This window comes from Amblyraja radiata, unplaced genomic scaffold (genome assembly GCF_010909765.2).
Source record: "Amblyraja radiata isolate CabotCenter1 unplaced genomic scaffold, sAmbRad1.1.pri S43, whole genome shotgun sequence".
NCBI classification, from domain to species: Eukaryota; Metazoa; Chordata; class Chondrichthyes; order Rajiformes; family Rajidae; genus Amblyraja; species Amblyraja radiata.
This window is the reverse complement of record NW_022630150.1, coordinates 5,119,862-5,191,552: the sequence shown is the minus strand read 5'-3', so window position 1 is coordinate 5,191,552 and position 71,691 is coordinate 5,119,862. Positions and strand designations below refer to the sequence as shown.

At 48.9% G+C, this 71,691-nt stretch overlaps 1 protein-coding gene across 1 annotated transcript; it reads right to left on the bottom strand.

Moving 5' to 3' along the window:
• Nucleotides 1-11,487: 11,487 nt before the first annotated feature.
• LOC116969433 (discs large homolog 1-like protein) lies at nucleotides 11,488-40,475 on the bottom strand. The gene is made up of 4 exons (XM_033016319.1): nucleotides 40,104-40,475; nucleotides 16,753-16,917; nucleotides 12,178-12,207; nucleotides 11,488-11,592 (listed from the first exon to the last, which is right to left on the bottom strand). Exons 1-4 carry the CDS (start codon nucleotides 40,218-40,220, stop codon nucleotides 11,488-11,490), a joined length of 417 nt encoding a protein of 138 aa, XP_032872210.1. The 5' UTR covers nucleotides 40,221-40,475.
• Between the last annotated feature and the right edge of the window lie 31,216 nt (nucleotides 40,476-71,691).

Below are 71,691 nucleotides of genomic sequence, written 5' to 3'. Positions count from 1 at the left end.
ATAACCAGCGGTGAACTAGTAACCTGCAGAGTTAACTCGATAACTAGCAGAGTGAACCAGTACCCGCAGAGTTAACTCAATAACCTGCAGGGTCAACAAAATAACCAGTAGGGTGAACCAGTGACCAGCCAAGTTAACTCGGTAACTAGCAGGGACAGCACAATAACCAGCAGAGTAATCCAGTAACCAGCAGTTAACCAGTAACTAGTAGAGTGAACCAGTAACCAGCAGTCACCTCAATAACTAGCAGACACAGCACAATAACCAGCAATTAACCAGTAACCAGCAGAGTCACCTCAATAACTAGCAGGCACAGCACAATAACCAGCAGGGTCACCTCATAACTAGCAGACACAGCACAATAACCAGCAGTTAACCAGTAACCAGCAGATTCACCTCATAACTAGCAGACACAGCACAATAACCAGCAGTTAACCAGTAACCAGCAGTCACCTCATAACTAGCAGACACAGCACAATAACCAGCAGTTAACCAGTAACCAGCAGTTAACCAGTAACCAGCAGGGTCACCTCATAACTAGCAGACACAGCACAATAACCAGCAGAGTGAACCAGTAACCAGCAGGGTAAAAGCACGAACCAGCAGAGCAACAGTCTGATGAAGGGTTCATGGAGAAGGGGGAAAGATTGAATAGGAATCTGAGGGGCAAGTTTTCCACACAGAGGGTGGTGGGTGTATGGAACGAGCTGCCAGAGGAGGTAGTTGAGGCTGGGACTATCCCACCATTTAAGAAACAGTTAGACAAGTACATGGTTAGGACAGTTTTGGAGGTATATGGACTAAGCGCAGGCAGGTGGGACTAGTATAGCTGGGATATGCTGGCCGATGTGGGCCGAAGGGCCTGTTTGCACACTGTATCATTCTGTGACTATGACTCAAAAACAGCACTGGGCAGGTGCCAATATCTTGGACCCATGGTTTAGTTTAGAGATACAGTGTGGAAACGCCGAGGCCCCATCAACCAATGATCATAAGTTCATTCGTGCTAGGAGCAGAATGAGGCCATCAAGTCTACTCCGCCATTCAATCATGGCTGATCTATCTTTCCATCTCAACCCCATCTGATCGCCCGTCAACACTAGTTCTATCCTACACACTTACCTACAAACCCACACGCCTTTCGGATGTGGGAGCAAGCTGGAGCACCCAGGAAACCCATGGGGCCACAGGAAGAACATATAAACATAGAAAATAGGTGCAGGAGTAGGCCATTCGGCCCTTCGAGCCTGCACCACTATTCAATATGATCATGGCTTATCATCCAACTCAGTATCCCATCCCTGCCTTCTCTCCACACCCCCTGATCCCTTTAGCCACAAGGGCCACATCTAACTCCCTCTTAAATATAGCCAATGAACTGTGGCCTCAACTACCTTCTGTGGCAGAGAATTCCACAGATTCACCACTCTCTGTGTAAAAAATGATTTTCTCATCTCGGTCCTAAAAGATTTCCCCTCTTATCCTTAAACTGTGACCTTCCTCAACATCTGGAATAATCTTCCTGCATCTAGCCTGTCCAACCCCTTAAGAATTTTGTAAGTTTCTATAAGATCCCCCCTCAATCTTCTAAATTCTAGCGAGTACAAACCGAACATGCCTGTGTTCCATGCTGTATCTCTCTGTGACTCTAACTGTACTGAAGGCGGCAGGCATACAAATTCTCGCCAAACTCCAAAAAGTGTTAAACTTAAATGGCACGCTGCAGGTTTGAGGAAAGTTGGTGCTGAAGGCAGGCAAGCAGGCGAGCAGGCATGCCGACCCAAGTGGCCTTGCCCCTTCTGCTTGAGCAGAGCTGCTGTGTGTACCTGTGAGGTCTCACTGAATAAAGTGCTGCCAGCATTCACACCTTTAAATACTAAATGATGCGTTTTCAACACCTCACACCCGCAACTTGCAGCAAGAACTCATTTTCCCCAAAGTGTAGGCACTCATTACTGTGAAAGTCACCAACCCCACAGCCATCTCCTCACATTGACAGACGCGGGCTACAGTCTAGAGGCTTATCTGCTTAATGCTGGTGCATGGCAGCAGAATTTGGCCCATCCAGTCTACCCCGCCATTCAATCTATCTTTCCCTCTCAACCCCATTCTCCTGCCTCTGCCTCCGCCCCCATTACCCCTGACACCCATATAATCAGTGCATGGGGTGGTGCAGCAGGTAGAGCTGCTGCCTTACAGCGCCAGAGACCCGGGTTCAATCCTGATCTCTCCTGTGTTGTTTGTTGTTGCGGAGTTTGCACGTTCTCCCCGTGACCGTGTGAGTTGCCAATGAATTGAAGGGTTAATTTGCCAGTTTAAATTGCCCCAAGGGTGGGGAAGGTGGATAACATGGAGCAAGTGGGAACGATGGCTAGCATGGGCTCGGTGGGCAGAAGAGCCTGTTTCAATGCTGCGGCTCTCCCTCCCTCTCACCCCCCCCCTTCCCCCCACAGTGAGGAGCTCCCTCAGCATTGGGGGGGGGGGGGGGTGGTTGTTGGCCCCTTGACCTGCTGACTCATGGATAATATCCCAGCCAGTGTCCCAGGAGCTGACATGTTGCTGCTTTGTCATCCTTTATTGGGCCTGATGTTCACCACCCCAGTCCCACCATCTATCTCTGCCCTGTGATGAGTGAGCAGCGTTCGGCACGGCTGGACTAGTGCAGGGGCGGGCAGGGGGGGGGGGGAGTATAAAACCTCCCCGGGCTTCGTGAGGGAGGGAGGGAGCTTTAGTCATACTCCGTTCACCCATAGCTCTCTCGCACCGCTCTGTGGGGGGGGGGGGGGGGGGGTGTGGGTGGGTGTGTGGGGGGGGGGGGGTGTGTGGGTGTGGGGGTGTGTGTGTGTGTGTGTGTGTGTGTGTGTGTGTGTGTGTGTGTGTGTGTGTGTGTGTGTGTGTGTGTGTGTGTGTGTGTGTGTGTGTGTGTGTGAGGGAGCTCCGCACTCTGTGTGTGGGGGTGAGGGAGCCCATAACTGCTCACACTACTATCCCAAATGTGCCTCAACAGATTCAGCGTGCACTATTATGCTCTGGTTCCCTGGTATAAGTGGTAATTTACTGTACATTACATATTTATTTATTGCAGTGTTGCATTAATGTCTACGCTGAGGCCTGTAAGGGTTTCATTGTTCCATTGCTGACTACACACAGTAATTAAACACTCTCGTCTCCACTGACATCCTGGAGATAACTTCTCCTCCTCGCCTCTCTCTCTCTCTCTCTCTCTCTCTGCAGGAAGCAAGCAGCAGCCCCTCTGTCAGGTTACCCTGGTGCCCGCAGACAGTAAAAATTCATCTCTCTGAGCCCTGGGAGAGAAATGCCATCCAGATAGTATTGTCATCCAATACAAAGGAAAGACTTTTAATTACGGGTATGTTACGGGTTCTAAGAGCTATAGCTATAATGGAGCTATAGCTGCGGGCAACAGTGCATTCCTGACCCAGAAGGTTGGGAAAAATGTGTATGAAGGATTTGCAGGTGCTGGTTTACATGGAAAATAGACACAAAATGCTGGAGTAACTCAGCGGGACAATTGTAATGAAAGGTAGACAAAAATGCTGGAGAAACTCAGCGGGTGCAGCAGCATCTATGGAGCGAAGGAAATAGGCAACGTTTCGGGACGAAACCCAAAGGAAATAGGCAACGTTTCGGGATGAAACCCAAAGGAAATAGGCAATGTTTCAGGTCGAAACCCAAAGGGTTTCGGCCCGAAACGTTGCCTATTTCCTTCGCTCCATAGATGCTGCCGCACCCGCTGAGTTTCTCCAGCATTTTTGTCTACCTTCGATTTTCCAGCATCTGCAGTTCCTTCTTAAACAAGGGACAATTGTAATCATGCATTGTCTTTCCTCCGTAACAAAAGCTTTTCACTGTGCCTCGCGACAATGAACTAAAGTGGGACGACAGGTGGCACAATGGGCTAAGTGTTCGGCTGGCAACCGGAAGGTAGCCGGTTCGAATCCCGCTTGGAGTGCATACTGTGGTTGTGTCCTTGGGCAAGACACTTCACCCACCTTTGCCTGTGTGTGAATGTGTGTGAATGTGTGTGAGTGATTGGTGGTGGTCGGAGGGGCCGTAGGCGCAGATTGGCAGCCACGCTTCCGTCAGTCTGCCCCAGGGCAGCTGTGGCTACAGAAGTAGCTTACCACCACCGAGTGTGACTGAGGAGTGAATGAATAATGCGATGTAAAGCGCCTTGAGTATTAGAAAGGCGCTATATAAATCCCATCCATTATTATTATTATTAAAGTGAGCTGAACTGTGTGTCTGTCTTCCTGTTAAACCCATTGCCCCGGTTCACCTCGGTGGGAGGCAATGCCACACCCCCCCCACTCTCAGGTGAACGCACGCTCCCCTGGATTGCTTAGAGGTTCACTCGCACCTCCTCCAACCTCATCTACTGTATCTGTTGCTCAAGATGTGGACACTTGTACATCGGCGAGACCAAACCGCAGACTGGGCGATCTTTGCTCAGCTCGCCTGAACCAAACTGAACTCCCGGTTGCCAAATTCCCCTTCCCGTTCCCACATAGACCTATCTGTCCTAGGTCTCCTCCATTATCAAAGTGAGGCTAAATGCAAATTGGAGGAACAACATCTCATATTTCACTTGTTTAAGAAGGAACTGCAGATGCTGGAAAATCCAAGGTAGACAAAAGTGCTGGAGAAACTCAGCGGGTGCAGTAGCATCTATGGAGCAAAAGGACCCTATTTCCTTCGCTCCATAGATGCTGCCTCACCCGCTGAGTTTCTCCAGCACTTTTGTCTACTTTCATATAATCACTTGGGCAGCTTACAGCCCAGTGGTATGAACATTGACTTCTCTAACTTCAGGTAGCCCTCTCTCTCTATCTCTCCTCCACCTAAGTCGCACCAGCTTCTTGTTATCACCCAACAAACAGCCAACAATGGCCTTTATCATTGTCACTTTATCTGCATATCTTTCATTCATTGTTCTTTCTCTCTCCACATCGCCATCTATATCTCTCGTTTCCTTTAGCCCTAACCAGTCTGAAGAAGGGTCTCGAGCCGAAATGAAGAAAGACTGGATAGACTTGGTTTATACTCTCTAGAATTTAGGAGATTGAGAGGGGATCTTATAGAAACTTGCAAAATTCTTAAGGGGTTGGACAGGCTAGATGCAGGAAGATTGCTCCCGATGTTGGGGAAGTCCAGGACAAGGGGTCACAGCTTAAGGATAAGGGGGAAATCCTTTAAAACCGAGATGAGAAGAACTTTTTTCACACAGAGAGTGGTGAATCTCTGGAACTCTCTGCCACAGAGGGTAGTTGAGGCCAGTTCATTGGCTATGTTTAAGAGGGAGTTAGATGTGGCCCTTGTGGCTAAAGGGGGTATGGAGAGAAGGCAGGTACGGGATACTGAGTTGGATGATCAGCCATGATCATATTGAATGGCGAATGGTGCAGGCTCGAAGGGCCGAATGGCCTCTACTCCTGCACCTAATTTCTATGTTTCTATGTTTCTATGTCACCCGTTCCTTCTCTCCAGAGATGCTGCCTGTCCCGCTGAGTTACTCCAGCATTCTGTGTCTGTCTGGTTTTGTCGGAGAGACTGATATTTCCAGCCGCTCTGCACACTCTGCATGTGAGAACACAGCATGCGTCATATGGGGAAATTAAGAAAGGGAATCGAGTAACTGTAATTGAAGATAAACTGATTTGAAAAGGACAGCACCCTGCCGGAGTCACTTGAATATTGTCAGTCTTGTCAATTAGAGGCAAGCTCTGCCCCAGAACAACTCACGTTGCTGGGAGCAAGGCTGAGTGGGTGGGGGGGGGGAGAAAGGGGATAGGGAGAGATAGGGAGAGAGAGAGAGAGAATACAGGGAAATGTGTGCAAGCAATAAGAGAGAGAGAGACGGGCTGAGGAGAGAGGGGCGAGGAGAGGGGAGAGGCAAGAACGGAGAGAAAAGAGAGGGGCCGAGGGGAGAGAGGGGGTGTAGAGAGAGAGAGAGGGTGTAGAGTGAGCGTCGATAGCAGGGGGGGGAAGAAAGGAAAGGGCAAAGGAGAAGGGCGGAGAAGAGAGACAGAGAGTAAAGAGAAGGTAATAATAATAATAATAATAATGGATGGGATTTATATAGCGCCTTTCTAATACTCAAGGCGCTTTACATCGCATTATTCATTCACTCCTCAGTCACACTCGGTGGTGGTAAGCTACTTCTGTAGCCACAGCTGCCCTGGGGCAGACTGACGGAAGCGTGGCTGCCAATCTGCGCCTACGGCCCCTCCGACCACCACCAATCACTCACACACATTCACACACATTCACGCACAGGCAAAGGTGGGTGAAGTGTCTTGCCCAAGGACACAACGACAGTATGCACTCCAAGCGGGATTCGAACCGGCTACCTTCCGGTCGCCAGCCGAACACTTAGCCCATTGTGCCATCTGTCGTCCCGAAGGTAGAGAGAGGGGGAATGGAGAGGGAGGGAGGAGAGTGGAGAGGGGGAGTATCGGGAAGGGAAGAAAGAGGGTGAGTTGAGGAGAGAGAGGGAGCAAAGAGGAGGATTGGGAAGTGGGGTGAGAATGAAGGGGAAGGTGGAGGGAAGAGAAAAGGGGGGGGGGGAGAGAATGGGGGAAGGGGTTGAGTTGGCAGTAAGGATGCCAAATGCATTATTAGCATTCATTCTGAGGATACTAGAATATAATATGCAATGCTGAGGCTTTAGATCGGATGATATTTGGAATATTGTGAGCAGTTTAAGGCCCCGTATCTGAGGAAGGATGTGCTGGCATTGGAGAGGGTCCAGAGAAGGTTTACGGGGGTGAGTGAGTTAACCCATGAGGAGTGTTTGACGGCACGGGGCCGATACTCGCTGCAGTTTAGAAGATTGAGGGGGGGGGGGGATCTCATCGAAATTTGCCGGATAATGAAAGGTCTCGATAGAGTGGATGTGGAGAGGATGTTTCCACTGGTGGGAGAGTCTAGGACCAGAGGGCACAGCCTCAGAATTAAAGGACGTTCCTTTAGAATGGAGAGGATGGGGAATTTCTTTAGCCAGAGGGCGGTGAATCTGTGGAATTCATTGCCACAAACAGGTGTAGAGGCCAAGTCATTGGGTATTTTTTAAGGTGGAGATTCTTGATTAGTAAAGGTGTCAATGGTGACTGGGAGAATAGGGTGGAGAGGGAAAGATAGATCAGCCATGATTGAATGATGGACTAGACCAGGGGTGGGGAACCTGCGGCCTTAAGGCCGTATGGGGCCTTCTAGGCCATTAAGTGCGGCCTTTTGAATGAATCCAAATTTTGTCGAACAAATCCTTTTATTTTTATTAATATGTTTTTTATTCGCCTTTTATTCTTTTTTATTTTTATCTTAAAATGAAGGTATTTTAAATACCAAAGAGTAATAGAAGAAACGAAATAATCCTCCCCGACTGACAGCCACAATAAAAACATTAGTCAGTCACGAGGCTATTTTAACACCTGTTCTAATGCTACTCTAGACTCTAGAAAGCACTCACAACAAAGTCATTGAAAGGTTAGTTAACTTTAGAATTAACAAAATGTTTTCATTTTCTTGAAGTTAGTACATAGTACCAGACTGCTAAACAGCTTCCTGCCACAGGCTGTGAGGCTGCTAAACACTCACTCCACCTGATTTCCATATAACCATATAACAATTACAGCACGGAAACAGGCCATCTCGACCCTTCTAGTCCGTGCCGAACACATAATCTCCCCTAGTCCCATATACCTGCGCTCAGACCATAACCCTCCATTCCTTTCCCGTCCATATAACGATCCAATTTATTTTTAAATGATAAAAACGAACCTGCCTCCACCACCTTCACTGGAAGCTCATTCCACACAGCTACCACTCTCTGAGTAAAGAAGTTCCCCCTCATGTTACCCCTAAACTTCAGTCCCTTAATTCTCAAGTCATGTCCCCTTGTTTGAATCTTCCCTACTCTCAGTGGGAAAAGCTTTTCCACGTCAACTCTGTCTATCCCTCTCATCATTTTAAAAACCTCTATCAAGTCCCCCCTTAACCTTCTGCGCTCCAGAGAATAAAGACCTAACTTGTTCAACCTTTCTCTGTAACTTAGTTGCTGAAACCCAGGCAACATTCTAGTAAATTCCTTCGCTCCATAGATGCTGCTGCACCCGCTGAGTTTCTCCAGCATTTTTATGTACCTTCGATTTTCCAGCATCTGCAGTTCCTTCTTGAACACTCCACCTGATTCTGCTGCTTTGCACGGACAATTTAATAACTCTGGCACTGGCCACTCAAATCAGCTGCCCTGGACATTTTAATGACTGTTTTTACTGTATTTGAATGTTGCTGTTTTACCAGCTTTTAATTATTTATACTGTTTCATCAGGGACTGGATTGTTTTTACTGTTATTATGTGTGAAATGTTTTAAGTTTCATGTGCGATGGGAAATGTCTTCTCATTTTGCACTGTTCAACTGTTGCTTTGCAAGATGACAATACAGGTTGATTTGATTTGATTTGGCTTAGTAGTTAGATTTTGACAAAATAATGTACATTTTGAAGTATATCTAATTGACGTTTCTTCGATGCGGCCTTATTAGATTACAGCTAACTTAAGTTCCCCAGCCCTGGACTGACTCCATGGGCTGAATGGTCAAATTCTGCTCCTATGTCTTGTGGGCTGTAAAGGATAAAATAGCATCCTTCTGTTTTTAGATCCTATAACATGGTTCTTAGCTGCTTGTCCAAACACCTGTGAACAGGAGTGCAGACACCTCCAGGTCTCTCCGTTCCCATTGTACCATGCTCATTACTGATACCAGCGTCAGCAACAACCACAGGCAAAAAGAACTGCAGATGCTGGTTTACAAACAAACAAAAGACAAAGTGCTGGAGTTACTCAGCAGGTCAGGCAGCATCTCTGGAGAAAATTAATACACAGAGTCTCCTGCCCAGAGGAGGGGAATTGAGGACCGGAGGACATAGGTTCAAGGTGAAGGGGGAAAGATTTAATAGGAATCTGAGGGGTAACTTTTTCCACACATGGATATGAGAGAAAGGAGGGATATAGATCACGTGTAGGCAGAGGAGGTTAGTTTAACCTGGCATCATGTTTGGCACGAACATTGTGGGCCGAATGGACTCCTCCCGTGCAGTATTGTTCTTTGAGTTATGTTCCTTCTCTCTCTCTCTCTCTCTCTCTCTCTCTCTCTCTCTCTCTCTCTTCCTCTGCCTGATTCTCCCTCTCACTCTTTCTGTCCCCTTCTACATCTCTGCCACATCCTCCGCCTCTTGCTTCCACACCTCCCCTCCCTCTCTGCCTTTCTCCTTCTATCTCTCTCTCTCTCTCTCTCTCTCGCCGTTCCAGCCCCTCTCTCTCATGGAAACATAGAAACATAGAAAATAGGTGCAGGAGTAGAGGCCATTCGGCCCTTCGAGCCTGCATCATTCGCCATTCAATATGATCATGGCTGATCATCCAACTCAGTATCCCATCCCTGCCTTCTCTCCATACCCCCTGATCCCTTTAGCCACAAGGGCCACATCTAACTCCCTCTTAAATATAAACAATGAACTGTGGCCTCAACTACCTTCTGTGGCAGAGAATTCCACAGATTCACCACTCTCTGTGTGTGAAAGAAAATGTTTTTCTCATCTCGGTCCTAAAGGATTTCCCCCTTATCCTTAAACTGTGACCCCTTGTCCTGGACTTCCCCAACATCGGGAACAGTCTTCCTGCATCTAACCTCCCTCACTCAGCGCAGTTGCAAGAGCGTTTAGCTCTGCTTGCTGCTCAGGAGACATTGGTTTTATTGCCTGTTGCCACGGAAACCTGTGTGGCAGCCAGCCGGCTGGGCCTGGGCCAGAACGCTGCCTCAGCATTTGGGTTCTCAAGCAGCAAGACCTTCCTTGCGACTGCTATCAAGACTCACACTGTTCATTCCAATCTAATCACCTCAGGGGAAGGATGCGAATGGCCGTAGCTGGAGCCGGGTCAAAGCTTCCTCACTCAACACCAAGACAGACCATTCGGCCCCTCTATATACTGTACAGGCTGGATGTGCCCACCCCTCCCAGTTAATGTATATAACACAGACAGGGTAGACAGTCAGAACATTGTCTGTTGCTTAGGGCTCGTTTAGATAATGGTTACGTGTACCGAGGGCTCGGGTTATGGGGATTTAAGAGAGAGTTAGATAGAGCTCTAGGGGCTAGTGGAGTCAAGGGATATGGGGAGAAGGCAGGCACAGGTTATTGATAGGGGACGATCAGCCATGATCACAATGAATGTCGGTGCTGGCTCGAAGGGCCAAATGGCCTCCTCCTCCTGCGCCTATTTTCTATGTTTCTATGAGAAGGCAGGAGAATGGGGTAGGAGAGGGAAAGCTAGATCAGCCGTGATTGAATAGTGGAGTAGTCCCGATGGGCTGAATGGCCTAATTCTGCTCCTATCACTGGATTGATGACACTTATATCGAAAAGCTTTCTTGCTGCCTGCTACCCAATCAGTGATTACAATCGAGCCGTCCACCGTGTACAGATACAGGATTAGATTAGATTAGATTAACTTTAATTGTCATTCAGGTATACACATAAACACAGTGCACATTGAACGGAATTTCGTTGCATCGACTCTTATAGGATAAAGGGAATAACATTTAGTGCAAGGTCAAGCCAGTCAAAGATAGTCCGAGGGTCTCCAATGAGGTAGATGGGAGTTCAGGACAGCTCTCTAGTTGGTGAGAGGACGGTTCAGTTGCCTGATAACAGCCAGAGAGAAACTGGCTGTCCCTGAATGTGGAGGCGTGTACGTTCGTTTACACACTTCTGTACCACTTGCCCGATGGGAGAGGGGGGAGGAGGGAGTGTAACTCTTCTGTAACTGAGTCACCAGAACGCAGGTTTAACCCGACCGACAAATATCATGTACACATCACATTGACCATCACTTGGTCCCTAACATTTGCCCCCCCCCCGTGATTGAATGCACGCCTAAATACGTGTTGAAATGTGAGAGTCTCTGCCTCCAGCAACCCCCCAGCCCCCCTCCCCCCCCCCTTCCAGATTCCAGCCACCCACTGGGTCAATCATAGAAACATAGAAAATAGGTGCAGGAGTAGGCCATTCGGCCCTTCGAGCCTGCACCGCCATTCAATATGATCATGGCTGATCATCCAACTCAGTATCCTGTATCTGCCTTCTCTCCATACCCCCTGATCCTCTTTAGCCACAAGGGCCACATCTAACTCCCTCTTAAATATAGCCAATGAACTGTGGCCTCAACTACCTTCTGTGGCAGAGAATTCCACAGATTCACCACTCTCTGTGTGTGAAAAAAAATGTTTTTCTCATCTCGGTCCTAAAAGACTTCCCCCTTATCCTTAAACTGTGTGTGACCCCTTGTCCTGGACTTCCCCAACATCGGGAACAATCTTCCTGCATCCCTCAGATCTCCACTGCGCCTACTAATTGTCCCCTCCATTTGTGGTGTCAGGTTTAAAACGGACAATTTCAACTAAAATGTTAAAAGGAGTTGTCGGCTAAATTAGCATCGCTGCATTGCAAACCCTTCGAAAACCAGGATGCAAACGCACAGTTTCCCAGGCAAGCAATAGTCGGAGGAAAGAACTGCAAATCGAAGGTGGACACAGAATGCCGGAGTCACTCAGCGGGACAGGCAGCATCTCTGGAGAGAAGGAACGGGTGGCGTTTCAGGTCAAGATCCTTCTTCAGGCAGCAGTAGTTGTCCGAATCCGAATCCGGTGATTTATGGAAATAGGCGACGTTTCGGGCCGAAACCCAAAGGAAATAGGCAACGTTTCGGGTCGAAACCCGAAGGGTTTCGGCCCGAAACGTTGCCTATTTCCTCTGCTCCATAGATGCTGCTGCACCTGCTGAGTTTCTCCAGCATTTTTGTGTACCTACCATTCCTCTGATGGTAGATACAAAAAGCTGGAGTAACTCAGTGGGTCAGGCAGCATCTATGGACCCAAAACGTCACCCATTCCTTCTCTCCATAGATGCTGTCTCACCCACTGAGTTACTCCAGCATTTTGTGTCTGCCTTCGATGTTACCAGCACCATTCCTCCGCCCGCTGGTTTGAGACGGCCCGACAGGGGAGGGGGTGACTAGACTACCCACCCAGAGGGCACATGCCGCTAACTAACCCTGCCTTCCCCTCCCTGTCGACCGGTGCGGGTTGATGGACTTACCGGGATGCACAGCTCGGCGGGATCCATCTGCTGCAGGAAAGGGATGATAATTAATGAGTGTATATGTCATAGCAGCTCCGACACATGTCACACAGACAGGAGGCCACTCAGCCCCTCCAACCCTTACACAGGGCTATGGAGAGGCCATTCAACCCCTCTAATCATTATACAGGTATAAGAGGAGGCCACTCAGCCCCTCGAACCGTTACAGGGGGACAGGACACTGTTCAACCCCACACATCTTTACCTAGGTACCGTAGAAGGCCATTCATCCCCTCTAACTGTTACACGGGGATAGGAGGAGACTGTTCAGTCCCTCAAACCATTACAAGACCAGCCCTTCTAACCATTACAGAGGAATAGGAGGAGACCACTCTGCCCCTTGAAATATTAAACAGGGATAGGAAGAGGCTACTCAGCCCATCGACCGACATGCAGATACAGGAGGAGGCCACCCAGTCCCTCTAACCGTTACAGGGATAGGAGGAGGTCATTGACCCCCTCAAAGGGATAGGAGGAGGTCATTGACCCCCTCAAAGGGTTAGGGGGCCATTCAGCTCCTCAAACCATTGCACAGGAACTGGAGACCATTCATCCCTCCATACTAGCCCGTAGAACAGTCGCAGGTGCTTTGTCCAGGCAGTGGCACTGTGGGTACAGAGGCGGCCAGGGCAGGCTATCTGTGAACCTCTCCCTGGGGTGGCCACGGTGCTCAGGGGTAGAGGCCGAGCTACAGGACTCGGCTGTCCTCTCCCCCCTCCCCCCCCCACTCGCCCCCTCCCCTGACCCTGCACAAGAAGACATTTGGACAGGGTAGAGGGTTGAGAGGGATTTGAGCCGAAAGTGGGCAAGAGTGCAGCCCCCTTCCCACTGTCCCTCCACACAGACCCGGGGTCAGACACGCAGAGTGCAGCCCCCTTCCCACTGCCCCTCCACACAGACCCGGGGTCAGACACCTCTCTCCACACGCTGGGGGAATATGGAAGGGGCTGCCATAGGGTGTAGTTGAGGCAGGTGTAACAACAACACTGAGACAACATTTGGACAGGTACATGGCAGGCAAGGTTGGGAGGGGTACGGGCCAAACGCAGGCCGAGCTAGCACATGGGCAATCTTGGCTAGCCCAGGGGGTCAGACCCAGAGTGAAGCTTCCTCCACACCATCACACCACACACTCCCAGGCCTGGGACACCAGTAATTACATAGAGACATAGAGAATAGCTGCAGGAGCAGGCCATTCGACCCTTCAAGCCAGCACCGCCTTTCAATATGATCTTGAAAACATCCAGTGAATCAGCTTCCACTGCCTTCTGCGGCAGAGAATTCCACAGATTCACAACTCTCTGGGCAAAAATGTTTTTCCTCATCTCAGTCCTAAATGGCTGACCCCTTATTCTTCAACTGTGTGTGGCCCCTGGTTCTGGACTCCCCCAACATGGGGAACATTTTTCCTGCATCTAGCCTGTCCAATCCCTTAAGAATTTTATATGTTTCTATAAGATCCCCTCTCATCCTTCTAAATTCCAGTGAAGACAAGCCCAGTCGACACATTCTCTCATCATATGACAGTCCCGCCATCCCGGGAATTATCCTACGCTGGGCTCCCTCAATAGCAAGGATGTCCTTCCTCAAATTAGGAGACCAAAACTGCACACAATACTCCAGATGTGGTCTCACCAGGGCTCTGTACAACTGCAGTTGGACCTCCTTGCTCCTAAACTCAAATCATCTCACTATAAAGGCCAACAATGCCATTAGCTTTCTTCACTGCTTGCAGTACCTGCATGTTTACTTTCAGTGACTGATGTACAAGGACACCCAGGTCTCGTTGCACCTCCCCTTTTCCTAACCTGACACCAATTCAGCTAATAATCTGCCTTCTTGATTTTGCCACCAAAGTGGATAATCTCACATTTGTCCACATTATAGTGCATCTGCCACACATCTGCCCACTCACCCAACCTGTCCAAGTCAGATTTGGAAAAGGGGAAGTGCAACGAGACCTGGGTCGATTGAGCTTGTATTCACTGGAATGTAGAAGGATGAGAGGGTATCTTTAGTTTATTTAGTTTAGAGATACAGCGCTGAAACAGGCCCTTCGGCCCACCGGGCCCGTGCTGACCCCCGAACATTAACTCTAATCCTACACCCACTAGGGACAAATTTTACATTTACTAAGCCGATTAACCTACAAACCTGTACGCCTTTGAAGCGTGGGAGGAAACCGAAGATCTGGTAGAAAACCCACGCAGATCACAGGGAGAACGTGCAAACTCCGTACAGACAGCACCCGTAGTCAGGCTCGAACCCGGGTCTCCGGCGCTGCATTCGTTGTAAGGCAGCAACTCTACCGCTGTGCCACCTATACGGCCTAATTTTATGTTTCTTATAGAGACATATGGGTGAACAAGCAGGAACGGGGAACTGATTTTAGATTTTGGACGACAGATGGCACAATGGGCTAAGTGTTCGGCTGGGGCTGGCAACCGGAAGGTAGCCGGTTCGAATCCCGCTTGGAGTGCACACTGTCGTTGTGTCCTTGGGCAAGCCACTTCACCCACCCTTGCCTGTGTGTGAATGTGTGTGAGTGATTGGTGGTGGTCGGAGGGGCCGTAGGCGCAGATTGGCAGCCACGCTTCCGTCAGTCTGCCCCAGGGCAGCTGTGGCTACAGAAGTAGCTTACCACCACCGAGTGTGACTGAGGAGTGAATGAATAATGCGATGTAAAGCGCCTTGAGTATTAGAAAGGCGCTATATAAATCCCATCCATTATTATTATTATAGATGATCAGCCATGATCATTTTGAATGCCGGTGCTAGCTCACAGGGCCGAATGGCCTATTTCTGCACCTATCTTTCCTATGTTTCTATCTTCTATGTCACCCTGCAGCCTCATAGCATCCTCCTCGCAGCTCACACTGCCCCCCAGCTTTGTGTCCCACGCAAACTTGAGGTGTTCGCCACAGCTTGACACTCCCCATTGATACTTCGCCCAAACTCATTATCCAGGAACTCACCCCCCCGAATAGCCAGCAGGGAATGAGCCCTGGGGTGTGGAATATCACCTCTGGAGGGGCTGTGGGAACAGAAGGTCTGCTGGACCAGTTCAACAGCTAGCTGCACTACACCGGGACTCCACTGGATGGAGTCAGAGGCCCACCTTGATCCTCATGGAGCTGAGCCCCTGTGGTTACAGTGACTGCGGAACTAATCCCTGGGAGTGTCCCAGCCTCACCCCCTCCCTGCACCCCACCCTCGCAAATGGGGAGAGCAGGAGAGGGAGAGACTAGGAGCGGGAGAGGGGGAGGCAGGAAGCTCATGTGACAAGTGATGGGAGCAGAATTAGGCCATTCGGCCCATCAAGTCTACCCCGCCATTCAATCATGGCTGATCTATCTCTCTCTCCCTCCTAACCCCATTCTCCTGCCTTCTCCCCATAACCCCTGACTCCCGTACTGATCAAGAATCTATTTATCTCTGTCTTAAAAATATCCACTGACTTGTGGCCTCTACAGACTTCTGTGGCAAAGAATCCCACAGATTCACCACCCTCTGGCTAAAGAAATTCCTCCTCATCTCCTTCCAAACACTCATCATGCGCTCATTTGTGGAATAATTCTCGTAAACCTCCTCTCCAACGGCAGCACATCCTTCCTCAGATACGGGGCCCGACAGGAGAGGGGGGGAGACAGGGAGCAGGAGAGAGACAGGGAGTGGGAGAGGGAGAGACAGAGGGAGAGACAGGGAGCGGGAGAGGGAGAGACAGGGAGTAGGAGAGAGACAGGGAGTGGGAGAGGGAGAGACAGGGAGTGGGAGAGGGAGAGACAGGGAGTGGGAGAGGGAGAGACAGGGAGCGGGAGAGGGAGAGACAGGGAGCGGGAGAGAGACAGGGAGCGGGAGAGGGAGAGACAGGGAGCAGGAGAGGGAGAGACAGGGAGCGGGAGAGGGAGAGATAGGGAGCAGGAGAGAGACAGGGAGTGGGAGAGGGAGAGACAGAGAGCGGGAGAGGCGACACTGGGAATTGGCGTTTAGACACTTTGAACGGAAAGGGAATCACTGGCGATTGGGGAGTAGACCATGGGGGCAGGAGGGAGTAAACTGGGTGTAGGAGTGGGGGGGACACAGGAACAGGAGTGGGGGGGACAAGGACAGGAGTGGGGGGGGGGGGGGGGGACACAGAGGCGGGAGTGGGGTGGACAAAGAGACGGGAGTGGGGGGAACAGGGAACAGGAGTTGGGGGGGGGGGACACAGAGGCGGGAGTGGGGTGGACAAAGAGACGGGAGTGGGGGGAACAGGGAACAGGAGTTGGGGGGGGGGGACACAGAGGCGGGAGTGGGGTGGACAAAGAGACGGGAGTGGGGGGAACAGGGAACAGGAGTTGGGAACACAGAGACGGGAGTGCGGGAGGGGACAGAGACAGGTGTTGAGGACACAGAGACGGGAACAGGAATGCAAGCACAGACACGTTCTGTGATGAAGACATGCCTCAAGCCACCCTGGGGCTGATGATCTTTGCGGATCAGCGGGATAGCCCGTGAGTGGGGCTAGCGTGAAGACAAGTGAGAGAGTGGTACCTTCATTGGTGAGATGTGCGAGTGGGACACGTAGCCATGGACGTTCTCAATCTGTGACAGGTTCTTCTCCGACACATGGACCAGCTCAGGTCCCTTCATCTGATTGGGTAGGTGCGATGGGCTGGGCTCCAGGGGTGGGGTGTCTTCATCTTGGTACCGATATTTCTGGGGAGAGATCAGAGGAATGGTCAGCTTCCTGCAACCATCTCCCAGTGACACTGGCACTGAGCCAGTGCGTTACACACATAATCAAGGACCAGTCTCACCCTCCCCTCCCCCCCCCCGCTCACTGCATCAGTGTGTACACACATCATCACAGACCAGTCTCACCCCGATCACTCCCTCTTCTCCCCTCTCCCATCACGCAAGAGGAGCAGAAGTGTGAAAACGAACGCACACCTCCAGATTCAGGGACAGTTTCTTCCCGGCTGTTATCAGGCAACTGAATGATCCTATCACCAAGTGACCTCCCATCTTCATCATTGGAGACCCTCGGAGTATCTTTGATCAGACTTTACCTTGCACTAAACGTTATTCCCTTTATCCTGTATATGTAATAATAATAATAATGGATGGGATTTATATAGCGCCTTTCTAATACTCAAGGCGCTTTACATCGCATTATTCATTCACTCCTCAGTCACACTCGGTGGTGGTAAGCTACTTCTGTAGCCACAGCTGCCCTGGGGCAGACTGACGGAAGCGTGGCTGCCAATCTGCGCCTACGGCCCCTCCGACCACCACCAATCACTCACACACATTCACACACAGGCAAAGGTGGGTGAAGTGTCTTGCCCAAGGACACAACGACAGTATGCACTCCAAGCGGGATTCGAACCGGCTACCTTCCGGTTGCCAGCCGAACACTTAGCCCATTGTGCCATCTGTCTGTGATGATGTGTGTACACACTGATGCAGTGAGCCCGGGGGGGGGGGGGAGGGTGAGACTGGTCCTTGATTATGTGTGTAACACACTGGCCATCTGTCGTACACTGTGGACGGCTCGATTGTAATCTTGTATACAGTCTTTCTGCCGACTGGTTAGCACGCAACAAAAAAGCTTTACACGTGACAATAAACTAAACTAAACTAAATCAAAGTCTGATCTCCAGGCCTATGTGATTGATTCCTGGAATGGTCGGCTTTATATATTAAGCAGACTAGCCGTGTTCTCCCTGGAGTTGAGAAGAATGTGTGGAGATCTCATTGAAATATAGTTCTTCAGTTATGATGTTACCCCTGGATGGGGCGTCCAGAACTAGGGCTGACTATTCAGGGGAGAAATCTCTTCACATGAGGGAGATATCATTAAGATGCAATTGGTACAAAAGTGAATGACAAGGAGGGAGTGACTGGGGGAGACTGGTCCTAGATTAAACCCAGGCAGCGTGAAGTGTAGATGTACACAATATTCTAGCTGTGGTCTTCCTAGAGCCCTGTATAATTGCCATCATCTGTCTTTACTCCTCTGCAGGACTCTTTGTTCAATCAAGACGTCAAACCATTTGTCTTTCTAATTGCTGTATCTGTGTGCAGATGTCTAGTGATTGACCTCCAAGGACTTCCAGGTCACTCTGATCTCTAACAATTCTCAATTCCGCACAATCTAAATAAATCCACCCTTTTTTACTGAAGAAGGGTCTGGACCCGAAACATCACCCATTCCTTCTCTCCAGAGATGCTGCCTGTCCCGCTGAGTTACTCCAGCACTTTGTGTCTATCTCTGGTTTAAACCAGCACCTGCAGTTCCTTCTTGCACCTTCCCTATTTAAAATGGAAGCATCCTCAATTCTCAGGTTGCAATGTCCAGAGCCTAGATCACTTTTATTACCAGAATCAATATATTTGAATATAGCACCTTGACTTCAGGCAACTAACCTCAAGTTCAAGTTCAAGTGACTTTATTGTCATGTGTCCCTGTATAGGACAATGAAATTCTTGCTTTGCTTCAGCACACAGAACATAGTAGGCATTGACTACAAAACAGATCAGTGTGTCCATATACCATGATATAAATATATACACACATGAATAAATAAACTGATAAAGTGCAAATAACAGAAAATGGTTATTAATAATCAGAGTTTTGTCCGAGCCAGGTTTAATAGTCTGATAGCTGTGGGGAAGTAGCTATTCCTGAACCTGGTTATTGCAGTCTTTAGGCTCCTGTACCTTCTACCTGAAGGTAGCAGGGAGATGAGTGTGTGGCCAGGATGGTGTGGGTCTTTGATGATACTGCCAGCCTTTTTGAGGCAGCGACTGCGATAAATCCCCTCGATGGAAGGAAGGTCAGAGCCGATGATGGACTGGGCAGTGTTTACTACTTTTTGTAGTCTTTTGGGAACCTCTGCTCCCCATTCAGTAGTCCCTTTCTACACACCTTTGACCACAATGTCCGAGCTGAACACGACGGCAAGATAAACTCATCTCTATCTGCACATAAACTATTTTATGCATAGAACATAGAACAGTCCCTTTGGTCCGCAAAGTCTGCACTGAACATGATGCCAAATTAATCTGATCTCTGCCTGCACATGATCCATTTCCCTCCATTCCCTGCATATCCATGTTGTCTCAGGTTTCATATATAATACACAATAGACAATAGGAGCAGGAGGAGGCCATTCGGCCCTTCGAGCCAGCTCCGCCATTCAATGTGATCATGGCTGATCATCCCCAATCAGTACCCCGTTCCTGCCTTCTCCCCATATCCCCTGACTCCGCTATCTTTAGGAGCCCTATCTAGCTCTCTCTTGAAAGTATCCAGAGAACCAGCCTCCACCGCCCTCTGAGGCAGAGAATTCCACAGACTCACAACTCTGTGAGAAAAAGTGTTTCCTCGTCTCCGTTCTAAATGGCTGACTCCTTATTCTTAAACTGTTGTCTTGCAGGCTACAGCTGTTAGCAGCGTGATTCTCCCCATCTCACTCCCAGTCCTGTTCCCCCCGTGGTTCAACTTGTCGATAATTAATTTCCTTCCCTGACATTTCGGGCAGAGAGAGGAAGGAAAGGGAAAGACCAGGCAAAATTCAAAAATATTCATTTGAGATTCAGTTGTTGCACCAGTGACGAAGGTTGCAGAGAATGTACCCAGATCAGGTTTCCTATAGAAACGTACAAAATTCTTAAGGGGTTGGACAGGCTAGATGCAGGAAGATTGTTCCTGATGTTGGGGAAGTCCAGAACAAGGGGTCACAGTTTAAGGATAAGGGGGAAATCTTTTAGGACCAAGATGAGAAAAACATTTTTCACACAGAGAGCGGTGAATCTGTGGAATTCTCTGCCACAGAAGGTAGTTGAGGCCACAGTTCATTGGCTATATTTAAGAGGGAGTTAGATGTGGCCCTTGTGGCTAAAGGGATCAGGGGGTATGGAGAGAAGGCAGGGATGGGATACTGAGTTGGATAGAAACATAGAAACATAGAAATTAGGTGCAGGAGTAGAGGCCATTCGGCCCTTCGAGCCTGCACCGCCATTCAATATGATCATGGCTGATCATCCAACTCAGTATCCCGTACCTGCATTCTCTCCATACCCTCTGATCCCCTTAGCCACAAGGGCCACATCTAACTCCCTCTTAAATATAGCCAATGAACTGGCCTCGACTACTCTCTGTGGCAGAGAGTTCCACAGATTCACCACTCTCTGTGTGAAAAAGGTTCTTCTCATCTCGGTTTTAAAGGATTTCCCCCTTATCCTTAAGCTGTGACCCCTTGTCCTGGACTTCCCCAACATCGGGAGCAATCTTCCTGCATCTAGCCTGTCCAACTCCTTAAGAATTTTGTAAGTTTCTATAAGATATGATCATATTGAATGGCGGTGCAGGCTCGAAGGGCCGAATGGCCTACTCCTGCACCTATTTTCTATGTTTCTATGTTTACAAGAATTATCCCAGGAATGAGTGGGTTAACATATGATGAGCGTTTGACGACATTAGGCCTGTACTCCCTGCAGTTTAGGGCGAGGGGGGGACCTCATTGAAACGTACCGAATAGTGAAAGGCTTGGATAGAGTGGAAGGCGATGAAGGGGAATTTCTTTAGTCAGAGGGTGGTGAATCTGCGGAATTCTTTGCCACAGACGGCTGTGGAGGCCAAGTCGATGGATATTTTTAAGGCAAAGATAGGTAGATTCTTGATTAGAACGGGTGTCAAGGGTAATGGGGAGAAGGCAGGAGAATGGGGGTTAGGAGGGAGAGATGGATCAGCCATGATTGAATGGCGGAGTGGACTCGATGGGCCGAATGGACTAATTCTGCTCCTATCACATGGCCTTATGATATTTGTCACAGAAAATGAGTGTGAGTAGGCAGGCGTGAGGCACAAGGTCTTTACTCATACGGTCTTTTTGCAGGGAATAACATGTTTACTGAATGAACAGGGTCTAGCTTTATGAGGTGCTGGTCGGACCACATTTGGGGTATCGTCAGCAGTTTTGGGTCCCATATCTGAGGAGGGATGTGTTGGCATTGGAGTTGTCACTTATACAAACACTCCCCTCCATCCACTATAGGTTGGTTAAGCAGTTCTAAGGTTCACAAAGCCATCTCTCTCTGGGGATTACATGGGATCTAGCTAACAATTGGCCTATCAGGGAACCACTCAGCCTGAGGTCATCTGATGCCGGCCCATATTTGTCCTGGTCTTTTCTTGCTCCCGTTCCCCCCTCCCCTAAAATCAGTCTGAAGAGGGGTCCCGACCTGAAACGTCACCTATCCACGCTCTCCTGACCCGACTTCAGAATTTTGTGTTTAAGAAGGAACTGCAGATGCTGGAAAATCGAAGGTACACAAAAATGCTGGAGAAACTCAGCGGGTGCAGCAGCATCTCTGGAGCGAAGGAAATAGGCAACGTTTCAGGCCGAAACCCTTTGGGTTTCGACCCGAAACGTTGCCTATTTCCTTTGGGTTTCAGCCTGAAACGTTGCCTATTTCCTTCGCTCCATAGATTTTTGTGTACCTTCCAGAATTCTGTGCACGTCTTTGGTACAAACCAGCATCGGGATTTCATTCTCAGTGAATGATTTCCGTGTTGGGCTGCAGGATGGTGGGGATGTTGGGATGAGCCCGACACCCCCCCCCCCCCCCAACCAGGGATTAGCTGCGGCATCTTATACAATCAAGTCACATTACTCAGCTATTGCTGGGAACAGCTTTCCACACTATTGACAATAGTTCAGAAAAAGCTGATTCAGCACTAATTAAAAACACCTTCTTGTTCCACAGCTTGTTCCACGGTGACTGACGATACATCATGATTTATGGAGGAGGTCGGATTATTTCCAGCACCAGCTCCATTTGCAGCCCGTGTAGAAAGCAACTTGACCCAGGGGAAAACCTCCTGCTCACACACGAGTGTGAATGGGTGAGCGATGGCTGGCATGAATTTAGTGGGCTGAAGGGCCTCTGCCCATGCTGTGTCTCTAAACTAAACTAAATGCACTCACCAATTATGTATTTTATCACCAGGAGCAGACGAGGGCATTCGATCCAATTTGAGATTCCAGCTACCAAGACAGATGTGTACAGCAATTCGTTCTTCCCCCGCACACACAATTAAACATGGAATAATCTCCACCCAACTATAGTTACCCAACCAGATGCAACTACATTTAATGTTCAAGAAGGAACTGCAGATGCTGGAAAATCGAAGGTACACAAAAAAGCTGGAGAAACTCAGCGGGTGCAGCAGCATCTATGGAGCAAAGGAAATAGGCAACGTTTCGGGCCGAAACCCTTTGGGTTTCGGCCCGAAACTTTGCCTATTTCCTTTGGGTTTCGGCCCGAAACGTTGCCTATTTCCTTCGCTCCATAGATGCTGCTGCACCCTCTGAGTTTCTCCAGCTTTTTTGTGCAACTACATTTAAAGTAGCTCTTTCTTCCCAAACACCCCTTTCCGGCTTAAGTCCTCCCTCCACCACCTCCAGTTTAAATTCCATTTGGAATATTTTGGAGGACCAAGAAACCAAGAACCTCCCAAATGAAAGGTGGCGACTCCAATAGGGCATCGCTCTCCCAGTGTGATGCTCTTTCATCCCCGCCCCTCCCCCCACAGTATGCCACTCCCTCACCCCCACCCCTCACCCCCACCCTCCAAACAGTGCGGTGCTCCCTCAACCCCCCCCCCCCCCACAGTGTGACGCTCCCTCACCCCCGCCCCTCCCACAGTGCGGCACTCCCTCACCCCCCCCTCCCCTACCCACAGTGTGACGCTCCCTCACCCCCACCCCTCACCCCCACCCTCCAAACAGTGCGGTGCTCCCTCACCCCCGCCCCTCCCACAGTGCGGCACTCCCTCACCCCCACCCCTCACCCGTGCCCCCCCCACAGTGTGGCGCTCCTGCCACAGAAGGTAGTTGAGGCCACAGTTCATTGGCTATATTTAAGAGGGAGTTAGATGTGGCCCTTGTGGCTAAAGGGATCAGGGGGTATGGAGAGAAGGCAGGGACGGGATACTGAGTTGGATGATCAGCCATGATCATATTGAATGGCGAATGGTGCAGGCTCGAAGGGCCGAATGGCCTCTACTCCTGCACCTATTGTCTATGTTTCTATGTTTACAAGAATTATCCCAGGAATGAGTGGGTTAACATATGATGAGCGTTTGCAAGGGGTGAGAAGGCAGGGATGGGATACTGAGTTGGATGATCAGCCATGATCATATTGAATGGCGAATGGTGCAGGCTCGAAGGGCCAAATGGCCTCTACTCCTGCACCTATTGTCTATGTTTCTATGTTTCTATGCTCCCTCACCCCCCCCCCCCCCACTCCGCCCACAGCGTGGCACTCTTCAAGTTGAGCCACCAGGACTCTTCCCCTCCACTATGATGCCACCATGGAGAGGGGTGACGGAGGGACAGTGGACGGGCCCCCCTGGTTGAACAGGACAACAACACATCTCCCATTGGTGAGACACTCAACAGCAGGCTGCCCGAGGCAGGGTTTATGCCAATTAAGCCATGCAATGAGCAATAAGTGTGCAGGGTCACTTGGAGCTGACTGGCAGCTCTCCAGGCTGTTCATTTACATCGCATGGCTTCAAGTAACCATGAGCAGAGGATTAAATAATTCACAGGTCTCTGTGCTGTTGGGTCAAGGCATCCAGTGGAGTGTGGCATCCGTTCATCTTCTCCTGCTCTCCTCACTGCTAAATCATCCTCACCCTACAGCTCCAAGGAACACAAGTGGTAACAGCACCGCTGAGCAAATGGAGCCATCAGGGAAGGCAACCAGTCACCTGGCCAACCATCAGAGTCAGGGTCTGGGGAAAGAAGTCGGGCTGGGGCTCGGAAAATAAATCAACCTTGTCTGATGCAGAGGAAGAAAAATTGGTGAAACAAGTATCAGTTCATAAGTGACAGGTGCAGAATTAGGCCATTCGGCCCATCAAATCTACTCCGCCATTCAATCATGGCTGTTCTATCTCTCCCTCCCAACCCCATTCTCCTGCCTTCTCCCAATAACCTCTGACACCCGTACTGATCAAGAATCTATCTATCTCTGCCTTAGATATATCCACTGACTTGTGGCCTCCACAGATTCACCACCCTCTGGCTAAAGAAATTCCTCCTCATCTCCTTTCCAAAGGTACGTCCTTTTATTCTGGAACTTAGAAATCTTTTTGTGCCGACCACAACACAAGAATTAGTCATCAACAGCAATTGAAATGAAAGAGAATGAACAGCTGCACTATAACAGTGTGACAAGGCCACTGACACCCATTCCCCATTGCACTGTTTACAGTGTACCTGATATGGTGCAGATGGTAGATTGGGGAAACAAGGAACATTACATTCTGCTTGATCAAGGAAAGAACAAAATGCTGGAGTAACAACGGGTCGGGCAGCACCCCTGGAGATTTGGGTAATCAGAGGTAGGTCAGCTTTGACTATTCACCGGGACGTCCCATCCCCACACACAACTCATTTACATCCTCACTCAGATCCCTCTGGGTCAAGTCCTAGTGAACATATGCTGCTTAATTCCACCCAAGCTCACCAGCGAGTCAGGTGCTGCCTCAGCACAGTCCTTGAGCTGCCATACGCTATCTGATGGGCTGAGGATGTGATTGAGTGGCTTCAGTTAATAGATCACAGCTAATCATTCTTTCTGCCAATGGATATGCATCAATTAATACTGCCTCTCCCCGCTCCTGGAGAATATCGGCACATTTATCTATATTACGATGCATTAGACTAATCTGTGGCAACTTCCAGAGCCGGCCACCGCTGGGTAATAGGGGGGCACAGAATGCCGGGGTTCGTTCTTGTCTTTGGGGTGCGCTACAAAGACGAGAGCCCATCCATGTGGCACTCCGGTGGGGGATTGTGGAGTCACTGTGGGAGGGGCGGGGGGGTGAGGGAGTGCCGCGCTGTGGGGGGGGGGGGAGTACCAGGGAGCACCGTAGTGTCAGATAGGAAGAGCTGTAGAAGCTTTTAATAAACACTAAATATTTAGAACCTGCTGAAGTAAAGTACCAAATATATATACACACACGCGTGCTGTATACACACACACACACATATATATACACACACACACACACATATATAGGTTACATCACCTCTGTCTGATGACTGGTATGGTGATACCACCTGCCCTTCCTCACCTCTGTTCCTGATTTCTCTGCCTCTCTCTGTCGGAGCGAGTGAAGGAGGAGCGGGCTGTTAGTGCCATAGAGGAGCCCATTGCTATCTTGCCCACCCCTTCTCCTGCCCCTGCTTCCTGCAAGGATTCTACTCTCCCTGTTCCCTCACGTCTGTTCTGAAGGTGGCCTTCCGCACCAGCACCTTGGGAATGTCCTGCTCGTTCCTTCACCGGGGCATCTCCTCCAACGTCATTGATAAATAGGCTCTCAAACACATCTGCTCCATTGCCGGCACTTCTGCACTAAACCCCCTCCCTTTGGAAATAGAAACATAGAACATAGAAACATGGAAAATAGGTGCAGGAGGAGACCATTCGGCCCTTCGAGCCAGCTCCGCCATTCACTATGATCATGGCTGATCATCTAAAATCAATACCCCGTTCCTGCTTTCTCCACATATCCCCTGATTCCGTTAGCCCAAAGAGCTAAATCTAACTCTCTCTTGAAAACATCCAGTGAATTGGCCTCCACTGCCTTCTGTGGCAGAGAATCCCACAGATTCACAACTCTCTGGGTGAAAAGGTTTTTCCTCATCTCAGTCCTAAATGGTCGACCCCTTATTCTTAAACTGTGTGTGACCCCTGGTTCTGGACTCCCCCAACATGGGGAACATTTTTCCTTGTCAATAGCAGCCTCCATGTTCAAGAGATCATGCTCTGTCGGTTCTACCACCATCAACAAGATTCCCCCTGTGGACATATTTGCCCACCCCATCAATGCTCTCTCTATCTCACTCCTTGGTCCATTATTCCACCTCACCTTCTCACTACATTGAAGATGCAACACTTGTCCCTGTTACTCTTCCCTTCCTACCATCCATAGAGCCAAACTCTCCTGCCAGCTGAAGCAATAATTCACAATGGCACCTCTTGCATTGTATTGTACTGCTCAGTGTTTACAATGCTGTCCTCCTTTATACTGGAGACACTAAATGCAAATTGATTAGCTGCTCTGCTGGATACCGTTCCGTTTGCAAAGGTAACCTTGAGCTTCCAGTCACCTGTCACTTTAACTCTCCACCCCATTCCCACTCTGACCTTTGTATCATCAGCCTCTTCATTTGTTCTATCGTAGCCAAAGTAAGCTGGAGAAAGAGCATCTCATGTTTCACCATGAGAGGTATGAATCAGCCCTCATGACTCAACACTTACTTCAACAATTTCAGCCTTTCCGGTTTGTGTCACAACTTGCTGGTGTGGGTGTAGGGAATGCTTGGCAGGTCAGGCAGCATGTGTGCGGAGGGAGGAGGGCATGTTTGGTGTGCGTGTGCGTGTGTGTGCACCATTGACCTGTAGTGTTGGCCCTTGTGGATGCTGCCTGACCCGCAGAGTATTTCCAGCATCTTCTGCTTTGTTTCAGATTTTCGGCATCTGCTGAATTTTACTTCCTGCAACTCTCTCTCCTCAGAAATCGCACAGCCTGCTCATCTCATCCAGCTCGAGCCTTTATGTAAGGGTCCCAGTGACTGTATCTCACCCAGCACCGATGGGATCTACAGGAGGTGCTGCCTCATAAAGACAGCCAATATCAAAGACCACCCTGACCAAAGATCTTATAGCGGAGCGCTTCGCTATAAGATCTTTGACCCTGACCACGCTCTCATCTCGCTGCTACCACCAGCCTGAAAACTGTGACCTCCAGATTCAAGAACAGCTTCCTCTCAGCAACCATCAGGCTCTTGAACATTGCACAACACTAACCTCAGCAACTGTGATCTTCTATGGACTTTGTTACCAGACTGATTCCTGGGATGTCAGGACCTTTCATACGAAGAAAGACTGGATAGACTCGGCTTGTACTCGCTAGAATTTAGAAGATTGAGGGGGGATCTTATAGAAACTTACAAAATTCTTAGGGGGTTGGACAGGCTAGATGCAGGAAGATTGTTCCTGATGTTGGGGAAGTCCAAGCCAAGGGGTCACAGTTTAAGGATAAAGGGGAAATCCTTTAGGACCGAGATGAGAAAAACATTTTTCACGCAGAGAGTGGTGAATCTGTGGAACTCTCTGCCACAGAAGGTAGTTGAGGCCACAGTTCATTGGCTATATTTAAGAGGGAGTTAGATGTGGCTAAAGGGATCAGGGGGTATGGAGAGAAGGCAGGTACAGGATACTGAGTTGTATGATCAGCCATGATCATGTTGAATGGCGGTGCAGGCTCGAAGGGCCGAATGGTTATTTTGCACCTATTTTCTATGTTTCTATGTTTACAGACTACCATTCTATTATGGGCTGGTTGCCCAGTATTACTGATTATTAATTGATTGTATTATTGATTATTATACATTTATCTGTGTGTTTTCTGTGACTGGGCCTGTATAGCTGCAGCAAGGAGGAATCTTATCGTTCCGTTGCCGGTATATGACTCTGAAACGCTCTTCACACAGTTCCAGTATTTTGTTCATCTCTCTCCGTCTATGTTCACTTCATCCAGACAGATGAGGTGCTGTTAACAAGCCTTAGCTGTCCTTTCTCAGCTGATAAAATCCAGAGGAGGTAGTTGACGCAGCTGCTATAACAAGATTTAAAAGACATTTGGACAGGTACATGGATGGGAAAGGTTTGAAAAGCAGGCAGATGGGATGAATGCAGATGGGGCATCATGGGCAAGCTGGGCCGAAGGGCCTGCTTCCATGCTGTACCACTCTATGACCAATCGATTTTATTTATTTTCCATCGTATCACCGCATGCTCCCTTCAACTTCAAACCACCAGCTTTATGGAACAAGCTGCCAGAAGAGGTAGCTGTGGCAGGTAATATCGTAACGTTTAAGAGACATTTGGACAGGTACATGGATAGGATAGGTTTAGAGGATTATGGGCCAAGCATTGGCAGGTGGGACTGGTGAAGATGGCAAGTTGGGCCAAAGGGCCCGTTTCTACGCTGTATAACTGACTCTCCAACTCATTCAGTTGAAGGATGAAGGATCTTTGAAAAGTGAGCACTGTTTCACATTTCACAGATGCTGCCTGTCCTGCGGAGTATTTTCAGCATCTTCTGATTTTGTTTCTGAAACATTAACTCTGCTCCTCTCTTGACAAATGCTGCCCGATCCGCTGAGCATTATTCGGTATTAAGTCTGATTTATCGAGTCTGCAGTTTTAACTATTTAATTAATGCTAGTTTCAACTCTGTCAAATACTGAGGGGCGATTACTCTTGGATAAGTTAACAGCTAACAGGGGCGGCAGAGTTGCGCAGTGGTAGAGTTCATTGCTGCCTTGCAGCGCCGGAGACCCGGGTTCGATCCCAACTACGCGTGCTGTCTGTACAGAGTTTGTACGTTCTCCCCGTGACCTGCGTGGGTTTTCTACGAGATCTTCGATTTCCTCCCACACTCCAAAGACGCACAGGTTTGTAGGCTAATTGGCTTGAGTTTGTATACTTGGTATAAGTGTAAATTGTCGCTAGTGTGTGTAGGCTTGTGTTAATGTGTGAGGATCGCTGGTCGGTACGGACTCGGTGGGCCGAAGGGCCTGTTTCCGCATTAATACTAAAAATTAAACTAAAGGTGAGGGAAATACCACAAATAGAGGACATAATAATGAACCGATAAAACAGTGCAGACACTCCCTGACTTACGAGATAGGCCAATTACATAAATGCGCACTTATCTAAACAATTCTGGCAGTTTGTAATTATACAACATCATGTTTACATCAGAAACAAGCCAGCAATGGCGGCGCTGCTTTCCCAGAAGGCCACGCACCACAGAAAGTGCCCTGGTTAATAATCTCAGCAGCGGACACAAAGTACTGGAGTTACACGGCAGGCCAGGCAGCATCTTTGGAGAACACAGATACAGGTCTCTTTGGGTCGACACCCTTTTTTCAGACTCAGTGATTTATTTAGTCTGGGGATATGGATCGTGATTCCGACTTCACCAAATCTGACTTAAGTAAGGGTTCACGAAACGTAACCCTTAAGTAAGTTGGGGGAGTGCCTGTATAAGGATCAGTGAAAAATAGAACAAAGTGTTGGAGGAACTCAGCGGGTCAGGCAGCATCTGTGGAGGTATACAAAAATGCTGGAGAAACTCAGTGGGTGCAGCAGCATCTATGGAGCGAAGGAAATAGGCAACGTTTCGGGCCGAAACTCTTCTTCAGACCCTGAAGACTCTGAAGAAGGGTTTTGGTCTGAAACGTTGCCTATTTCCTTCGCTCCATAGATGCTGCTGCACCCGCTGAGTTTCTCCAGCATTTTTGTCTACCTTCGATTTTCCAGCATCTGCAGTTCCTTCTTAAGCATCTGTGGAGGGCAATGTACAGGAGACTATTTGGTTTGGGATCATTCTTCAATTTGAAGAAGGGTCCTGACCCAAAACGTCGCCTGTCCATTTCCCTCCGCAGATGCTGCCTGACCCGCTGATGTTCCTCCAGCACTCGGTGTTTTGTTCAAGATTCCAGCATCTTTTATTTTTTATTTTATTTTATTTAACCTTTATTTAACCAGGAGAAGTCTCATTGAGATTAAAAATCTCTTTTACAAGAGAGTCCTGGCCAAGACAGGCAGCAGCACAGTTCCACAGTTACAGACAATAATTTAAAAAAACCAACAGAGAACATATAAATAGAGTCACAGTCAGAACATCATCAAACAAAGCATGTACAGGCAGAAGAGCCCGCTTCAACATCATTAAGAAGGGATTTAAATCTGTTTATAGAAACCAGCTCCTTAAGTTTCAGGTCATTCTGCAGCTGGTTCCATGCGAAGGAAGCAGCATAACTAAATGCCCTTTTCCCCAGTTCAGTACGGACTTTAGGTACAGTTAGTAAGAACAAGTCCTCAGAGCGGAGCTGATAAGTTCCTGTGCTTTTTCGAATTACATACTTCTGCAGGTATGAAGGAAGAACACCGAGGATAGTCTTATAAATAAGGATATGCCAATGATGGAGTGCTTGGAGTGCCAATCTGCAGTTGCTTGTGTCTCCATAATGACAAATAAGTCATTTTGATGCTTGTTGGATGGGGTACAACAGGGCCTGAACCATTTACAAACCACACCAAGGACTGAAGTCGCCAAATCTGCTCGTTAGAATAATAATAATAGGTGTGAGAAGATGAAATTGTGAGGTTGCAGCAAATGAATACAAATAGTTTATGTGAGTGAGAAAAAAAAACCTCGCAGTTAAAGTGGGAAGTGTATGGTTGTCCACCAAGGTAGGCAGAACAGAAGGGAAAGCTATGCTGCAGGGAGCCATGTCCTTGCAAACAAAACATAGAAAGTCAGGCACAACAAATGATTAAAAATAAAAACAGAATGCTGAAAATACTAACCAAGTCAGTTGGCATCTGTGCACAAATGAAATAGTTAACAGTTTAAGTCAGGGCCCCTTTATCAGAACTTCATCAGGGTTTAAGAATCGTGGAAGCAAAGAATTCTAGATGTTCGTTCATACACAAAAGGGCACAGAGTGCTGGAGTAACTCAGCGGGTCAGGCAGCATCTGTGGGGAACAGGGATAGGTGACGTTTCACACAGAGTGCTGGAGTAACTCAGCGGGTCAGGCAGCATCTATGGAGAACATGGATAGGTGACGTTTCACAGGTGCTGGAGTAACTCAGCAGGTCAGGCAGCATATGTGGAGAACATGGATAGGTGACGTTTCACAGAGTGCTGGAGTAACTCAGTGGGGCAGGCAGCATCTGTGGAGAACATGGATAGGTGACGTTTCACAGAGTGCTGGAGTAACTCAGCGGGTCAGGCAGCATCTGTGGAGAACATGGATAGGTGACGTTTCACAGGTGCTGGACTAACTCAGTGGGTCAGGCAGCATCTATGGAGGACATGGATAGGTGATGTTTCGGGTCAAAACATCCAGTTTTTCACTGTACCTGGGTGTACAACATGAGGCAAGAAGATCAGGAGTGTGCTCGTTTGATCTAGAGCTTGCATGTATTTAATACAATCATAGCTGATCGCAAGTGTGGGGGAAGAGTCACTGAAGTATACAAGGTTGAGTCCGACAGCATTTTGGGAACCAAGGCTTGTGGGAAGCAGGCGGGACAACGGGGCAAATGTTCGTATTGACATTAAAACTATTGGGTACAACAGCAGGTTTAATGGCGGCTTGGTTTGTGAATAAGTCGGCTCAAGACTGCATGAAATTGTAGAGGGTTGTAGATGTAGACAAACCAGCCTCCCTACCATTGACTCCACATACACTTTCTGCTGCCTCGGGGAAGCAGCCAACATAATCATGAACCTTTTGTACCCGCTCATTCCCTGGTCTCCCCTCTCCCTTCTGGCAGAAGATACAAATGCTACAACTGAACCATCTTGTCAGCAACCACAGTGGTCCTTAGTTACCATCTACCCATACAGAGACTCTCGCAATATCTTTAATCGGGTTTTACTGGACCCTAACTTGCCCTTCACCCTGTATCTGTACACTGTGGACCGGTTGATTGTAATCATGTATAGTCTTTCCGCTGACTGTATAGCACACTACACTAAAGCTTTTCACTGTACCTCGGTACACGTGACAATAACGACAGATGGCACAATGGGCTAAGTGTTCGGCTGGCAACCGGAAGGTAGCTGGTTCGAATCCCGCTTGGAGTGCATACTGTCGTTGTGTCCTTGGGCAAGACACTTCACCCACCTTTGCCTGTGTGTGTCCTTGGGCAAGACACTTCACCCACCTTTGCCTGTGTGTGTCCTTGGGCAAGACACTTCACCCACCTTTGCCTGTGTGTGTCCTTGGGCAAGACACTTCACCCACCTTTGCCTGTCTGTATGGAAGTAATTGTGTGAAGCACTTTGGGGTCAATGCAAGTTGACTAAAAATGTGCTATATAAATAAAGACATTAAATAAAGACATTATAATAAACTAAACTAATCCAAACTGAAAACCTTGAAAGCACATTGAACCAGATTCAGAAACAGCCAAAGCCCCCCCCCCCCCCCCCCCCCGGTTATCAGACGACTGAACGGACCTTCCATAGCCTAGGATGTAGTCTCAATCCTCCAACCTACCTCTAATGCAGTCCTTGCACCTTTTCTCTGTACCTGTAACTCTGTAACAGTGTATTCCACCCTCTGGTAGTTTTCTCTTTGCACTACCTGTTGTACTTGTACTTGGCTTGAAGTATGATTTCCCTGGACAGCACTCAAACAAAAGCTTTTCACTGTATTTCGGTACATGTGACATTAATAACCCAATACCGTTACCCAAACAGCTCAGGGAGTCACATGAACTAGTCCTTCTCTTCATTCATAAGTTGAAAAGTGTACACAGATCTCCAAATTCTGCCTGATCTCTTGAAGGTTTTCAACACGATAAATTCCCTTTCAAAAGGCAGAATAGAGAAACTGTTTCCATCCTGATGCAGAAGACAACAACATCCTGTGTGTAAATCTGGCCCCTCAGCAGCTTATTGGCTCTCTCTCGCATCGAGCTGAGGGAGAACAACAGTCCCTGGGGTGATATGCACTGTTAAATGCACTCTTCCCTGTAACTCATCCCATCATTCCACCAGGACAAGTCTTGGGCAGATGAGCTGGCGCCCAGGCAGGGAATGACGGAGATCTGTGGAACCAGAGGGGGGAGTTCATAAGGTCATAAGGAATAGGAGTAGAATTAGACCATTCGGCCCATCAAGCCCTAAATGTATTATCTAAATGGTGGCCGACTAGGAAAAGGGGAGATGCAGCAAGACCTGGGTGTCATGGTACACCAGTCATTGAAAGTAGGCATGCAGGTGCAGCAGGCAGTGAAGAAAGCGAATGGTATGTTAGCTTTCATAGCAAAAGGATTTGAGTATAGGAGCAGGGAGGTTCTACTGCAGTTGTACAGGCTCTTGGTGAGACCACACCTGGAGTATTGCGTACAGTTTTGGTCTCCAAATCTGAGGAAGGACATTCTTGCCATAGAGGGAGTGCAGAGAAGGTTCACCAGACTGATTCCTGGGATGTCAGGACTGTCTTATGAAGAAAGACTGGATAGACTTGGTTTATACTCTCTAGAATTTAGGAGATTGAGAGGGGATCTTATAGAAACTTACAAAATTCTTAAGGGGTTGGACAGGCTAGATGCAGGAAGATTGCTCCCGATGTTGGGGAAGTCCAGGACAAGGGGTCACAGCTTAAGGATAAGGGGGAAATCCTTTAAAACCGAGATGAGAAGAACTCTTTTCACACAGAGAGTGGTGAATCTCTGGAACTCTCTGCCACAGAGGGTAGTTGAGGCCAGTTCATTGGCTATATTTAAGAGGGAGTTAGATGTGGCCCTTGTGGCTAAGGGGATCAGAGGGTATGGAGAGAAGGCAGGGATGGGATACTGAGTTGGATGATCAGCCATGATCATATTGAATGGCGGTGCAGGCTCGAAGGGCCGAATGGCCTACTCCTGCACCTAATTTCTATGTTTCTATCAAGTCTACTCTTCCATTCAATCATGGCTGATCTATCTCTCCCTCCTAAACCCATTCTCCTGCCTTCACCCCATAACTTCTAACACCGTACTAATCAAGAATTTGTCAATCTCTGCCTTACAAATATACATTGACTTGGCCTCCACAGCCGTCTGTGGCAATGAATTCCACAGATTCACCACCCTCTGACTAAAGAAATTTCTCCCCATCTCGTTCCTAAAAAAACGTCCTTTAATTCTGAGGCTACGACCGCTAGTCCTAGGCTCCCCCACTAGTGGACGGGCTGAATAGCGAACTCCTGTTCTCAATTCTTACGCTCTTGCCAATGAAGCCCACAGCTCATAAATTAAAAGAGAATGCTCTACGAGAGGCACTCTTCATAATTAGCCCTAAGTGACTGAGTGGGGGTGGCTGGAAAGAATACATTTCACACAGACAATGACGGAACAGTAAAGATCCACCGATCGCTTCTGCTTGTCTTCTCCTAACTTTAACATCCGGTGAATCACAGTGAACGCACTTACAAGGAAATCAAAATTCAACATTCAACAGGTCAGACAACATAGATACAGTGTGGAAACAGGCCCTTCGGCCCAACTTGCCCACACTGGCCAACACACTAGTCCCACCTGCCCGTGTTTGGTCCAAATCCCTCCAAACCTGTCCGATCCATGTACCTGTCTAACTGTTTCTGAAACATTGGGGTAGTCCCAGCCTCAACTACCTCCTCTGGCAGCTCGTTCCATACCTCTGTGGTGAAAAAGTTACCCCTCAGATTCCTATTAAATCTTTCCCCCTTCACTTTGAACCTGTGTCCTCTGGTCCTCGATTCACCAACTCTGGGCAATCTTTTAAAGCCGAGATTGGCAGGTTTTTGAAGAGTGTCGAAGGTTACGCGGGGAAGGCAGGAGAATGGCGTTGAGAAGGAAAAATCGATCAGCGATGATTGACTGAGACAGCAGACTCGATGGGCCGAGTGGCCTAATTCTGCTCCTTAAACCATTTCATTGTGACTGAGCTTTTGGTCAACTGCCCTGATATCTCTTGATTCATCTTGGCATCTACTTTGATTTGATTATGGCTCCCTGGGGCACTTTGTGATGTTTAGCTACATTAAATGTGCTGTATAAATGGAAATTGTGGTTATGAGTAATGGCCTTGCAATTGGGAATGCTGAGGCAGAGATTAAACTGCCAGCGAGGTTGCATCGGGAATTTGGGGAAAGGGAATTGGAATTTGGAAGGAACAAAGAGGGACCCGGCGTTGGGAGGAAGGGGGGAGGCTCCACGATCAAAGAGGGACCATTGGGGATAATAATCAATACTTTGTAACCACTGTGAGGGAGGGAGGGAGGGAGTGGGAGGGGGAGTTAGAACAAAGGTGGACCTGGCACAGATGGACCTTGTAACTTTATAAGTGCCCTTTACGTGGCCACTATTTGCATACCCAAGGTGTACAAACAATGTATCTCACTGTGACTAACAATAAAGTATTCAATTCAATGTTGTCGCTGCCCTAGGTAGACAAAAGTGCTGGAGAAACTCAGCGGGTGCAGCAGCATCTATGGAGCGAAGGAAATAGGCAACATTTCGGGCCGAAAACCCTTCTTCAAACCCTTGTCGCTGCCCTATGCGTGGTGGCTCTTTGCATACCTTGAGTATGGTGTGAAAAACAAAGTATCAATCAATCTGAACAGTTTCAGTTCAGTGTAGTTTATTGTCACGTGTACCGAGGTACAGCGAAAAGCTTTTTGTTGCGTGCTAACCAGTCAGCAGAAAGACAACACATGATTACAACCGATCCTTTTACAGTGTACAGATACATGATAAGGGAATAACGTCTAGTGCCAGGTAAAGCCAGCAGAGTCCAATCAAGGATAGTCTGAGGGACATCAAAGAGATTGAAAGTTTTTCAGCACTGCTCTCTGGATGTTTAGGCACGTGTCACGTGTACCGAGGTACATTGAAAAGCTTTTTCTATATAAGCGCTATATCTAACTCTCTCTTGAATACATCTCTTGAATCAAGCACTTGAATACTACATAACACTAACCTCAGCAGCTATGATCTTCCAAAGACTGTGTCTTTGGTTACAATATGAACTTTGTTTTTCCCCTGTATTAAGGTCATCGAGTACAGTATAATGTATTAATTTATTGATTATTATACACTGTCCATGTGTTATTGCATTTACGGCCCATTAAGCTGCAGCAAGTATGAATTTCATTGATGATTTAAAGATATAGCATGAAAACAGACCCATCGTTCCACTGAGTCCATCTTCACCATCAATCAGCCATTCACACCAGCTCCATCACCACGTTCTCATGCATTCCCTGCACACTAGGGGGGCAATTTACAGAGGGCCCATTAACACACAAGCCCGCGCGTCTTCGAGATGTGGGAGGAAACTGGAGCACCCGGAGGAAACCCACACAGTCACATGAAGAACATACAAACTCCACACGGACAGGATCGAACCTGGGTCTCTGGCGCTGTGAGGCAGCTGCTCAACCAGCCAGGCCACTGTGCCCCAACCCCAGGAATTAATTTAGTGAATCTCCTTTGGACTGCCTCCAGTACCAGTACATCCTTTTTAGTCTGAAGAAGGGTCTCGACCCGAAACGTCACCCATTCCTTCTCTCCAGAGATGCTGCCTGACCCGCTGAGTTACCCCAGCATTTTGTGTCTATCTTTAGTATAAAGTATTTCTGATCTCAGGAATCATCAGATAGATACATTAGTAAAAAGCGGAGGGTGAAGTGAACAATATCACTGGTGTCTATTCCAAGGTAGACCCTCATTCTTCATGAGAACCTTTTCCAATCGTGACTCTCTCTGTAAACATAGAAACATAGAAAATAGGTGCAGGAGTAGGCCATTTGGCCCTTCGAGCCTGCACCGCCATTCAATATGATCATGGCTGATCATCCAACTCAGTATCCTGTACCTGCCTTCTCTCCATACCCCCTGATCCCTTTAGACACAAGGGCCACATCTAACTCCCTCTTAAATATAGCTAATGAACTGTGGCCTCAACTACCTTCTGTGGCAGAGAATTCCACACATTCACCACTCTCTGTGTGAAAAATGTTGTTCTCATCTCAGTCCTAAAAGACTTCCCTCTTATCCTTAAACTGTGACCCCTTTGTTCTGGACTTCCCCAACATCGGGAACAATCTTCCTGCATCTAGCCTGTCCAACCCCTTAAGAATTTTGTAAGGTAAGGAAGACCCATTCTGTGTTTTACAAATTTCCATTGGTCAGAGCCCTTGAGCTGGCTCATGTTTCTGAGGTGAAAGCTCTCATGGATCAATTGGTGTTGGCTGTTCCCATTCCTGCTTCAGCGTTTCCAGTCCTCATCTCCAACTGCCTGGGAACTGCCCACCAACAAGGACAAGGCAGCAAGTCTGGAGAGAGCAACAATAGTTACGGCACGGAATCAGACTCCCACCTCTACATGCTCCCTCTTCACACTTTCTTTAGAAGGAAAGCCAGAACCTTACAGTGAATGATTTCCCCCCCATATCCTGGTCCTCTGCTCCTCACCACAAATGCAACTGGGCCAGCCATGTATTTTTTTTTTAAAGAGATACAACGTGGAAACAGGCCCTTTGGTCCACGGAGCCCATGCCATGCCGACCAACGATCACCCATACACCAGTTCTATCCTGTAACAATGTATAAATGCCAATTCATCCACATACCTGCACGTCTTTGGATTGGGGGAGGAAAAACCGGAGCACCCGGGGAAAACAGACGCCGTCACAGGGAGAACATACAAACTACGTACAGACAGCACCCGTGCTCAGGATCGAACCCTTGTCTCTACCGCTGTGCCACTGTGCCGCCCAACACATTGGCAGAAGGAGCATTCAGAAGAATGGGTTAGTGCAGTCTCTCAACTCTCAAGAGTTATTGAATCATAGTTATTCAATCAAGCCCAGTGCCATCTAGCACAAAACAGCCACGTTATAGGTTCTCTATCCACCCTCCTGAACATTCCTGTCCACCACCACCACCACCACCAGCATGATCAGGCTGTAGTGTGCAACACCTGTATAAACTCCACTTACTCACCTGGGCCACTCTGACAGCACTGCCCAAACATAGAAAACATAGAAAATAGGTGCAGGAGGAGGCCATTCGCCCTTCGAGCCAGCACCGCCATTCAATATGATCATCCACAATCAGTACTCTGTTCCTGCTTTCTCCCCATACCCCTTGATTCCGTTAGCCCGAAGAGCTAAATCTAACTCTCTCTTGAAAACGTCCAGTGAATTAGCCTCCACTGCCTTCTGTGGCAGAGAATTCCACAGATTCACAACTTTCTGGGTGAAAATGATTTACCTCATCTCAGTCCTAAATGGCCTAACCCCTTATTCTTAAACTGTGTGTGACCCCTGGTTCCGGACTCCCCCAACATCGGGGAACATTTTCCCTGTCCAATCCTTTAAGAATGTTATATGTTTCTATAAGAACCCATGACTCTGCCTTAAAGGAAGGCAAGAGAAGCAAGTATAATGGAAACACCTGCACCAGCAGCCTGACTTGGTAAAGCGCCATCAGTCATTTATTGCTACTGTGGGACTAAACCCCAACAACGCTGAAGGAGCACCTTAACCAGAAGGACTGCAGCAGCTCAGGAAGCGACTCATTGAGCGGACAAAGGTGAAGGACGATTAATACTCACACCTATATTCCATGAGAGAATTTTGTTTTAACTCTATGCTATGAGAGTCCCCATATTTCTGGCCTAGAGGAAGCTGTGAAAGTGAGACCTCCCCAAGGAAACCTACAAAATTCTTAAGGGGTTGGACAGGCTAGATGCAGGAAGATTGTTCCTGATGTTGGGGAAGTCCAGGACAAGGGGTCACAGTTTAAGGATAAGGGGGAAGTCTTTTAGGACCGAGATGAGAATAACATTTTTCACACAGAGAGTGGTGAATCTGTGGAATTCTCTGCCACAGAAGATAGTTGAGGCCACAGTTCATTGGCTATATTTAAGAGGGGGTTAGATGTGGCCCTTGTGGCTAAAGGGATCAGGGGGTATGGAGAGAAGGCAGGTACAGGATACTGAGTTGGATGATCAGCCATGATCATATTGAATGGCGGTGCAGGCTCGAATGGCCTACTCCTGCACCTTTTTTCTATGTTTATACAGACTGGATGCAGTTAGACGACTCCAATACTTGTACCCAGCCTGGGTAGGCAACATACTGAATACTGTGTTCAAAAAGGAACTGCAGATGCTGGAATATCGAAGGTACACAAAATTGCTGGAGAAACTCAGCGGGTGCAGCAGCATCTATGGAGCGAAGGAAATAGGCGACGTTTCGGGCCGAAACCCTTCTTCAGACTGTACTGAATACTGAATATTTAAGAGGGGGTTAGAGGGGGTTCATATTGAATACTGTGCCTTATTCAGACTATTAGTGCATCTGGTTTGCAACTGGAATGCCACGGACACTGTGGGACAAAGGGCCTGATCCCGTTCAATGTTCTATCCCACGAAGGAGCAGATGGTGGATGGGGTCACAGGCCAAAGGTGAGCTCCAGGTCACGTGTAGGGTGGACGGGGCCCAAGGAACTCCTGTGCGGATGGGAAGGCCCGGAGACCAGGCTGGGGACATGTAGCATAGCCACCACCCCAGCGCGAGTAGCTGAGGCTTCCGGATGCAGCTGCCCCCCTCCCCCCACCCCCCAGCGCCCTCACTACTTGTCCATGTGCTCACTAACAGCGTATCGCCCATCCCCGACCAACAGAGATATAAACAAGCAGAATGAGGCCATCAAGTCTACTCCGCCATTCAATCATGGCTGATCAATCTTTCCATCTCAACCCCATCTGATCGCCCGTCAACACTAGTTCTATCCTACACACTTACCTACAAACCCACACGCCTTTCGGATGTGGGAGCAAGCTGGAGCACCCAGGAAACCCATGGGGCCACAGGAAGAACATAGAAACATAGAAAATAGGTGCAGGAGTAGAGGCCATTCGGCCCTTCGAGCCTGCACCACCATTCGATATGATCATGGCTGATCATCCAACTCAGTATCCCATCCCTGCCTTCTCTCCATACCCCCTGATCCCTTTAGCCACAAGGTCCACATCTAACTCCCTCTTAAATATAGTCAATGAACTGTGTGGCCTCAACTACCTTCTGTGGCAGAGAATTCCACAGATTCACCGCTCTCTGTGTGAATTCCACAGATTCACCACTCCACACCAATTCCACAGAGACCCACACAGAAGCAGTCCTTTAAAAATACCACGGTGATGAAGTGGTGTGGCCCTACCTAGGGTATGCGAGAGAGGGTAGCACTCACCTTACAGCCGAACATGAGGGACAGAGTCTTGTTGGTACATACCACCTTGCACTGACACAGTACAGGAGAGAAACAGGCCAGCTCTTTAATTGGCGGTGACATTATACGGAGCCCCATCCAAAAATAAAATAAAATAAATGTTGTCCCAGGGCTTGAGGATGCTGATCGGTCAGAAACCAAGGCCGGCAAACAATCCTTAGCAAGTGGCGCTCTTAGATCATTCCTTTTGGCTGCTCAACCAGCTGCATCTCTCTCTCCTTCCCTATTGAAACCAGTCTCCTCTCTCTCTCTCTCTCTCTCTCTCCCGCTTGCTCAGTATTCCATCATTGTGCCCTCTCGCTCCCCGATCGCTTGCACACCATGCCTGCAAGCCCTGGGAATTCCTAGCCAATCAGCTTGCCGAGGATTTACCAAACGGAAGAAGGGATGAGGGGGAAGGTGGAGGATGTGGAGGGGAGGCGGGGGAAGTGGTGGGAGGGGAGAGAACAGTGGAGCAATGGATCCGGAAGCTACCAACCCACAGGGCTAACGCTCTCGCTATCTCCTGCAGCGGAGATTTAAACCGCGGGAGGCAGAGACCGTCGGATGAAGCAGGGCTGGAGGATTTAACTACATCCATGTATAATTCATGGAGGATCTGTCAGTGTAGGGAGAGCAGTTGCCAAATTCCCCCGTCCATCAGCTCTGTGTGTGCTAATCAGACTGGCTCACTATCCCCTGCGCAACCTCTGCATTGCTCCCTCCCCCCCCCCACACACACACATACACACACTCCTGTAGCTCCTCTCCTGATGTACTGAGGCCAGTTACACTTCACCGCTTGCCCCCTACCCTGGCCCAGAGCCGTCGGCATTAGTGACGAGGCTGAGTCTAGGTTGAGCTGGCTGGGGCTCCATTCCATGGAGCGCAGGAGGATGAGGGGTGATCTTATAGAGGTGTATAAAATCATGAGAGGAATAGATCGGGTAGATGCACAGGAAATCGAGGACCAGAGGACATTGGCTCAAGGTGAAGGGGAAAAGATTGAATAGGAATCTGAGGGGTAACATTCTCACACAAAGGGTGGTGGGTGTATGGAACGAGATAGTTGAGGCTGGGAATATCCCAACGTTTCAGAAACAGTTAGACAGGTACATGGATAGGACAGGTTTGGAGGGATATGGACCAAGCGCAGGCAGGTGGGACTAGTGTAGCTGGGACATCGTTGGCCGGTATGGCCAAGTTGGGCCGAAGGGCCTGTTTCCACACTGTATCACTCTATGACTCTATGATCCCATTCCCCCAACCACTTCTGAGCAAGGATGAGGCACCCTTCCATACTAGTTACTTGGCCTGCATGGCTGTTATCCATGTCTAAACCTGACGGCCCCTTGAGAAGGTGCGGATGAGTTGCCTTCCACTGCAGTGCAAGGGATCAAGGGATATGGAATCAAGGGATATGGGGAGAAAGCAAGAACGGGGGACTGATTTTAGATGATCAGCCATGATCACATTGAAAGGCAGTGCTGGCTCGAAGGGCCGAATGGCCTACTCCTGCACTTATTTTCCATATTCTATGTTTCTATAATGAAACAGTTCCTACTATGCCTGCTGTAGCATTATCTATCAGCATCAGTCTCCTACACAGTCTCTTAATTCCCCTAATTTCCAAAAAACAAATTGGCCCAAACTCAGCGACCAAGCCTTTTCCCCTTGGCCATGATGGGAGAAGGTGTAATTTGTACCACCACATGCTCCTTCTGGGCCACCCTGAACAAAACAATGTCTCCTCAACAACTTTAGCAAATGAAAGACTACAGGGGCGCTGAAGAAGGGGACTTTAGGGTAGGTCCGTATGTTCTAGGGGAAGAATTAGGCCATTCGACCCATTGTCTACTCCGCCATTCAATCATGGCTGACCTATCATTCCCTCTCAACCCCTTTTCCCCATAACCCCTGACACCCTTACAAATCAAGAACCTGTCAACTGCCTTAAAAATATCTATTCACTTGGCCTCCACAGCGTTCTACGGCAATTCCACTGATTCACCACCCTCTAACTAAATAAATTCCTCCTCATCTCCTTTCTAAAGGGATGTCCTTTAATTCTGAGGCTGTGGCCTCTGGTCCTAGACTCTCCCACTAGTGGAAGCATCCTCTCCACATCCAGGCCTTTGGGTTCCAGAAGAGGGTGGTCTAGGGAGCATATGGAAGGCACAGGGAGATCTGGAGGGGGTTCGGAAGGAGCTTCAAGGGATGAGGTGTGGCCACCAATGGAGGAGTTGAGAGGGTTGATGACATGAGGTCTAGAAACATAGAAACATAGAAATTAGGTGCAGGAGTAGAGGCCATTCGGCCCTTCGAGCCTGCACCGCCATTCAATATGATCATGGCTGATCATCCAACTCAGTATCCCTGGTCAACACTTAGAGAGAGTTTTCTCGGGCAACTTCTGGTTTAGCGCAGGAGTTGCGCGGAGAGCAGCAGATGCAAGACTCCAGTCCCACTGTTCCAAGTGAAGCCTATAAATAGTCCACGCAAGGCTCTAGGTGCTATTTTTGAGCTCTTGCAGTGGGAGATTTTTTTTAACCCTATGGGCACCGAATTTCCCTCAGCTTCTCCACCACTCCCACCAATGTTGGCTGAGGTTGTGTCATGGGATGGGAGATGGAGGAACTGGAGACCAGATTCCCCAAGCCTCAGGGATTTACCCACAACATGTACCAAGCCTAAGCCCCACAACATGTACCAGCAAAGAGACTTTAGGCTTTAGAGATACAGCGCAGAAATAGGCCCATCAGGGTCCACGCCGACCAGCAATCATCCCGTACACTAGCATTAGCCTACTCACTACCAAAGCCAATTAACCTACAAATCTGTACTTCTTTGGAATGTGAGAGGAAACAGGATCGCCCGGAAAAAACACACGCGGGTCACAGGGAGAACGTGCAAACTCTGTTCAGACAGTACCCGTAAGTCAGGATCAAACCCGGGTCTCTGGCGCTGTAAGGCAGCAACTCTACCACTGCGCCACTGGACGAAACCCACGTGGTCACGGGGAAAACGTGCAAACTCTGCACAAGTAGCACCCGAGGCCAAGGCCACACCCGGGTTTCTGGCACTGTGAGGCTGTGGGAGTTTGACTCTACATCCAACCTAAGCTGTCTCTCCCCCAAGAGTACGTACTTAAACCAAGAGAAATACCCAGATATAGATACATGTGAATGGTATAATCCTGCAACTTCTGCTTTCCTGTTGCATTCAGCTGTGGGACCTTCTCCTCAACTCGCAGCTCATTAGAAGCCTTGGAGCCTGGGGGGGGGATGTTACAATGAGGCTAATTAATCTAATTCAGGCAGGATCTGCACACTCGCATCTGTTTCACTCTGTGCCACTTTCCAAATGCTGCTGTGCAAAGCCACCATCTTTAAGCAGGGCAGGGCAGTGTGAGAGGGTAAGGCAGGACTGAAGCAACCCTCTCCGTACACAGGCACGTACATCACCAACTCTAGGCTGTTGTTGCTGAGCTACAGCGGTTGAGGATGGCGGGACTAAAACGTTCTCCTGTTGGCGCGCTGCTCATCCCACCCCCGATCCTGGAGGCAGCTCGTCCCTGTGCCCTAGTCCCACCCACCTCCTCCCTTCAGGCCAGATGGAGATGGAAGCCTTTCCTCTGTTGGTCAGGAGAACTTGCAGGGAACCAAAGGGCAGGATGTCAGAACTGTTCCCCCCCTGTTCTTGTGTGACAGGATTGAGGGGCTGAATGGCCTCCTGCTGTTCCTGTGTAGTAGACACGAAGAGCTGAATGGTTGCATTTTGCTTCTGGGTACAAAATCAAGGGGCTGGCGGGGCTTGTATGACCGCATAATACACTGGAGGGGCTGAATGGCCTCAGACTACTTTCTCACGTTTAAAGTCATAGAGTCAGACAGTGTGGAAACAGGCCCTTCGGCCCAACTTACCCATGCAGACCAACATGCCCCAGCTACACTAGTCCCACCTGCCTGCTTTCCCACATCCCTCTAAACCTGTCCTATCCATGTACCTATCCAAATGTCTCTTAAACATTGCGATAGTCCCTGCCTTAACTACCTCCTCCAGCAGCTCATTCCATACACCCATCACCCTTTGTGTAAAAAGGTTACCCCTCAGGTTCCCCCCTCACCTTAAACCTATGTCCTCGGGTGTGGATGCTCCTATTCTGGGCAAAAGACTACACATTTACCCAATTTATTCCCCTCATGATTTTGTGTAGTATAGATGTAGATAAGATCACCCCTCATCCTCATGCTTTCCAAGGAATAAGGTCCTAGCCACCCCAACCTCTCCCTGTAGCTCAGGCACTCCAGTCCTGGCAACATCCTCGTTAATCTTCTCTGCACCCTTTCCAGCCTGGTCTAAAAGGCATTTGGACAGGAGAGCTGTAGCTGCTTAATGCAGGACAATGGGACTAACGCATGGACGAGTTGGGCCAAAGGGCTGTACGTTTCTTCTACCACACCATATGACTGAAGGGGACAGCTCATTCCTGCCTCTGCCCCATCTCTTCCCTTCAGGTTTGGATTCATCTCACTTCACATCCACAAAGACATATCATCAACTGGTCTTTTCGAAGACAAGGAGCGAAGGGAGGCTCTCCTGGGAATGGTGTGCCCAGTGGCTGCAGGACAGGGTAGGACATCTCATTGTGAGCAGGACATCCACACTCAATAATCTTTCCGTGGACGCAATCGATGGCAGCCGTTTCCATCACTGCCTCCCTGCTTGCGGAAGCACTTCACCAACCATTCTCACAGGCTCTGTGGACTCAGCCTGGACCAGCATATTTGGATCGGAAGGGACATAGGCTGAATCTAGCAGGGAATGCCAGCTTGGTCATAAAGGTATCTACAGTATGGAAACAGGCCTACTCGTCCATGCTGACACTAGTCCCATTCACCCACATTTGCTCCACGTCCCTTTAAATCTTTCCTATCCATGTACCTGTCCAAGTGTCTTTTAAATGTTGTTACTGTCCTGCCTCAACTACCTCCAAGCAGTGGACTAGAGCAGGACAACAAGTCCTCATAGTCCCTGGAGCAGACCAACAAGTCCCACCAAACACACACATCAATCAGCCTTTACCAACAAGTCTCTGGCAGACCCAGGAGCCAGGGAAACGTCAGTATTGTGCTCTGCAGCTCCTCTTGGCCCGTTAACTTCACCACACATCCCAATAGAAATTCATCTGACATCCAACACTAAAAGACTGCCCAAAAGACAATAGGTGCAGGAGTAGGCCATTCAGCCCTTCGAGCCAGCACCACCATTCAATATGATCATGGCTGATCATCCAAAATCAGTACCCCGTTCCTGCCTTCTCCCTATATTCCTTGATTCCGTTAGCCCTAAGAGTTATAATAATAATAATAATAACTTTATTTATAAAGCACTTTAAACAACTGCAGTTGCCACAAATGTCTACCTCTATAAGATGAATCTATTATGTCTAACTCTCTTGAAAACATCCAGTGAATTGGCCTCCACTGCCTTCTGTGGCAGAGAATTCCACAGATTCACAACTCTCTGGGTGAAAATGTGTTTCCTCATCTCAGTCCCAAATGGCCGACCCCATATTCTTAAACTGTTCCCGATTCTTCAACATCGGGAACATTTTTCCTGCATCTAGCCTGTCCAATCCCTTAAGAATTTTATATGTTTCTATAAGATACCCTCTCATCCTTCTAAATTCCAGTGAATACAAGCCCAGTTGACCCATTCTTTCATCACATGTCGGTCCCGCCAGCCCGGGAATTAACCTGGGGAGCCTACGCTGCACTCCCTCACCATCTGCATCCAACACCTTCTCTAAAACTGAACTTTCTCTGGCAACTCAGGATGTTCCAAAGCCTCAAGGCAGCAAAGGAGTTCCAAAGTTGAACACAGCAACTAAACTGCACAGTAAGCTCTCACCACCAGTGATAACAGGATGGGGTTTTTGGTGATGCTGCCCGGAGAAAAAGTGGCCCCAGGACACTAGGAAGGACCTCTTGCCCTTCTTACAAGGAATAGCCAAGGGATTTTTATAGCTGGCAAAGACAACAAAGTTACACAAAATTGCTGGGGAAACTCAGCGGGTGCAGCAGCATCTATGGAGCGAAGGAAATAGGCGACGTTTCGGGCCGAAACCCTTCTTCAGACAAAGACAACAAAGTGATGGGTTAAATGATTACTTGGAGAACAAGATATGCAGTACTGCCCCTCCCACAGTGCAGCGCTCCCTCAGTTCTGCCCCTCCACTGTTACCCAAACCATCCTGGCCACACACTCATCTCCCTGCTACCTTCAGGTAGAAGGTACAGGAGCCTGAAGACTGCAACAACCAGGTTCAGGAATAGCTACTTCCCCTCAGCCATCAGGCTATTAAACCTGGCTCGGACAAAACTCTGATTATTAGCAACCACTTTCTGTTATTTGCACTACCAGTTTATTTATTCATGTGTGTATATATTTATATCATGGTATATGGACACATTTATCTGTTTTGTAGTAAATGCCTACTATTTTCTGTGTGCTTAAGCAAAGCAAGAATTTCACTGTCCTATACAGGGACACATGACAATAAACTCACTTGAACTTGAACTTGAACTTGGTGCTCCTTCAGTACTGCCCCTCCCACAGTGTGGTGCTCCCTCACTGCCCCTCCCACAGTGTGGCGCTCCCTCAGTACTGCCCCTCCCACAGTGTGGTGCTCCCTCAGTACTGCCCCTCCCACAGTGTGGTGCTCCCTCAGTACTGCCCCTCCCACAGTGTGGCGCTCCCTCACTGCCCCTCCCACAGTGTGGCGCTCCCTCACTGCCCCTCCCACAGTGTGGTGCTCCCTCAGTTCTGCCCCTCCCACAGTGTAACGCTCCCTCACTGCCCCTCCCACAGTGCGATGCTCCCTCACTGCCCCTCCCACAGTGTGGTGCTCCCTCACTGCCCCTCCCACAGTGTGGTGCTCCCTCACTGCCCCTCCCACAGTGTGGTGCTCCCTCACTGCCCCTCCCACAGTGTAGCGCTCCCTCACTGCCCCTCCCACAGTGTAGCGCTCCCTCACTGCCCCTCCCACAGTGTAGCGCTCCCTCAGTACTGCCCCTCCCACAGTGTGGTGCTCCCTCACTGCCCCTCCCACAGTGTAGCGCTCCCTCACTGCCCCTCCCACAGTGTGGTGCTCCCTCACTGCCCCTCCCAGTGTGGTGCTCCCTCAGTTCTGCCCCTCCCACAGTGTGGTGCTCCCTCAGTTCTGCCCCTCCCACAGTGTGGTGCTCCCTCACTGCCCCTCCCACAGTGTAGCGCTCCCTCACTGCCCCTCCCACAGTGTGGTGCTCCCTCACTGCCCCTCCCACAGTGTGGTGCTCCCTCACTGCCCCTCCCACAGTGTGGCGCTCCCTCAGTTCTGCCCCTCCCAAGGTACATCCTCCTCTTTGGACACCCTGGGCGTTGGGGAGTGGGCTGAAGATGTCCTAGGCCTGGTCAAGTGGGCCATCCGCAGATACCCTGTAGGGATATCCGGGACCGTTGGGCACGGTGGGGGGTGGGGGGTATCCTCAATAAGGACGGTGCTATCATTGTTTGAGAGTGCATTTGACATTTAAGAATATTTGTTTAGATAATTGGGTGATTTTCTATTCTGGTGGTGGGTTTGTTTCATATTGTTTTGTATTGTATATATATTATTCTTGTATTAATTGATTCAATTTAATTTTGTAAAATAACCCCACAGCACAGTGCTCCCTCCCCTCTGCAGCGGGAGAGAGTGTGGAGTCTGTGGAATGCGGCCCGCCATTCTATGTCCTGTCCTGCTACAGAGACGGGGCTGAGCCACTTCCATCCACCACTGAAATATCATATTGACAGATTGATTCCGAGATTGCCGCGTTGCCCAGTGCTGCTCTGGTGAAGGTGAGGCATCTTGTCGCAGTTAACAGTGCTCACTTCCCAACATCCCGGAGGCTTCAGTTGTACTAACTGCACTCTTCCCAGGAGAGCCAGGACCATTTACATAATTGCTCCTCGAGTCCCTCCAACCCCTCAATCATCTTGCTTCCCTGCTGCTGCTTCAGTTCCGCAGAGCACGGTCAAAGAAAGAGGATTACCTCATTGTTCTGCCTCAACTCTGCCCTTCTAATGGAGCCCGCTGAGAATGCCCGCACCGCCACATTCACAGGCCATGAGATACCCCACTCCTTGACCCTTGGCATTAACCCTTGCCCTGCCTGGTCAATGAGAAGCCGCAAACAGTTAAACGAAGCTGAGTCACATCACACCGAGCCGCTTTAGACCATTATATGGTGAATAAGTGTGACCTTCAGAGGTCAGCGGAAATGGTTTGGTGTTGGGACTCCAGAATGCAGATTAAGGGACCCGACTGTTCAATGTTTGGTAAATACAGTGGTGCAGCGGTAGAGTTGCTGCCTCACAGCACCAGAGACCCGAGTTTGATCCTGACTACGGGCGCTGCCCTTACAGAGTTTGCCCGCGTGACCTGCGTGGGTTTTCTCCGGGTGCTCCAGTTTCTTCCCACACTCCAAAGGCCTACAGGATAATATCCAGGATAATTAGCTTGGTAAAATGGTAAGCTGTCCGTAGTGTGTGTTGGATAGTGCTAGTGTGCGGGGATCACTGGTCGGCACGGACCCGGTGGGCCGAAGGGCCTGTTTTTATACAGTATCACTAAACTAAAGAAAGTGCTGGAGTAACTCAGCGGGACAGGTGGCATCCCTGGAGAAAAAGGATGGGTGACATATTGGATCGGGACCCTTCTTCTTTTGGGACGACAGATGGCACAATGGGCTAAGTGTTCGGCTGGCATCCGGACGGTAGCCGGTTCGAATCCCGCTTGGAGTGCATACTGTCGTTGTGTCCTTGGGCAAGACACTTCACCCACCTTTGCCTGTGTGTGAATGTGTGTGAATGTGTGTGAGTGGTCGGAGGGGCCGTAGGCGCAGATTGGCAGCCACGCTTCCATCAGTCTGCCCCAGGGCAGCTGTGGCTACAGAAGTAGCTTACCACCACCGAGTGTGACTGAGGAGTGAATGAATAATGCGATGTAAAGCGCCTTGAGTATTGGAAAGGCGCTATATAAATCCCATCCATTATTATTATTATTCTTCAGACATAAAGGGGTGGGGGTTGAAGAGCTGGAGGGGAGAATGCATTCCCCCCCCTACACCTGTACCCCTCACTATCTCCGTAGCCCCCACACACATCCATTGTCTGGGTAACCCACCAGCCCACAATACCCTATAGTTATAGAGCTATACAGCATGGAAACAGGCCCTTCAGCCCAGCTTGTCCATGCCAACAAATGTCCCATGTAGGCTAATCCCATCTGCCCACGTTTGGCCCATAACCTTCTAAACCCCCCCCCCGACAATCCAAGATCTTTGTGCACCACCTAGAAAAGGATCATCCTGATTTCCATTGTTTCACCGAACAGCATTGCTGGGTCCCCTGCTTGGGAGTACCCTCCCCGATTTCCTCTGCTTCCCTCTAACGTAGCCATTTGACCCGACTTTGGCTACCAATTCCATTATCTGATGTGACTCATTCGTTCAATAATCCCAGATGGATTGCAGTTGTGTGGCTTCAGGGACGTGTTTTTTTTGTTTTTTTTTTAAATACTCTTGTCGATCATTTCAGGAAATTCTAATTTTAGGAAAAGAAAGACCCTGTTTCCATAGAAACTGGGAGATGGGGAATAAAACCAGATTGCAAGGTCGGCTGTCAGCAGTACTAAAGCCAGCCACAGGGTGGCATCACAATGGTGTACCACACACACACACACACACACACGCACACACACGCACACACACGCACGCACACACACGCAGTGACTCAAAACATACATGCGCACTTTACATATAGAGAATGAAACAAATAAACACAATTGCATCTGGAATGAGCTGTCAGAGGAAGCTATCGAATCGGATACAATTATATTTGGACATATATATGGATAGGAAGGGTTTATTAGGCTATGGGCCAAATGTAGGCAAATAGGACTAGGTCAATATGCTGGCGGTCGGCATGGACAAGGTGGGCCAAAGGGCCTTTTTCCATGCTGTTCAGCTCTATGACTTTAAAGTCACACAAAATTGCAGATATATCCCAGTTACTCACACACAAACACACACACACTTAATTACACAATTACATACATGATCGTACATGTGCACAGACACACACACACACACTCAATTATTTAATGCACATACGGGTACAATTACTCGTATGTAGACACACACACACACGTACTCAAGTACAAGCACAAACATGCACTCAGGTTTGCGCACACACACAGTCCACAATGCACATAATTAACAACACACACGCGCACACACACACAAACACACACACATACATACACACACGCACTCCACAATGCACATAATTAACCACAAATACACACACACGCACACACACACAGTTTCACATATACACAGGCTCAAGTACACACATAAGCGCAAATACAGGCAAGTGTATTATTGCCTTCCATCACAGTGAGGAATGTTGATTCCACTGTGGTGGATGTTTACGTTCAACTTTATTTTATGTGCTGTGTGTATTTTTGTTTTTTTACTTAGTATGGCTGCATGGTAACTCAAATGTCACTGTACCTTAATTGGTACATGTGACAATTAAATTGAATCTTGAATGCTTACAGTTGTGTAACATGCAGAGACACACACCATCAAAAACGCTGACATTGGAAAAACAGACATTACAAACACATTCAAATTGTCTTCAAAAAGCAAAAGCAAACTGCAGATGATGCAAATATTAAGTTAAATTCAGGAAGTGCTGTCAATTTTCCACATGTCATGCATCACCCGCAGAGAGATGAAGGAACATCGCAGATCAGTGACTATATCAGAACTGGGTGATGAAAGTTCTGATGAAAGGTTACTGAGCTGGATGGTTTAGTTTAGTTGAGAGTTTAATACAGAGACACGTGGAAACAGGCCCTTGACCCGATGAGACGAGGAGAACGGAGACGAGGAAACACTTTTTCTCACAGAGAGTGGTGAGTCTGTGGAATCCTCTGCCTCAGAGGGCGGTGGAGGCAGGTTCTCTGGATGCTTTCAAGAGAGAGCAAGATAGGGCTCTTAAAGATAGCGGAGTCAGGGGAGAAGGCAGGAACGGGGTACTGATTGTGGATGATCAGCCATGATCACATTGAATGGCGGTGCTGGCTCGAAGGGCCGAATGGCCTCTACTCCTGTACCTATTGTCTATTGAGTCCACATTGACCTTCAATCACTCCGTCACTCTATTTCCATTTTTTTCCATCTATTCCCTGCATACTGGCGGATTACCGTGGCCAATTAATCTACCAACCTGCAGGTCTCTGGGATGTGGGTGGAAACCAGAGCACCCAGTGGAAACCCACGAGGTCACAAAGAAAACGTGCAAACTCCACGCAGACAGCAACTGAGGTCAGGATCGATCCCGGGTGTCTGGAGCTGTGCCACTGGGCCGCCCTGTTTAACTGTTTCTCTCTCCACACATGCTAACTGACTCGCAGTGTCGCCATCTTTCTGTTAAAATCACCTTAACTAATTTACGCGCACACACACGTGAACTGCCATGACCATACACATAGATGTACACAGATTCTTACGCACACAACCATTCATTGCCACTTGCAAATATTTAGGCACTCAGGCATGAACACACACTTCAATTCACACTAGGAAATGCACACACAGACACATACGTAGACTTCCACAGACTTACACACTTGCAGCCATACATTTACAATTATGTACTCACACAGATACACGCACACATCCTTTCAGCACACGGCAGTATTTCATTCTGTATTCAAGACATGAACAGCTGCAGCACAGAATTCCCTCCGAGCTGCACCCATCATCCACGCTCTCTCCCTCCCCCACTTGCTATCTCACCCATATTCATTCATTCTCTCTCACTCTCTCTCTCTCTCACTCTCACACACACTCACTCACACACTCACTCTCTCCCACACACTCTCTCTCACACACTCTCTCTCTCTCACTCACACACTCTCACACACACTCACTCACACTCTCACACTCACTCACACACTCTCACTCACTCTCTCTCTCACTCTTTCTCACACTCTCTCTCTCTCACACACTCACTCACACTCTCTCTCACACACTCTCTCTCACTCTCTGACACACTCTCACACTCACACTCTCTCTCTCACTCTCACACTCACTCACACACTCTCTCTCTCTCACTCACTCTCTCCCACTCTCTCTCTCTCACACACTCTCTCTCTCTCACTCACACACTCTCACACACACTCACTCACACTCTCACACTCACTCACACACTCTCACTCACCTCGTCTCTCACTCTTCTCACACACGCTCATCTCTCTCACACTCACCACACTCGCTGCTCACACACTCTCTCTCACTCTCTGACACACTCTCACACTCACACTCTCTCTCCACTCTCACATCTCACTCACACACTCTCTCTCTCTCACTCACTCTCTCCCACTCTCTCTCTCTCACACACTCTCTCTCTCTCACTCACACACTCTCACACACACTCACTCACACTCTCACACTCACTCACACACTCTCACTCACTCTCTCTCTCACTCTTTCTCACACACTCTCTCTCTCTCACACTCACTCACACTCTCTCTCACACACTCTCTCTCACTCTCTGACACACTCTCACACTCACACTCTCTCTCTCACGCTCTCACACTCTCTCTCTCACGCTCTCTCTCTCACACTCTCTCTCACTCTGCCTTTTCTCATCCTTTCTCCTCCTGGCTCTCCCCCTTTGTTCCCAGGATCAGGGCTGAGTGTGTGGGATGGGGAGAGGCAAACTGAATGAGTGTGACCTCTCCTATTAGTACTGCACAGCCCAGACCAACTTTGCTTTACAATTGAAGAATTCCCAAAGCACCTGGTGAAATGCACACCAGGAGGTTGCTCTGTACTCTGTCCGTTCATGTACACAGGTCGGGTGTAAAATAATCACAAACACACAACAATATGCTGACATACACATATAACCCGCACACAAACATGCATGTAAACACGTGTGTGATCATAAGCACATGCATATGCGCAGAACTCATGCATGCACAATCATATACGTTTAATAAACATACACAAATGTAGCTGTACACAAACATATCAAAACACTCCTGATATGCCCATACAGACAGGTATACGTGTTCACACGCAGGAAGATCACTATCACTAAAGACACTTTCATAGCAAAAGGATTTGAGTATAGGAGCAGGGAGGTTCTACTGCAGTTGTACAGGGTCTTGGTGAGACCACACCTGGAGTATTGCGTACAGTTTTGGTCTCCAAATCTGAGGAAGGACATTATTGCCATAGAGGGAGTGCAGAGAAGGTTCACCAGACTGATTCCTGGGATGTCAGGACTGTCTTATGAAGAAAGACTGGATAGACTTGGTTTATACTCTCTAGAATTTAGGAGATTGAGAGGGGATCTTATAGAAACTTACAAAATTCTTAAGGGGTTGGACAGGCTAGATGCAGGAAGATTGCTCCCGATGTTGGGGAAGTCCAGGACAAGGGGTCACAGCTTAAGGATAAGGGGGAAATCCTTTAAAATCGAGATGAGAAGAACTTTTTTCACACAGAGAGTGGTGAATCTCTGGAACTCTCTGCCACAGAGGGTAGTCGAGGCCAGTTCATTGGCTATATTTAAGAGGGAGTTAGATGTGGCCCTTGTGGCTAAGGGGATCAGAGGGTATGGAGAGAAGGCAGGTACGGGATACTGAGTTGGATGATCAGCCATGATCATATTGAATGGCGGTGCAGGCTCGAAGGGCCGAATGGCCTCTACTCCTGCACCTAATTTCTATGTTTCTATGTTTCAATGAAAGCTCTCCTTGTGTTAGGGTCACCAACTGTCCCGTATTAGCCGGGACATCCCGTATATTGGGGCTAAATTGGTTTGTCCCGTACGGGACGGCCCTTGTCCTGTATTTGACCGCTACTACTAGGGTCGAGGGAACTGTCGGGTCAGACCCCGCCTCAATTGTCCCGACGTAGTGCAGCCCATGGAGTGCAGCAGCAGTAGCAGCAGCAGCAGCGCCTCGCCCGTGGCCCCGTCGGTCAGTCGGCAGCCCGGCCAGCTGTCAGTCCGACCTTCGGACCTTCGCTGACCGCCGACACCACCACCAACCCCCTCCTTCTCACGGCCGATGGTCGGTTCGTGAGTTGGACGGGGCGCCGGACTTTGCGAGCAGCGTCGCGTGGCCTGGGCCAAAACTCCTCAGCTTGTCCACCAGGCTGTCCAACCCATCATTCACCCAGCCACGGCCGAGTCGGTCAACGAATTGCCGTGGGGAATTTGTCCCGTATTTTGACCTTTTGTCCCTTATTTGGGAGTGAGAAAGTTGGCGACCTTGCCTTACGCACCAATGTACTAACAAACAGGAAACACAACTTCCCAATACAGGGAGATCCACACACACCAACACACACAACACCATCACACACACTGCTGAACAACTGAGCAGAGAACCCCTCTGATTACCACAGCAACTATGTCATAATTAAACAGAGATTCACACTGTCCAAACTTGTATGCCTGTAGGTTCAGGGAGTGAGGAGACTGCACAGTGAGCTGCAGGAGCACAGGCCACAGTCAGGGTAGATGTTCCAACGCATCTCATGTCCCAAAGAGGTGACCCAGCAACTGGTGCTGCTCCTAACAAAGTCAGGTTGCCATGCCTCCCTTTGCCGTGTTGGCGTGTTGACAACCACTGCATCTGTCCAGGATAAATAAGCTCCAGCATGCTTTGTACAATTGCCAGTAAGCGAGTTCGGTATTCCGACTGCGCATGCCCAGGTCATAGGTCACTATCTATAAAGTCTCGGCAACGGTGGTGCTGCATTATGTGCAGGCTTGCGTTTAGTCCGTGGTCGAGGTTGGGATCGGGGTTAGAGTCAGGGTCGGGATTGGGGGTGGGGGTCAGGGTTGGGGTCGAGGTCATGGTCAGGGTCAGGGGTGCTCTTGTTGCTGCTGGGCTATCCCCGTCCCCTCCCCAGTGTCCCGTCCCTGTCTGGAGGGTTGGCCCTAGGCTGGCTGGGTGGCTTCGGACACAGCAGCTGGCTCCAGCTCAGCTCTGGCCGGAAGCCCTCCACCTCCACCCCCGTCCCCTCACTCTGACACCGAGATCCTGCTGAAGATGGCCAGCCGCCGGCTGGGTGAAGTGGCAGCGGGTACCATATGGGCAGAGCGCAGCTCAGTCAGGCCGTGAGCGAACTGGCCCATCAGGGAGCGGGGTTGGGCTGGGAGTTGGCGCTGGCTGTGGGTTTGTGCTGGCGGTGGGCCTGGGGACTTGTGTCCCTTCGGTCCGGACATCTCTGGCCACCCCCCCCCCCCCCCCCCGGGCGGGGATGGGACACTCGAGTTCCGATCTTACTTCTGATGAAGGGTCTCAACGAGATGCAGCGAGACCTGGGTGTCATGGTTCACCAGTCATTGAAAGTAGGCATGCAGGTGCGGCAGGCAGTGAAGAAAGCGAATGGTATGTTAGCTTTCATAGCAAAAGGATTTGAGTATAGGAGCAGGGAGGTTCTACTGCAGTTGTACAGGGTCTTGGTGAGACCACACCTGGAGTATTGCGTACAGTTTTGGTCTCCAAATCTGAGGAAGGACATTATTGCCATAGAGGGAGTGCAGAGAAGGTTCACCAGACTGATTCCTGGGATGTCAGGACTGTCTTATGAAGAAAGACTGGATAGACTTGGTTTATACTCTCTAGAATTTAGGAGATTGAGAGGGGATCTTATAGAAACTTATAAAATTCTTAAGGGGTTGGACAGGCTAGATGCAGGAAGATTGCTCCCGATGTTGGGGAAGTCCAGGACAAGGGGTCACAGCTTAAGGATAAGGGGGAAATCCTTTAAAATCGAGATGAGAAGAACTTTTTTCACACAGAGAGTGGTGAATCTCTGGAACTCTCTGCCACAGAGGGTAGTCGAGGCCAGTTCATTGGCTATATTTAAGAGGGAGTTAGATGTGGCCCTTGTGGCTAAGGGGATCAGAGGGTATGGAGAGAAGGCAGGTACAGGATACTGAGTTGGATGATCAGCCATGATCATATTGAATGGCGGTGCAGGCTCGAAGGGCCGAATGGCCTACTCCTGCACCTAATTTCTATGTTTCTATGTAACCCGAAACATCACCTATTCCTTTTCTCCAGAGATGCTGACTGACCTGCTGAGTTATTTCAGCTTTTTGTGTCCATCTTCAGTTTAAACCAGCATCTGCAGTTCCTTCCTACACATCCCTCCCTTGGAGATGGGTCCAAAAACAGGAACATTCCACAGCATTTGTTGCAAATACCATCAAGCTCATCCACCATCCACAATACAATGTCATCGCCACGATGAAATGCTCTCAGTTAGTTCTCAGCACCATCAACTCTCAAGAAGCTTGATACTAGCATGGGCAAACCGACCCGTTTAACCGGCACCAGATCCATTATGCTGAACATACTCTACCCACCACCATAGGACATAGAACATAGAACCTAGAACTGGTACATCACAGAAACAGGCCCTTCGGTCCACAATGTCCATGGCAAAAACGTCCAGAATAAACCAACCTCATTAGTGGGCAGCACGGTGGTGCAGCGGGTAGGGCTGCTGCCTAATGCCCCTGTCCCACTTAGGAGACCTGAACGGAAACCTCTGGAGACTTTGGGCCCCACCCAAGGTTTCCGTGCGGTTCCCGGAGGTTGCAGGTAGTGGAAGCAGGTAGGGAGACTGACAAAAAACACCTGCAACCTCCGGGAACCGCACGGAAACCTTGGGTGGGGCCCAAAGTCTCCAGAGGTTTCCGTTCAGGTCTCCTAAGTGGGACAGGGGCATTACACTGCCAGAGACCCGAGTTCAATCCTGACTACGGATGCTTCTGTGTCAGACTTTCTACATTCTTCCTGTGACTGCGTGGACTTTCTCCGGGTGCTCCGGTTCCCTCCCACACTCCACAGACGTACAGGTTTGCAGGTTAATTGGCTTCGGTAAAATTGCTAAAAAATTGTCCCTGGTGTGAAGGATAGTGTTAGTGTGCGGGGATCGCTGGTCGGCACGGACTCAGTGGGCCACAGGGCCTGTTTCCACACTGTATCTCTAAAATCTCTAAAGTCTAAAGTAATTTGTCAACACATAATCCATAGAAACATAGAAACATAGAAATTAGGTGCAGGAGTAGGCCATTCGGCCCTTCGAGCCTGCACCGCCATTGAATATGATCATGGCTGATCATCCAACTCAGTATCCCATCCCTGCCTTCTCTCCATACCCTCTGATCCCCTTAGCCACAAGGGCCACATCTAACTCCCTCTTAAATATAGCCAATGAACTGGCCTCGACTACCCTCTGTGGCAGAGAGTTCCAGAGATTCACCACTCTCTGTGTGAAAAAATTTCTTCTCATCTCGGTTTTAAAGGATTTCCCCCTTATCCTTAAGCTGTGACCCCTTGTCCTGGACTTCCCCAACATCGGGAGCAATCTTCCTGCATCTAGCCTGTCCAACCCCTTAAGAATTTTGTAAGTTTCTATAAGATCCCCTCTCAAACTCCTAAATTCTAGAGAGTATAAACCAAGTCTATCCAGTCTTTCTTCATAAGACAGTCCTGACATCCCAGGAATCAGTCTGGTGAACCTTCTCTGCACTCCCTCTATGGCAATAATGTCCTTCCTCAGAATCCATATTTCACCATTCCCTATATATCCCCGAGCTTATCTAAAATCCAGTTAATCATCTATAAAATACACTGCAGATACTACCCCAGTATACCATCTGAACCCACAAGTTGGGAAAAGGGGAAGTACAACGGGCTCTGGGGGTCCTTGTACATCAGTCTATGAAAGTAAGCATGCAGGTACAGCAGGCAGTGAAGAAAGCGAATGGCATGTTGGCCTTAAAAACAAGAGGAATCGAATATAGGAGCAAAGAGGTCCTTCTGCAGTTGTACAGGGCCCCAGTGAGACCACACCTGGAGTACTGTGTGCAGTTTTGGTCCCCTAATTTGAGGAAGGACATTCTTGCTATTGAGGGAGCCCAGCGTAGGTTTACAAGGTTAATTCCCGGGATGGTGGGACTGTCATATGCTGAGAGAATGGAGCAGCTGGGCTTGTACACTCTGGAGTTTAGAAGGATGAGAGGGTATCTCATTGAAACATAAATAAGATTGTTAAGGGTTTGGACACGCTAGAGGCAGGAAACATGTTCCCGATGTTGGGGGAGTCCAGAACCAGGGGCCACAGTTTAAGAATAAGGAGTAAGCCATTTAGAATGGAGACGAGGAAACACTTTTTCTCACAGAGAGTGGTGAGTCTGTGGAATTCTCTGCCTCAGAGGGCGGTGGAGGCAGGTTCTCTGGATGCTTTCAAGAGAGAGCTAGATAGGGCTCTTAAAAATAACGGAGTCAGGGAATATGGGGAGAAGGCAGGAACGGGGTACTGATTGGGGATGATCAGCCATGATCACATTGAATGGCGGTGCTGGCTCGAAAGGGCCGAATGGCCTACTCCTGCACCTGTTGTTTCTTCCGCCAAGTGAGATAAAGCAGGAGAACACCATCACGTTGCTTCTCCACCCTGACTTAGAAATAGTTCCTATTCCTTCAGTGTGTCTAGGTATAAATCCTGGAGCTCCCTCTCCAACAGTGCTTGGAGAATACTTGGAGAAGACCGTGGACCTCTCTTCCTTGAAGTGCAGGAGGAGGCGGCGTGATCTTATAATGGTGCATGAAATCATGATAGGATTAGATAGGGTAGACGCACAGTCTCTTGTCCAGAGTAGGGGAATCGAGAACCAGAGGACATGGGATTAAGATGAAGGGGAAAAGATTGAACAGGAATCTGAGGGATGGTGAGTGCATGGAACGAGCTGCCAGAGGAGGTTGTTGACGCTGGGACTATCGCAGTGTTTAATAAAATCAGTTAGACGGTACATGAATAGGACAGGTTTAGAGCGATATGGACCAAATGCAGGCAGGTGGGATTACTGTAGATGGGACATGTTGGTCGGTGTGGGCAAGTACTGAGCGAGCATCTTCACCAGAAGGTCTACAGGGGTTGCAAAGGTGTCTCACCTCCAGCTACCTAAGGGACAATGAATATCAGCTGTGCCAGCAATGTCTGCATGCTGCTAATGAATGTTTCTGGCCAACTCTCTGGCTGGCTGGAACATTTATTTTCCTGCTGCTGTATCAGATATGCACTGTGAGTCATGGTTCATCACCTCCCTGTGCTTCAACAAGTGAGTGAATGGGCTGATCTCGCTCTGATTGAGCTTTGAGAGAAAGTAACTGTGTTCAGTGCTGCAAGAGTCGGGGAGAGTTCTTCGGGAATACTTTGGGAGGGAGAAAGAATTCTGGTGATGTAGTTGAAAAGAATGTGTAGAATGCTGGAGTCATAGAAACATTGAAAATAGGTACAGGAGTAGGCCATTCGGCCCTTCGAGCCTGCACCGCCATTCAATATGATCATGGCTGATCATAAGTCCCTGTTTTAAAGACAGCATAGCCCATCTGGGTTACACTGGGTTTGGAACTCTCATCCAGGAAGCAAGGAACTGAGCTATAGGCAAAGGTTGGGTCGGCTAGGACTTTATTCCCCTAGAGCATAGGATGTTGAGGGGTGATCTTATACAGGTTTCTTCATTAGCACGGGTGTCAGAGGTTATGGGGAGAAGGCAGGAGAATGGGGTTGAGGAAGAGATAGATCAGCCATGATTGAATGACGGTAGACGATGGGCCGAATGGTCTAATTCTACTCCTATCACTTATGACCTTAGGTACATAAAACTATGAGGGGGTGGATAGAGTGAGTGCACAAAGTCCTTTTACAAGAGTAGAGTAATCACAAACTAGAGGGCGTAGGTTTTGGGTGAAAGGGAAAAGATTTAATAGGAACTGAATCTGAATTTTCCATTCAGAGAGTGGTCGGCATGTGGAACAAGCTACGCCGCATGCCGCCCCCCCCCCCCCCCCCAGCAACCACACGTTGGAGGAACAGACCCAACGGGTCTGCACTTGGTCTAGTGGCATTTAAAAGTCACTTGGACAGGTGCATGGTTAGGAGAGGATTAGAGGAATATGGGACCGACATAGCCAAATGGGACAAGCCTAGATAGGACATCATGGTCAGCATGGGCAAGGTGGGCCTGTCTCCATGCTGTATGACTCTATAACTCATCAAAAGATACTTGAGACTTTGAATATTGTTTAAAGCAATGGTAGATAGATTTTAAAAATGGGTGAGTTAGTTTAAGCAAGCAAGTCTGCAGAGCTGTGCTTAATCAGATTAGTCATGATCTTATTCAGTAGTAGAGCAGGCTAGAGGGACCTGGTGGCTTCCCTATCTTATCATTTGTACACTCTTATGGAGAAACAGATTACCCGGGAAGAGATGACATGGGTTCCAATCCTCTGGTTCTACAGGAGGTGTGATGCTGGAGGATTGAGGGACAGACAAAATATGTGGGATGCTGGTTTAAACCGAAGATAGATAGATAATGCTGGAGTAACTCAGCAGGACAGGCAGCATCTTTGGAGAAAAGGAATAGGTGTAGAGGTTTATTGAGGAACTAAGTGTCCGGAGACTATTCAGATCAGATCTGGTGGGACACAAGTTAAGAAGCTAATCGTTGCTGAGAGAGGTATAATTTTGTTTTCATATCCCCAATTATATTATAACCTATGTGTTTGAGAAGGAACTGCAGATGCTGGAAAATCAAAGGTACACAAAAATGCTGGAGAAACTCAGCGGGTGCAGCATCTATGGAAATAGGTAACGTTTCGGGCCGAAACTCAGAAGAGTTTCGGCCCGAAACGTTGCCTATTTCCTTCGCGTGATAGATGCTGCTGCACCCGCTGAGTTTCTCCAGCATTTTTGTGTACCTTATATTATAACCTATATTGCCATCAAGCCCAATAACCAATGAGGGCTCCCAGAACAATTCCACTTCTCCACTTACTTTCCTGTAAGACATGGCCATCTATATCCAAGCTAGACACAAAATGCTGGAGAAACTCAGTGAGTGCTGCCTCAACCGCTGAGTTCCTCCAGAATGTTGTGTCTATCTTCGATTTTACCAGCATCTGCAGTTATTTCTTAACCATCCATATGCACCTATCCATCAACACAAGGGGCATTTACAATGGCCTGAGTCCATGTTGACCATCTAGCATCCATTTACACTAATCCTACTGGTACCGGTTTATTTTTCTAATGTGATACAGTGAAAAGCTTTTTTGTTTGCATGCTGTCCAGACAAATCACACCGTGCATGAGCACAATCAGGCTGTACACAACTAGAGACACAAGATGCTGGAGTAACTCAGCAGGACAGGTAGCATGCTGACCGGTTGCATCGTGGCTTGGTTCGGAAATTTGAGCGCCCTGGAGAGGAAAAGACTACAAAAAGTAGTAAACACTGCCCAGTCCATCATCGGCTCTGACCTTCCTTCCATCGAGGGGATTTATCGCAGTCGCTGCCACAAAAAGGCTGGCAGTATCATCAAAGACCCACACCATCCTGGCCACATACTCATCTCCCTGCTACCTTCAGGTAGAAGGTACAGGAGCCTGAAGACTGCAACAACCAGGTTCAGGAATAGCTACTTCCCCTCAGCCATCAGGCTATTAAACCTGGCTCGGACAAAACTCTGATTATTAGCAACCACTTTCTGTTATTTGCACTACCAGTTTATTTATTCATGTGTGTATATATTTATATCATGGTATATGGACACACTTATCTGTTTTGTAGTAAATGCCTACTATTTTTTGTGTGCTTAAGCAAAGCAAGAATTTCATTGTCCTATACAGGGACACATGACAATAAACTCACTTGAACTTGAACTTGAACATCTCTGGCGAGAAGGAATGGGTGACGTTTCAGGTCGAGACTCCTCTGAAGACCCATTCCGTCTCTCCAGAGATGCTGCCTGCCCCGCTGAGTTACTCCAGATCTTTGTGTCTATCTTCAGTTTAAACCAGCATCTGCAGTTCCTTTATGCATTCTATATAGCATTATAGAATTGTAGTGTTACAACGACAAGAGGAAAAAGTGCAGCTTCCATCGTGAGGTAGTTTGGGACTGCATCCTTGTGTATGGGAACATAGAAACATAGAAAATAGGTGCAGGAGGAGGCCATTCGGCCCTTCGAGCCTGCACCATTCGCCATTCAATATGATCATGGCTGATCATCCAACTCAGTATCCTGTACCTGCCTTCTCTCCATACCCCCTGATCCCTTTAGCCACAAGGGCCACATCTAACTCCCTCTTAAATATAGCCAATGAACTGTGTGGCCTCAACTACCTTCTGTGGCAGAGAATTCCAGAGATTCACCACTCTCTATAGGAGAACCATTCAATATTCTGATAACAGAGGGGAAGAAGCTGTTCATGAAAAAGCATTGTTATCCCAGGCAAATCATACTGAACCCATCAGGTAATGGAAAAGGTGAAATTAAACAAAGAGTGCAGAATATGGTGTTACAGCTGTACAGAAAGTGCAGATTAAATAATAGTGCAGTCCTTACATTCCCGTAACGTCGACACACCTGCACCAGGGGCCATTTACAGCGGCCAATCAACCTACCAATCCCCACATCTTTGGGCAGGAGGAGAAAACTGCAGCAGTTGGAGGAGACACATGCAGTCTCAGGGAGAACATGCAAACTCCACACAGACAGCATCGGAGGTCAGGAAGAAGCTGGGCCGCTGGGGAGTGATATATTACCTGCCACACCACAGTGCTATTAATCATGAGGGATTTTAAAGGCTTGTGAGTGTCAGAAATAGTCCAATAAGGTGAGGATAAGCATGTGCTATTCCCGATTGACCCATTGGGCAACCAAAGGTTGTAGTGTGGGAGCTATCCATCCAATCCTGGCTGTCAATTCTAGTCATGACACGTTCACTTGCGTATCCATTCCAATAGCCAAAATGGCAGCCATGAGGATGGCAAGGAAAGCAACCAATGGCATGGGTTCAAATATGTGTGTTATCCTCGTGAGGCCTTGGTGAGTCTAATTCAGGGTAACACGGAGGCACAGCGCCAGAGACCCGGGTTCAATCCTGACTACGGGTGCTGTCTGTACGGAGTTTATCCCTGTGACAACGAGAATCTCCGGTTTCCTCCCACACTCCAAAGACGTTCAGGTCTGTAGGCTAATTGGCTTGGTATAACTATAAATGATCCCTGGTGTGTGTAGGATAGCATTAGTGTGCTGGGATCGCTGGTTGGTGCGGACTCAGTGGGCCGAAGGGCCCGTTTCTCTAAACTAAACTAAACTAAACTATGAATGACTTCACAAAGCAGAGCCAGTTGGACATTCAGGCCCTCAATACAATCGTGAATGAGCTTCCATCTTCCTGCTAAATCCGCTGATCACCTGAGTGGTTTTGCTGTAAGAATGGCACTGACACCTGATTACTATCCATTAAAGCCATCTGTAGCATGAGGAAGGTGCTCTCAATCGTGGCTGACAACAGTAGACAATAGACAATAGGTGCAGGAGGAGGCCATTCGGCCCTTCGAGCCAGCACGGCCATTTAATGTGATCATGGCTGATCATCCCCAATCAGTATACCCCGTTCCTGCCTTCTCCCCATATCCCCTGACTCCGCTATCTTCAAGAGCCCTATCTAGCTCTCTCTTGAAAGTATCCAGAGAACCGGCCTCCACTGCCCACTGAGGCAGAGAATTCCACAGACAACAGTTACCTGAACCATTCTGGTCATGCAACCTGCGCTGCACAAGGTCACCTTGCCGACCTCTTCAATGGGTAGCACCGTATGTGAAAATGGAAGGCACTTTAACCGGTTCTCACAGTTTCTGGGAATGTCCTCCCACAGTGCAGCTGGGGAGGAGTTTCCAAGATTTACTCTCAGAAATGATGAGGGAATAGTGAGACATTTCCAAGTGGGATCTGCGTGGGTGAGAGAAGCCTGCAGATGGTGGTGGTACAACCATTGTTCTTCTGGGCAGCACAGGTCATGGGAGATGGGAGATGCTGCTGGAGTAATGTGGGCATATTGTAGACAGTACCCAGTGCAACTATTGTGTGTAGGCGGTGGACAGAATAAACTGGTGGGGTGCTAATCAAGCGGCCTACTTATGTCTGAATGGAGCTGAGGTTCATTGAGAGTTGTTGAAGCTGAAGAACGTTCCCTCGCCTTGTAGATGGTGTCACTGGCAACACGATACCCAGCCCATCATCTCCTCTTGTAGCCACAATATTTATGTGCCTGGTCCAACTAGGTTTCTGGCCAGATATGACAGTGCGGGGTTGAACGGGGCATTCGTACATAATTACCATTTCAAGTTCAAGTTCAAGTTCAAGTGAGTTTATTGTCATGTGTCCCTGTATAGGACAATGAAATTCTTGCTTTGCTTAAGCACACAGAAAATACGGGGCAATGAGTGGTAGGGGCTAGTAGTTCATCTCTATTCGGCATGGTCATTGGCTGACGCTCATAAAATGCCATCCTACCAACTGGTGGCTTGAGCTTTCTCCGAGTCTTACTGCCCAATACCCAGCTCTCACTGCAACATGTTTTTAAGAAGGAACTGCAGATGCTGGAAAATCGAAGGTAGACAAAAATGCTGGAGAAACTCAGCGGGTGCAGCAGCATCTATGGAGCAAAGGAAATAGGCGACGTTTCGGGCCGAAACCCTTCTTCAGACTGCAACATTGTCATTTGGAGGGAGTTGGACGAGACAATAAACCGTGGTCCATCTGACCTCACTTGTTGATGGGAATGACCACACCGCCAACATTTGGAAGAAGGGCAGGGGAGGCTTCCCAGAGCCAAGAGGTCAACAATCATCCCTCAACCAACATAACTATAATGAGACGATCCAGTCATTGTTACATTATGGGAACTTGATACTTTACAATACTGACCCTGCTTTGCATCCTCCCTGTCAGTTTTGGATGTCCCAGGACATTGCAACTTGTTGGGGCAAAGTCATTGTTAATGCAGGTGAAACACTGCACCTGTTAGTGCCCATAGCAGCCAGCAACTGTGGTCTGCCACAATAGTGCCCCTGGACTAACTCTATTCTCACCCACAACCACCTAATGGGCACCAATAAAGACACTTGGACGGGGACATGGATAGGGAAGGTTCCAAGAGTTATGGGCCAAACGCAGGTAAATCAGACTAGCCTAGATGGATTAACATAGACATGGATCGAAGGGCATGTTTTGGTGCTGCATAATAATGTGACTCTAAAGCCAGCACTGATTGGAATTCACAGCAGGAGCCCAAGTTGAGTAGGTAATTAAAAAGATTACCCTCTTCAATGTGTAAGAAGGAACTGCAGATGCTGGGTTTAAACCGTAGATAGGCACAAAAAGCTGGAGTAACTCAGCAGGACAGGCAGCATCTCTAGAGGGAAGGAATGGGTCTGAAGGAGGAGACTCGACCCAAAACGTCACCCATTCCTTCACTCCAGAGATGCTGCCCGTCCCACTGAGTTACTCCAGCTTTTTGTGTCTATCCTCTTCAAGGTACTCAAAGCTCCCCCCCCCCCCCCCCCCCCCCGCAGAATACATCAGGGGGAGGCTTGGAATCTTGGACTGAACTTCCTCTGGAAAGGGGGCGTGGTCCAATCCCCCCCACCCCACCCTGATAAACATGATAAAAAACTCTGGAAAGTCAAAACGCGATCATAACTGGCTCTGCAGCGCCCACACACGATCGCTCCACCTTGATAAGCAGTCACGGGGGAGGGGGCTGCAAACATCAACAGGAGGCCTTCAGCAAAGCCTACACACTGAGAGGGCACAGGTGCACACTTCCACAAACTTGAACGTACGCAAACACGTGCTCCTTGCCCATAGGCATGCACGCATCTGTACACGCACTGAACACTGAAAGACCCTCAAATGCATGTGCACATAAGTGTGAAACACTTGTGCATGTACACAAAGGCGTTCAGAAGCACACACGGTGCACATTCATGAACTAACTTGCACTTACCCCCAATGTAAACATGCAAAAGGTACACATACAGCACCATGTAAACATTCATACACACAACACATACCCACACATAGAAATATAGAATCATAGAAAAATAGGTGCGGGAGTAGGCCATTCGGCCCTTCAAGCCAGCGCTGCCAATCAATATGATCATCTAAAATCAGTACCCCGTTCCTGCTTTTTCCCCATATCCCTTTTCCCTAAGCCCCAATAACGAAATCTAACTCCAATACATAAATGTATACAGATGCACAGACACTTGCCCATGCAGAAGAATGTATGTATAGACACTTGTGTACACACACACTCACATGCAAAAGTGCACACAGATAAATATGCCCGCATAAATGATGCAAACATAAACACGTAAACAAACAAACAGTCATGCATGCAAACAAACGTGCAGGCAGACACACACTCATGCATGCACCTGTAAATGCAGGTATAAACACATGCACACAAGCTCGTAGGCATTAACGTAAAGAAAATGCATGATACAACGTACACATATAAACAACATGCAAACAGATACACACACACACACACAACCATTCATCATACACACACACGCAACGCTTCGTAGACAAATCAAACATATTACATACGCATATGCATGTTCTTGTCATGCACACAGGCACACCACTCACCATTAATGTAAACACCTGGATACATCTGGATCCACATAAGCATGTACACCTGTGCCCACATACATGTAAACACTCACACATGTATACAGCTGAACCGCATAGAGAGAGAGGGAGAGGGAGAGGGAGAGAGACACGGAGAGAGAGAGATACGTACCACACAGGGGCAAAGGGATGTCAGCTTTGCTTTTCTCTTCATGTACAGAGCAGTGTCTGTCTCCCCTCAGCAGCGCGATGGAAGATTTATTTATATATATATATATTTTAAACTAAAAGGTTGAAAGCCCCTTGCAGCTTTGCGACCCAGAACTGCCGGGCTGCGTTTAGCAGGGGAGGAGGAGAGAAGGGTGGGGAGGGGGTGGATTGGGGGAATCTCAGCGTGAGATGGAGAGGTCCCCACTAGGGAGATGAGCTGATGGACTCCCTGTTCACGCTTTCAGATCAGTGTCATTCAGTCTTGCGGTCTGTTTGGTGGGCGAGGTATATTTCACTGTGTGTTGAGGGGGGTAGGGGGTGGGGAGGGAGTGAGCAGGGTGGGGTGGAGGGGGTGTTACGGGGATAAGAAACACGGGGCTGAATAGAAATTGCTGAATGGTTTATAATGCAGGCTGGACCACTCATTAACTGCCCCAGAGAGTCCTGTCATCAGTACTAGAAGCCAGAACGAGGTCCCCACATTGTTTACAATGAATTTTGTTTCATCTCTCCCCATAAGACGCGCCTTCCATGATTAAGAAAACATTCCATCCCCTCCTGTCCCTGCAGTTTGCCACAGCATCAGCAGCTCCTGCATTAACCCCTTGCACGCTCGCTCACTCGCTCTCCTGGCTGGGCTCACCACGGCACTGTGAGGGAGCATGGGCTGAGGGGAGGGGGAGACGAGGGAGGGGAGTGGGAGACGAGGGAGGGAGGGGAGTGGGAGATGAGGGTGACGGGAGTGGGAAGGGAGAGAGAGGGGAGGGAGGGGATGGGGGAACGAGGGAGAGGGGAAGGAAGGGATGGGGGAACGAGGGAGAGGGGAGGGAAGGGATGGGGGAACGAGGGAGAGGGGAGGGAAGGGATGGGGGTATGAGGGAGAGGGGAGGGAAGGGATGGGGTATGAGGGAGAGGGGAGGGAAGGGAATGGGGGAACGAGGAGAGGGGGAGGGAAGGGATGGGGGTATGAGGGAGAGGGAGGGAAGGGATGGGGGTATGAGGGGAGAGGGGAGGGAAGGGATGGGGGAGGAAGAGGGAGAGGGGAAGGAAGGGATGGGGGAACGAGGGAGAGGGGAGGGAAGGGATGGGGGTATGAGGGAGAGGGGAGGGAAGGGATGGGGGTATGAGGGAGAGGGGAGGGAAGGGATGGGGGAACGAGGGAGAGGGGAAGGAAGGGATGGGGGAACGAGGGAGAGGGGAGGGAAGGGATGGGGGTAGGAGGGAGAGGGGAGGGAAGGGATGGGGGTATGAGGGAGAGGGGAGGGAAGGGAATGGGGGAACGAGGGAGAGGGGAGGGAAGGGATGGGGGAACGAGGGAGAGGGGAGGGAAGGGATGGGGGAACGAGGGAGAGGGGAGGGAAGGGATGGGGGTACGAGGGAGAGGGGAGGGAGGGGAGTGGGCAAGGAAGGAAATAGGTGAAAAGAGGGAGAATTTCCCGGGGTACAGGAAACTTCCCGTGTGTGTGGAAGTGAGATTAGACCCAGGAAACACTCGGTATTACATAATGGGAAATACAGCAGCTCAGTTTTGCTCTGGTTAATTCACTCGAACCCGACCCCAGAAACTCAATCATTGGGGAAGAAAATCTGTGGAATTCTCTGCCACAGAAGGTAGTTGAGGCCACAGTTCATTGGCTATATTTAAGAGGGAGTTAGATGTGGCCCTTGTGGCTAAAGGGATCAGGGGGTATGGAGAGAAGGCAGGGATGGGATACTGAGTTGGATGATCAGCCATGATCATATTGAATGGCGGTGCAGGCTCGAAGGGCCGAATGGCCTACACCTGCACCTATTGTCTATGTTTCTATGTAAAAGGCACAAACAATCTCCTACTTACTTACACACATTCTATCCAGACTATTTGACTGAGGTGTGTGTCACAACAGAGCCAGATCTATTTCCAATGAACACACAGACATTGGTGTGAACTGCAATCCTCTGCATTCTCATCTCTACCTGCAACCCCACACTGCCTCCCACTCTCTGCAGTCCAAGGACCACTCTGAGGATTACAGCAGCCATCCCAGGTCAGACAACTTCAGACACACGGGAATCTTGGGCACCGTATCTGAGGGAGGATGTGCTGGCTCTGGGGAGGGTCCACAGGAGGTTTACAGGAATGATCCCCAGTAACAAGTGGGTTGACATACGATGAACGGCGCTGGGCCTGTACTCGCTGGAGTTTAGAAGGATGAGGGGCCCCCTCATTGAAACTCACCAAATAGTGAAATGATAGTAGATGTGGAGAGGATGTTTCCATTCGTGGGCGAGTCTAGGACCAGAGGTCAAAGCCTCAGAATTAAAGGACTTTCATTTAAGAAGGATATGTGGAGGAATTTATTTAGTCAGAGGGTGGTGAATCTGTGTAATTCTCTGCCACAGAAGGCTGTGAATATATTTAAGGCAGAGATAGATAGATTCTTGATTGACTCGTCAGGGGTTATGGGGAGAAGGCAGAAGAATGGGGTTAGGAGGGAGAGATAGATCAGCCATGATTGCATAACGGAGTAGACTAGATGGGCCGAATGGCCTAATTCTTCTCCTATCACTTATGATCTTATGAACAGCTTACCTTCACTGTGCCCAAGACACACCATACCGAAACAGGTCCATTGGTGAAGGGAGAGAGCTCCAGGATTTAAACTGAACAATGATGAAGGAACAGCTTGTAAAGTTCCACAATGAAGAAGGGTTTCAGACTGAAGGTCACCTGTCCATGTCCTCCAGAGGTAGGCACAAAGCGCTGAAGTAACTCAGCGGGTCAGGCAGCGTCTCTGGAGAAAAAGGATGGGTGACGTTTCAGGTCTTCAAACTGAGGTGCTGCCTGACCAACTAAGTTACCCCAGTACATTGTGTTCTACATAAGATTCCAGCATCTTAAGTTCCTAGTGTGTCCAGAATTCCAACCTGTCCATTGACTGGCGGCCTTGTATGGGAGAGTGTTCCCCCTCTCTCCATCCAGCAGTCCCCACTTTCCAGCCTCTACTCCAACTCCCCTACTCACCAACCAATGGGAAAAACTGGAGGAACTCAGCGGCTCAGGCAGCATCTGTCGAGTGAATGGACTGACGATGTTTCCCCTCGGGACACTTCTGCAGACTGGCATTCCCTCTATAGACGCTAACTGACCCACTGAGTTTCTGCAGCACTTTGCATTTTGCTCAGGATTCCAGCATCTGGGCGCCCCAGTCTAGTAGGCTCGTTTCTCCACCAAGAAGTTGCAGAAACTCTACGAAAACCACTCCCCCCAATCATGAACATTTCTGGGAAATACATGGTTTGTCAATGAATATTAGCCTGGTGTTTAACCCTTGGAGTCTGGGGATTGAACTGTCTGAGAAGCTAGAGTGGGAACATTGCTTTCTGCACGCTCACAACAGCTGCAGTGATGTGTTACTCTGCTGGATCAGGCTGTTGGCTAAATAGTGCTTAATAGCAGCTCTTCAAACGCAAACACAAAATAAAACACTCGTAAATGCGGGAAAACCAGGAATCAAACGGAAACACAGCCACCAGAACTTTCATATGTAGAGGTGGTTCAAAACCTTCCTAAAGGGCCATTGGCCTTCTACAACTGGGCTAAAGCTTCATTTTATTAAGGGGCTTTGTTATTTTACAAATGCCGGCCACACTGGAAGCGAATGTCCCTCCACACAATCTGTACATTTTCCATCCAACACTAAATATCAATCCCCAACACATTTAAATGTTCAAAATCACAAACATTCAATCTGGCCCCCTGGCACGGTTTATGTTGTAAAGCACGGGGTTAATTCCCTGCTCACATCCAATCAGTGCAGAGACAGCACAGTCCTGGTGTTCAGTTATGCGGCACTGCACCAGAGAATGGAGTAACCATGATGAGGGGGGGGGGCCTGCACTGTGTGAGGGGGGGGGGGGGTGAGGGAGTGCCGTGCTGTGTGTGTGGGGGGGGGGGGGGTGATGGGGCCCTGCACTGTGTGAGGGGGGGGGGTGGGTGATGGGGCCCTGTACTGTGTGAGGGGGGGGGGGGGGTGAGGGGGCCTGCACTGTGGGGGGGGGGGGGGGTGGCGGGTGCCTGCACTGTGTGGGGGGGGGGGGGTGGTGAGGGTGCCTGCACTGTGGGGGGGAGGGGGAGGGTGGGGGCCTGCACTGTGGGGTGGTGGGGGTGAGGGGGCCTGCACTGTGGTAGGGGGGGGGGGTGAGGGAGCGCAGTGCTGTGGGGGGAAGGGGGGGGTGAGTGAGTGTCACACTGTGGGGGGGGGGGGTGAGGGAGCGCTGTGCTGTGGGGGGAAAGGGGGGGGTGAGGTGGGGCCGCACTGAGTGGGGGGTGAGAAAGTGCCCTGCTGTGGGAGGGGCGGTGAGGGACATCTCAATGCTCATCCAGAGACCCAACATCACCACCTTCTCGATCTCAAAATGCCCAAGGTTTAGTATAGCTCACACTGATCTCACTCACTATCCTCCTCCATGCCTTCCGCAAACTTACAAACCATGTTAACAACATTATCATCTCGTTAAAACAAATGACACAAACAGCAAGATTCAGCACCAATGCCTCCAGCACACTCCTGGTCACAAAGCTCAATAACAATCTGAATAACAACCCTCCACCACCACCCTCTGAAGCCAATTTTGTATCCAATCGGCGAACTCACTTTCCCGGATGCCATATGATCTGACCTTGGAGACCAGTATATCATGTGGGACCTTGCCAAAGAACTTGCTCAACTCCTGTAAAACAACATC

Bases quoted from the DNA above. Each gene is read 5' to 3' on its own strand.
- LOC116969433 (XM_033016319.1), bottom strand. From the start codon at position 40,220: ATGGGGCTCCGTATAATGTCACCGCCAATTAAAGAGCTGGCCTGTTTC. The intron at 16,918-40,103 runs GTGAGTGCTACC...ATCTCTCCCCAG, and splicing joins CCCTCATGTTCGGCTGTAAG to AAATATCGGTACCAAGATGA. The intron at 11,593-12,177 runs GTAAGTCCATCA...TTCGATTTGCAG, and splicing joins CCGCCGAGCTGTGCATCCCG to TTCTTTCCTCCGACTATTGC.